Below are 72,089 nucleotides of genomic sequence, written 5' to 3' on the forward strand. Positions count from 1 at the left end.
TACAGTTCCAGCACTTAACTATCATTGGAAAATAAAAGGAAGGTAGGAATAACACAAACCTATTCTACCATAGGCATGTCTTCGTCTCCCTCTCGAGCAAACCCATGCTGGATCCCCAATGATACTCCATTCTCTGCATTAAGCATAATTGGCTCCGAACGCTGGGGTGATTTGGGCCTTGTTTCCTCATATTTTCTGATAGCCTCCAACATAACGTCTGTTCCTATCGAATTCAGATCAGGAGGTGCAGGAGGTGGTCCTTGATGGTCCTCCATGTTCTCATCCTCTTGAATCGTCTCGGGGACAAACTCTTCAATCATACTTATCTGTTGGGGTGAATCCTCAATGTTTTGCTTTGTGGGAGACTCTAGCAGATGAACATCATTAGTGATTGGGACAGGAGAGGTTGTCTGTGCAGGGGTCAAGTTGTTTCGTTGGTTAATCAGGCTGAGGGTAGGTTCAGTGGTTGTATTTTGCTGTAGAAGAGTCTTGTGTTGGGTCAAGGGGTTATGGGCTTGAATAGTCATGTATGAGGTCAAATCAAGCTTGGATGTAGAGGGCTCAAAGTTAGGGTTCTTTTTTGTGGGTGTTTGTGTGTTCATTTTTTGTTCTTGTTTTTGGGCTTTTTTGTGGGCTTGGTTATGGGGCACAAGATTTATAGGCTGGGAAGAGGGAAGAGGGACTTTATTTGGAATTTCTTCAATAAATGTAGGTTTCAAGCCAGTGGCTGCCTCAGCATGATTATTTACTTCCTCATTCTCTCTCAGAATGGCAAATCTCGTACCTTCGTTGCTTTGAGGATTCCTAGTACCATCCACATTCATACCTCCACCTTCTGCTCCACTATTCACTTTTGTTGCTCTCTTTCCACGATTTGTCCTTTTGACTACCATCCAAGGACCATAATCACCTCCATCATCTTGAATTACACTTTTACCCTTATTTTTGGAATTATCGTTACTGTCCTCCTTCATTCCACCATTCTGGGCCGATTGAGTTCTTCCTCCATCTTCCTTCTGCGCAGACTGATCACCTTCTTCATCTCCCTTCCTCTTATCATCTAAATCAATTCCATTGCTAGGCTTCTCCTGCATCTTTGATTTTGGGCAGTTGGATTTATCATGACCAACCATGCCACACCCAAAACAAATATTGTGCAAGCCCTCATACTCGACAGTGTATCTTACTCCATTAATGGAATATTGAGAAACTAGAGGTTCTGTCAAATCTAATTCGACACAGAGTCGAGCGAACTTACCGCGACATTTATCCGCAGTGTTTGCGTCCACCTTCAAAGTCCTTCCAAGAATATTTCCAATCTTCTTTAACATCTCCTCTTCGTAATACTCAATGGCTAGACCCGGGAGTCTCACCCATGCTGCAATATAGTCTATGGTGGCTTCAACCGGATTGAAATTTGGCTTCCATGGTCTTAGGGCTAGATAATGATCAAAAATTCTCCAGGGTCCTCCAGTTAAAGCAAAGTCCAAATCCTCCTGAGAGAAGAATTTGACTATAAAGTAATCGTTCCCCAAATCTATTACTTCAATGGATCCCTGTTTGCTCCACATGGATTCAAGCCTCCTGCTTAGGACCGGAAGGGAGATCCTCCTTCCCAAAAGCTTTACTATAAGAGTATCCCACCAGGGATGTCTAAGCTTTTTTAAACCAGCTTCATTGATGACAAAATTATACATCCCATTCACCTTCTCTACTCTGATATCTGGCTCTTGCTGTTTATCAATTTTTCGGTTTCCGAGTGCTTGTGATGGAGCGACTTCCATAACTTCATCCTCATCCTCTGAATTTTCCTCAGACTCTGAGAACTCATCATCTTCCATCTCTCCCACCGGGGTCTTTCCTCCTTTCACTGCCTCACTGAAAGTTTTGTGCCCAGTACCTGCCCGTTCATGTTCCTCCTCTGCTCCTATCATCCAGTCTTCTTCCCTAGGTACCAGTGTTACTTCTCCTGTGAAAACTTGACCTTCTCCTTCCTTGCGCACTTTCTTCATGAGTCGCTGCATCTGATCTTGCTCGGTTCGATGCGGTTGTCTAGGTTCATGTGCCCGGGAATGTCCCCCACGGACATAACCCCCTCTCATGGCGGTGGTGCAGAGCAAAAACGTAAGTGTGTGTACGGAGAGAAAATAGGTAAGGAAAGAGTCGTTTTTTTTTATTATTATTATTATTATTATGTTCAAAATAAGTTTTATTATTCAAACTAATAGAAGGTATATGGGACAGCGACACAGCATTGGGCTATCCAAGTTGGCAACTATATAAAAAAGACTTAAGGTTTGATTTTACATTTTGGGCTATCAAAGCTATCATAGATGAAGTTTGAATGGGTCCAAATAGACATAAAACTTAACTCGAGTGTAAACCCAAATTGCCCACACTTCACTACCCTTCTTATGTCTTTCTCTTTTTTGGTATTGCCCAAATTAACATTTTACATGGATCAGCTAGATCTCTTTCAGACCCAAAATAAAAACTAGTGGTCTTAACTTAGTCCAAGATCCAATTACCAAAAAAAAACTTAGTCCAAGATCCTAATATGAAAAAGCCAAAAAGAGCTTAAACAGTAAAACTTGTCTATTGTTGAATCTTTTGCTACATATTATTGTCACACGCCAAAAGAGAGGTATATAAATATTTCATAAAATTGGTAAAAATAATTGTTTTTCTTAGTATTTTTTACTGGAGTACAATTGGATGAAAAGTGAACATTTTTATTAAATTTATTAAAAATATATGCATTATACATGATAATTTTCTTTGTGGTATTTTTTACTAAAAAAACAATACTCATTCTTCAACAAAAGTACAAAATTTCACTTTACTATAATATTATGCTTTTTCATATTCCTGCTTACACACATTATTATACAACACTTTTATTTGCTATATGTTTTTGTTGTGTACGATATTTCTCAATTCGATAGGTCAATAATGAATTTGTCGTGGATTTAAATTTTATTTAAGAGTTTATGGTTTGTCGCTAACTAATGAATTTGCTACATACATAAAACAGAATTTAAACTCCAGATATTTGTTTAAGCAGATAAACAAACTGAGCATTCGATACTTGTTTAAACGGATGAATACTATTATTAATTACATATGCTTTATTTTTTTCGGAAATACCTGTTTGCTTTAACAAAAGCAGAAAAAACATTCTCAACTTTTGCAAGTCAATAGATATTTCTTTTAATTCATAAGAATAGGTTTGGTTTTGGTTGGAGAGTATACAAAATGAGATTGATGAGTATTTACTACTATATATTTATAAATTGCAGTGCAGAGAAAGTGTTCTGATGCCATTCTGGAAGAGTTACAACTTAAAAAATAAAAAAGAAAACATTGTTCATTGCTGAGTCTAATCGATGCATCGAATTAATGAGTGAATGCAACTTAATTTCCTACTCGCTAGTTAGTGCAACGCTTTTGCCCTCTGTTCTAAATGCACCAACTAAAGCCTAATCTCACACTTACCATAACCACATAACTTGCACTTCATCAACTTCCAAAAACAACAAACACAAGACCAAATTGGATTTTACTTATTTCTACCATTGCAACATTTATTGAACCTATAAATGGATTCTTGTAAGTCCTTCTTGAATTTAATAACAGGATACCGTAACTTTGTTGGGTTGTTCCATGCCAAAAATATATAAATTGAAATAAAATTTTTCGATAAATAATATATTGATTTAATTTATAATGAAGTGATATATACACATACAAATCTTTTAATAGGAGAGATCACCACAATGCATGTGTAACAGGAAAATTAGTCACATTTTATGAAATATAGATATTCCCAATAAACTTCAAAGAGAATATAATATTTGCCAATAGAGAAGTATCATTTGTAATATTTTACTTGATTCTAGGGATTTTTTTTTGTGCTGATAATAGTGAATTACTACTTCTAATGAAGGTATATTTTACTTCTCATATTATCTCTCAATTCGATTATTAAAAAGGTAAGAGGGAATAATAGAGAAATGATTTGTGTATATTCAAGTTGTGTAGAATGATATAATATAGAAGGGTATTTATAAGTGTTAAGAGAATCGAAATAATAAAGACGTAATATCCTATAATAAATATTCAGATATACTAAATAATGTTAATTAATCTAATTGATTCTAATTATACTCTAACATCGACAAGTCAATTACTAATCTGTCGCAAATATAAATTTTATTTAAAGATTTGTCGTTAGTCAATAAAATACTATATATTAACATATATAAAGTAGTACTCGAATTTTAACACTTATTTAAATAAACGAGTAAACTAACAACAACTATATATACACGGAATAGATTTTTACAACGAAAATTATGAAAACAAAAGATGTCATGACCCATGATCAATGATCATACAGTGACACATTAGCTGCTGGTGACACATTTTTTTAAAAATTTTCATAGCATCCTGTCATTCGCAAACAACAAAATTTTAGATAGATATGAACCCCATAAACATCACACTCACAATGATTTCTCTATGCAAATCTTCCACCAAAACGGAAAAGGCCTAAAACCTCTGATTCCTCCAGACCAGTTCACAAAACCAGGAAAAATTTTGAATTAATTATTTTTTAAGAAAAAAAGAAAAGAAAGAAGAAAAGAAAAAAAAAAGGAGGAAAAAGAAAACACCAAATTCCAAAGTCTCAGTCAACAAACTTTCTCTAATTAAACACTCTAAAATTTCACAGACCATGATAGTCTAGTGCCCTATTCAAACTCACATACTTTCTTTATTTTGCTCCCTTCAGAATTCAGACCCTTTAATTTCTTTCTGCTCAATCTTTTAAAACAACCTGCAAGGCTGCAACAGAAAGATATGTTCTTTATTTTTATTCAACAATATTTATTATTGTGTAGTCCTCTATATGTATAGGAACATTATTCATATTTGAAATTATATACAAAAAAAAAAAAAACTAATTTTTTTAACATACATATATTAAAAAACATTTTGAAAAGTACATATTAAAAAATTAAAATTAAAATATGATGGAAAAAATACTTAGACTATTTATTTGTACAACAAAGACATAACAAAACCCAGCAAAAGTTATCCTATGTGACATAACAAGAATAACCTAGATAGATCTAGGGACTAGGGGTGCACTTTCCTTGGATTTTGTAAAGTTCAAGATCTTTGGCACTTTAACATATTCAGCTGAGGAACCAAACAGTGCCCAAATGCACGCTTATTCAGACCCCCTTACTTTAATTCAAAATACCACAAATAAATATATGGAATTATATGGATTTTTTTTAACAATACTACTATATATAAATGTGTTTCTAAATAGAGTAGAGTAGACAAGAGAGAAAAGTGTTAATGTGTGTGCATGTGAAGCGTGAGGCACACATATGATAACTGCTATAAACAAAAGTGGAAAGCGAGGTTTCTTCACGCCTAGCACACACTGCTTTCCCCACTCACCAATTGACCCACAATTTCTCAAGGGCATTATGGTCTTTTCATTTTATTTTATTTTGTTTTATTTATCATCACTCTACTTAGGCATAATACAAAACGATTATATATCTATATTAGAAAAAAGGCAATATCAAACAATATTAGTGTATGGGATAACATGAAGCTACTTCTACTTTATTCTTTTTTCATGTAATAATGTAACTATAAGATTATTGATTTGTGTAAAACTAAAAAAGAAATTATAGATACATTATAATATAAAAAACAGTTATTCTTAAGATTTGAACTCAAAATTGATTAAAACAATAAAATATTTATTATCTTAAGTAATATTGTATTTAATGTTATTATTATATATTTGTAATTAAAAAAATAGTAAATTAACGAGATAATACTCAATTTGGTTCTTGAAATTACACTCGAATCTCAATTTAGTCCTTGAAGTTTTAATTGCCTCAATTTAGCCCTCAAACTTTTCAATTGACTCAGTAACGGAAACAACTGCAGGAACTAACGTGATTGAAATTTGAAAAGTTCAGGAACTAAATTGAGACAATTGAAACTTTAATAACTAAATTGAGGTTCGAGTGTAACTTCAAGGACCAAACTGAATATTTATGTTACATCAATTCTATTTAACTAAAGAAATAAAATCTCAAAAAAAAATATTTCATTTAATATTCTCTATTTAATATTTATAAAAATTATTTGGAAGACACTTAATAATAATAATAGTTTAATTCGTTAACAAATTAAAGGGAGGCACGAGGCTCGAAAATACAGTACGGTGCCTTTCGCACTCAAACTTTAAAAACGCCTCGAATTTTCAAACGCTGAAAAGGATATCTTAAAAGGGAGCCAAAAACAAAGAAAGAAAAGAACCCTGTATGCACGATGTATCAATGCATGCATGTATGTCCATGATGCTCATGCATGCATGAGAGTCAAATATATAAATATTAAATTGATGGCATCATTTATATGTGTGGGACATACGCATGCACATCGTATACGTACGTGAGTACGTACATTATGGGGAGATTCTGAATTTATGATACTGTTTTGTATGGTTGGGTTTGTTTGCTCTTCCGACTATACATAGTTACTATCAATGCAGCTCATCAACCGGTGGGAATGCCAGGGCCTTTTATAAACACAACAATTCTTTTTTCTTTTCATTTTTTCTCCTAATTCTAAGTGTGAATTTATTAAGGCTTTGAGATTTTTTATTAAAATATTTTTTTTTCATAGTTCAAAGTTCAAACTCTCACTAATACAACATCAACATAAACGAGTTTACAATTTTCCTAGAAATCGGTAATAATGGCTAGCATCTAAAGAAGTATATTTATTAGACTAATTAAATTTTACATCACAAAAAGTTTAGAGTTTAGTGCTCATTATTTCGAAATATGAACATGATGAGTTGTTATTTCATACTACTAGTACATCTACGTTTATGGTATGATAACAACTCCAAAGTATAAAAGCAAGCATTTAAGGTAAGTAGGTAATTGAGTGATGGAGGTAAGAGGTGAACAACTTAGACGAGGGACATTTGATGGACACTAAAAGGAGAACCATGAGCATGAGAATACCTTAGCTTCAAATAGCAAAATGGAGTAACGCACTGTAATACCTAACCAAGTCAATAAACTCAAATAGAAAAAAAATAAGAGACAAAAATGGCCAACACTTGTGGGCCCCATCCCCTTACATGATTGTCTCTACTCTCTACTCTCTACTACTAAACGATGTCGTTTTAAATCGAATTGATCATGCCTAAAATAAAATTATTATTATTATTTTAGTTGTTCCAATGTTTCCCAAATACCCAAATCCACAAACCAAATACTAATTTTTTACAGATTGATAGTTTGTCGCTAGCCAATAAATTAATTCATGTGTAGTATAGGATTTAAATTTTTGAGACTTGTTTAAGCACACGAGTAATCACTAGACCATCTCAAATTGACTAAATTATTATTATTATTATTATAATTATTATTATTATTATTATTATTAAGTGAAAATTAAAAAATGATGAGAATTATAGGGAGGGTCCAATCCATTGGATAAGGTCAGGGATTGACAGAAACAGAGTTGTGATGGCCCAACAGAAACTATGTCGTCATCCCTTGACCATATAGTATATGTACTCCATTTTGTAACCCAGATTCTGTGGGCCCCACATATCTCTCTATTCTATTCCAATGGAATTTTTAAGTTCTAATATCTAACCTACTCCTTCATCCCTTCTTCATGTGGAGACACCTTATAGGCTTGTAGCCAAAACAACCATAGCAATAATTAAGGGACTTAATTTCATCATTTTTATACATTTTTCTTTTCTTATAAATATAAAGATCTAATCATACATACATTATGTTACTATTTCAACAAAATTATTATTAGTGTCAACTCACTTCAATTAGCAAAAACATATGATTCTACGAAAAAGACATAAATATTTAATTATATGGAACTAAATAAACTCATAACTCTAAATTTTCTTTAACTGTGCAAATTAAATAAAGCAGATTAGTTATCTATTTTGAGCATTGTAACATGTAGGAACTAAAGGGATCACCTTTTTCCTTAGTCTTTCTATAGCCATAAATATCGGACAGCATTTAGTATAATGAAATGAGACATAGCCACATAGGTACAAGGTAGATGCATAGATCATGGTTAATAACTTAATATTAAACTAATCCATGTCTCACCCATGATTGCCTATAGAACAATGCAATACTCCACCTAATTTAATTGTAAACTTTATACACATCAAAGTTCATTGATAGCATTTATATAACTATGTCCACACTAGAGAATGTCACAGCTATTGTTATGCTATAAGAGGGACATTATCCGTGATATTCTCCTCTTCCTCCTCCTCTAATATCGCTATCAAAGAATTGCCCCTAGGGAGAAAAAAAAAGTGAGGTATATTCATATATAGTCCACAGCATCATCATCATCACTTTGTGACAACTAACACCTTTATTTTTTCTTTCTAGACAAATATTTAAAACCAAGATCTTTTCATTATGATTATGATATACATACATAGTAGCTTGCATTTATTTTGGTACTTGTTAATAATAACTCTTGCTCTTTAATTACCTCCAGCCAAAAGAAATTCATGCTGGTTCTGTTATGGTCAGCATCTTCACCGGATTTTATTAATGTGTCACTTTCTCGTGCATACATGTTATGCAGAAAAGCTCACTTTTTTCACTTTCCAAAACCTTCAATGTTCTGTTTTCTTTTCAACCACAAGTGGTCCAAAGTATGGTGGACTGAATTGTAATTTCAGCTAAACTTTATTAATGACATATACTTAAACCAGAAAAAAAATGTAATGTTTTTCACATTTGCTATAGATGCATGAGGATTGAGGGCTACACTTGTCAAGATAGGGTGATTTGTAACTTCAAAGAAAATAACAAAAATAATGAGAAGAATTTTCATAAGGTTTATTCTGATATACTATTTATATTTATTCAATGTATGATTAGAAGTAAACATTATAAACAACTACATAGTGTAAATATTTTATAATTTATTCCAGATTAAGTAATTAACCATGAAATAAACATTTATAAAGATTAAACTAATAGACTAGGGACAGTGAGAACCAATAAAAGCCATGTCACCCTCCTGGTCAAAGTCCCATTTCTTTAGCCAAAAATAGATTAGATACCCTATATTAAAATTAAAAAAAATAAAAGGATAAAAACAAATTGCTACATTTTTATTTGAAAAGGACTTGAGTCACATGACACAGTCCGGCAGAAAAGTTGCAGTGCCTTAAATAACCAAAGGACACCATGATAAGGTTAAAAATCATACCAACCATATATGGCTAAGAATTAGTTGTAATTACTAATTAATACTCTAATCTTGAAACCAATGCACACTTGCTTTAGAAACAATCAAAAGACAAACCCCATCATAGCTTTGGTAATCCAATAAAAACAAAACAAGAACCTACTAAGACAAGATTCTGACACATCAAGAACATTGTAAGTGGCCTAAGCACTAATTTAACAAGGATATTTTTTATAATAATATAAAAGCATATATATATATAGACATATGGGTTCATGAAATCTTGAAATTAGTACATTTGTCTATTATATGATAGCAGTATCTAGTACTTAAGTGCTGAATATATAAATTACATAGAGATATTATAATAGTAATAATAATAATAATGTAATAAGATTCTTCATTAGACAAAGGACCAGTTCATGAACATGAAAGCCAAGCAGTGATTGGAGTCATCATCATTGAGAACTTTCCATGCAATTGCTTGGTCATAGGACACTGGCCTGTTCATGCTGGAAGCACATATTCCTGCTGGTAGATATGCAAAACCCTGAAAAAACAAAAAATGAAAAATGAAATTCTGAACTCTGCATATTGCATAAGATATCAACTCAAATCAAAACTAGAATGGCAAAGAGAATCAGAAAGATGCAAATCATGTACAGGTAACAATAGAGGTCATAAGTTGTTGTCTACCATTAACAAATGAAGTCTACTACATGGATCAAACAAATCAGTCGCGCCAACTCATTATGCTTACAGATCTTTCTTAAAGTAAGGTTTATTTGTTAATTACCTGTTGCATAATCTTGGAGAACTCAGAGCAAAGAATCTTCCTGCCAGATTCATCAAGAACTTTGTCGAGCATAATGTCTTGAAGGGCGACAAGAGTGGTTTCGAGCATGTCAAGTCCGGCTTGGTTTGCAAAGGTGAATACCGGAGATGCCTGGGAATATTTTGGCAGTTAGTATATTACTTAAGATGAATTCATATGACATTAGTTCTCCATATTCAGCTAAAAAGAAATGAAAGAAAAAAAGGTAAAGAACAGTTCCAAGGGATTACATTTGTTTTCACAGAACAGCACATGATTGCATCAGAATGTTGCCAAAGTTGCTTCAAGATTGCATCACCAGCAGTTGACTCAACCCGAAAAAGGTCTGAACCAGTGTGGACTCTACAATAAAATTTTATGCTACCAGATCAGATACATGGATTCAAAATACAACTTTCTAATTCCAATGGATTAAGCAACAAGTAATCTAAAAAGCCAACAATACCGGTAGCTTCGGCTGATCCATCTTGCCAAAGTAAGAGCCTCCGGTGAACCAGGGAGAGACTTTGGCCCCAGTTGAGTACTGAGCCGAGATGGAGCAATTGCCATTGCAACCCTCTGAACCGACCCCACAACACTACGCACATACTGGCGAGCCATGGCAGCCACATTGTCGCGCAAATGGTTCTCAAAGGTGAATTGGAATGCAATAGTAAGGACTGACCGAAGATTGTAATCATCGGCTTCTCCGGCTGCACGTGTATTCCCAGAACCTACTTCAAGTGTGGATGCCAAATCTAATGTCCTTGTTGTGGTTGGAGTATCCTGGGATGAAAAGAAACAGAAACAATGACATTTTATTAGTCAACACAGGATGCTGCATGACACCGTAGGTATCAGCCAATTCAAATTACTTTCTAGAACTCAAAAATCAAGATATCAAATCATCATAAAACTATGTATGAGAGTAAAGTCACTGAACTGTTTTGGGATCTAATGGTATGACGCGGAATCCAGAAGGAAGTAGAAGAGCATCATCAGCAAATGATTCATCAATAGGTGCAAATACCAATTGAGCACAAGCTCCAATTGCATTTTCATCAACCCCACTGCAAAGCTGCAAATTCAAATTGTATAACAGAAAGTTAAAATAAGAATCACTTGCAAAAAAAAAAAGGGGAAGAAAACAAAAAGATGTATATTGGCTATAATAAAACATGCAGAGCTTTACCTGAAGCAAATACATATCACGTGCCAATGCAACATCTTCAGGGGAAAATGCATGACCCTCTATCCGAACTACCTCCAAGAACTGCAAGAATTAAAGTAAGCAGTAAATTAGCATACAATAATATATTATGTTCCATTATAGGAATAATACTAATTAAGATTTAGATTATAACAAAGTTAAGATTAATACCTCCTCATGCTCAATAGTATGAGCAAGTGGTAAAATGACCTGGGTGCTTGGGAAGCCACCAGGTCTTGCACAAGGAACAGCATAGGGAGTAGCCTTAAGACATGCAGCAGAGTATGCATCAACACCATAATCAGCCCACTCAGACCGATGCTCCCTCAAGAATCGAACAAGCAAAGCCGGAGGAACATTCTGCATAACACCATTATTAAAAAGCAGTTCAAGAATATTACTTTTGTACCATAGGTGATCATGAAATTTGTTTGCTTCATTAAGTACCTGCAACAGCATGGATGCCTTGGCACACAGAACCCCACCTCCAAAAGCTGGGAACATTGATGAATTGTACTGGGACCCCAAAAATTTGTTGGGAGATGAGTTTATAGCTATAGTCACATCTTCTACCCCATCATTGCCCAGCAGTGACCAACCATCCTCCACAAACCCATTAACAGCATCATTGAACCCCCTAAGAAATTGAATTTCAATTAATTATACAGTAATTAAAAAGACTCAAATTTTATCTAGAATGTTACAATTAAACACCGAATGTACATCAAGTCAATAATTCAAATGTACAGCTATGAATAGATTCTTGACAGAATAAAAAGGCTGGGCCATACCGGCAGAGTCTCTGGCTAAATGTCCTTAACACAGCAGGCTGGCGTCCCCCACCATACTGAATTTCTCCGCTAGATTCTTGTGCAATCTGTCTTATATGTTGCAGGGCCTGCAAGGAATTTTTTAGGTTCATTACCTCATTTATGCATGGCTGGATGAGTAAGATATAGTGGTATGTGTGTGGCAAGATAACTTACTGCAATGGTCAATTTCTGGGCCAAGATTTTTGAAGATTCGTAAAGCGGCCTCAGTACTTCAGGAACACTCCAGACCTGCCATCAGTTACAATGTTAAGAAACCAAGTAGGAAATTCATTTACAAAATGTTGGATTATTACAACAATGTCTTACATCTAAATCAACATGATCTACAATATGAATAATGGAGCCACCACCCTCGCAGGGTCTAATTAGATAACCACTGGGAAGCATCTCAGCTCTTACAAAGTTTGAAGAAGGAGGCCCTGTAGGGCCGCCGGTCGAAGATGTCAATGATCTCTCACAAATCTGCCATCACAATTCAATGATAATGAGAAAATATTAGCACTTAGAAATGAGGTAACTATGAACCAAAAGAAAGGCATAAACAGTGATTTTGCTAGGACGAACGGTAAGAAAACACATCAAACTCTATTCATATTATTACCACAAGACTTCCATCTTCCAAACTTGTAGTGTATCTTACTGTCCAGAAGTCACGCGCTGCTGCCAAAGTAGTTGGCGCGTAAGTCTGGCATCACAACAAAAAAGAACACATCAATTTAACTTAACAGAGCCTTCAACATAAATCAAAATCACCAAAAACACAAATCATATAAGAACTTGGTTTGCATGCCTAAAGGATCACCATACCTGCATATATATGAGCTCTATAGTGCCCCCACTCCCTGTAGGAACAATGCTCAACACATCAAGGCACCGACAGTCGCGGTACCATGATGGTCGATCTTTGAGAATCTCAGCAACCTGTGACAAACAGTCAATCAAATCAAATAAACCAATAAAAAAAAGACATAATTTTCATTGTTCAACATTGAGTAAAACAACCTAAGATGAAGACAAGACAAACAACGTACCTTTGTGGGTTCTAGACTCACAAGGCCGCAGGCTCGTGCTGCCACACCACTACAGTTGCGGGAAACAGCAACGATTCCAATAGAATCCGGACCAGGCTACACCAAATACAGAACACACATCATAAGATAAAAAAACAAAATCAAATAGAACATAATATGAAAGAATGCTCAGATACAAATCCACATGTTATTAGATACAAAAGAATAATAGTAACAAATAACATATAATTGAATAAGGTGTGTACCTTCATCCCAATCATCTGGACCCAGTCGACAGCAGTTCCAGTAGCCTTGGAAAGGAACTCTGCCAGGGTCTCCTCAGCTATGGCGAGAAGACTAACAATGACATCAAAGAAAAAAAAAAGACTCAGGAATTTGTGAAAAATTAGAAACACTAGAATAAAAACATACAACAAACATTTGCTTATTTTACAGCAAAAGAAAAATCTTTGTTACAGGGTTACTTACCCAGCTGGGTTGTTAGCATCCCTTTGGGGATGCTGAGGTGTTGGGTTTTGCTGTTGTTGGTTCTGACCACTCATCACAACAGACTCACAGCTATTGTCTGTGGTAGTAGTAGCAGATGCCTGGAAACGACACACCACATGACAAGATCCTTATCTTAAAACAAACATTTCCATTTTATGTGTGATAAAACAAAAAGTGTATCAAATATCATCAAGAAGTTCAAAAAACAACAAAAAAATAGATTGAACTCTTGAAGAGAAGAATGTTCTTACAGTATGAATTTGTTGCTTCATATATCCATTTTCATAGACCAAATGGGAGACCTGCTTCTGCAACCGGTCATTCTCCTCCATCAACAGCTTGTTCATTGCAGTCAGCTTTCTATTCACTGTCTGCAGGCGAGAGGCTTCTTTCCTTTGCTTCTCACGGCATCTACACAAGAACATTGTCAGTATCTTTCAAGACAGGAACAAACTCAACAAATCAAGAAAGCAGAAACTTCTCAAGAGGGAACCAAACAGAACCATGACAATGGTTGTTAAGTGTTAGCCAAAAAAGGCAAAGCATTTTCCTCCCCAATCTGATATTCACACAAGAGACTCAACAAACTTGGAAATATATTGCTATCAGACCAAAAATCCGGTTTTTTCCAAAGTTGACAACTTTTGAAGACACTTAACAAAAACAGAATCAATGAAAGGTGAAAAAAGGGAGACAAAAAAAAAAGTTAAGACTTTTTGCACAAAGTTATGAAACGTTGCAATGTTGAAAACAAAGGGGTCCATAATATACCTTCGGTTCTGGAACCAGACTTTGATCTGTTTAGGCTCAATGTTTGAGAGGATTGGGCACTCTCTGATGAGTTGTTGTCTTCTCAAAGAAGAAGGCTTTGGACATTCAGCATAGACCCTTTCCAAAGCCTCAACTTGTTCAGGTGTGTACCTCACGTACTTGCTTGAATCCATGCTATTTGACGCGTCCTTGTGCATAGAAAGTGCCATTGAAGCGAAAACACAAACACAAAGAAGACACAGCCCACGAAGAAGAAAACAGAAAAGGTTGTTACTTTGAGCTGAAAATGGAGTATGTATGTATGGAGAGAGAAAGAAGAAAGAGGTGAGTGTTTAGTAGTTTGGTTCTTCTTTCTCAGCTTCTTTGGTGGTGGTAATCTCGGGTAGGCTCTCTTGTCGAAGAGAGCCTCCACTCTCCTTCATTAGATGATGGTGATGAAGAATGGAGTTTGTGGTGTTTGAAGTTGTGGAGAGAGCTTTTGTTTGGAGTGAGAAGAGTGTGTGTGGGTATGGCAGTGGTCTTTATCTTTGACACCAATCTCGAGAGAGAGAGAGAGAGAGAAGGGTACCCACAGAAAGATATGGAAGAAAGAGCAGAGAGGAGGAAGAAGAAGAGTATGTTTGTGTAGTGTACGTGTGTGTTTTATGTGCTCTATTATCAAAGGAACGCTACACATCATTTATAATTTATTATTTTTAGTGCTATTAATATTTAAAAATATAATTAGATTATAAAATTAGAAAAATTAGTTAATGATTACAAATAATAATTAAAAATAATAAATTTTATTTTTTTTAGTATTTATTTTATTATTTTTACTCTAAATATGTAAAATTATGAGTTAATCTTTAATCTGAATATTTTTATTTTTGATATTGGATTAATAATATTATTTTTTTGAATTGTACACTGTTCAAGTATTAATCTTAAATATAAAATCATTTAATTTGAGAAGTAGAAATTGAATTTTATTTTAAAAAGATTAAAAATTTTAAAATACATAAATTAGACTCTTTAATTTTAGTTCTTTTTACGATTTTAAAAAATATCAAAAATTATAATGTTGACATATATTATTCATTTTATTTTTATAAAAAAATAGCATCAATCTGATCTTTAAAGTTACATGCAAGCATCATATTTTAATAAAAATACTATTTATATACGAAATTCAGTCACTAATGTATTTATATATAAATATATATGTAGTTTAATTTATTTTTAATATATATTTTTATATTCTAATATGTATTTATATTGATAGTTGATTTTGACAACTAATTTTAATGTATATATAGCACAGTTATATATATTTTTTGAAGTTTCAATTACCTATATATAATCTTAAAATTTCATAAACGTGATTTGCATTAATTCGTATGACTGGTGGAACCAGAATTTTAATATTAGTGGGACTAAATTTTTAATTTATAATTACTCTTATTTCTTTCAACCATTTATAATATTTTTAACTTTAAACTTTTTTTGTGTTTTAATTATTCTGTTTGTCTAAAATCTATGAAAATTTTAATTAGATTTTTATAATTTAAAAGTTTATATAATTAAATTTTTTATTAGATAAAATTATAAATTAGATTTTTTCAAGCTATTCTTTGTTAAAAAATATAAATAATTTTTAAAATTTTATTTTTGTATTTGATACAAAATACATCATGAAATATTCTAAAAGTAAATATTCTAATATTTTCTATTTTTGCTAAAAAATAATTAATAAAAATTTAATTATAAATTTTTATTTAACATAAAAATTCAATCATAAATTTTTAAATTATATGAATTTTATTAAAAATTTAGTAAATTACAAAAATTAATAAAATAATTAAATCTTATTATAATTAACTTATTATTAGTATCTATAAAATTATTATTTAAAAAAATTGGATAAATTTATATCAAAATTATGTTTAATAAACATAAAAAAACCTAAAAGTAAATAGTAATTTAATAAAATATATATATGAAGATGTTGAGATTTTTGGGAATTATGACCCATGTTGTCCTTTTGGTTTAATTTTGTCATTATCTATCATAATTTTTTATATACAAATGTTAATAAAGTATTAGTATAGACAGTTCAAGAGTAAAGATTCAATCTGGTCCCTGTTCATTTCTAATTAGGACAATGCGATCTCTCACCAAAAAACTAACCCACGTCGGTCTCTATCTATGCAAAAAATCACTCATCGCGCCCCCTCCCGTTTATCCCCCATCCATAGTTGACGGAAAAAGCCGATGTGTCACTTACCGGCGCTGATCTGGCAGTTAGGCCAAAGTTAAGTGTCAAGGTGGATAAGTGGGAATGGATAGGGGTCGATTTGTCCCCCTGTCACATTAAAAAACGACGTCGTTGCTAGGTTAATAAGAAGCAAACGTTTCCTTCATCATTTCATTCCCCAACCTCTGCACAAAGTATTCATAGTCTAAACAAGAAACCCTAGGGGACCATGGTTAGAAGTGGAGAACGTTGTGCATCCTCCAACCTGCGAGCTGGTGATAGTTGGAGTTATAGTATGAACTCTAATGAGAGTATTGTAGGTAGAAGGAAGAAGAGATGGGTCTCCCCAAAATGTTGTTGCGGGTCTGATGCTGTTCTGTTCATGTCTGGGACCAAAAGTAATCCGAATAGGTTATTCTTACGGTGCCCTAAATTCAAGGTATGTTCATGTAAAATTTTGTGTTGAATGTACAAAAATTCTATATTTAGTTCCAGGTCTGTTCATGGTTTTAACCTTTTTGTATCTGTCTATATGTAGACTGCAGAAGGATGTTGCTCATTTTTGTATGGCTAGATAATTATGTCTCTTCCTTTAATGAGCATTTTTCGAAGACAACATCAAAAGGGGTATTGCAGAAGAACCAACAGCGATTTGAAGGCCTTAGTGATGTGGTGGATGACAAAGTGGAAAAGTTAGAAATGAGGTTGATTGGATTAGAAAATCAATGGGGAAAGAGCAGGAAAAAAATGGGTGAAAGGAGATGCTTGGAGTTAGGTTGTAGTATTTTTGCATTTTTGATTGGGTTATGGTTGCCTGTTTATTTAGGACAACTATGTATGCAACCTAATGAATAAATTTAGGGTATCTAAGAACTGTGTGGCAAGATGAGATTGAAAATGTAAACATTTTGGATGTAAGTTATATGAAGATGAATTATTATGATGAGTGTTTAAAGTTTGTTACCTGAACTTAATGTAAATTAGAGCAGCAAATATTTGTGCATGTAACATAGATTGAAGTAAACCTTGTAAAGCATAGCAAAAAGTACTATTATATTCATATTGTCAAGAAAGATGTAACTCATATGTTCACAGTGATAATATCATTGCAGAGGCAACATGGCCCTAATCAAAACTTAGACATTTGTAAATACCAAAATAACAACAAAATATTTGCTGACATTATTGTATCATTCAAATTAAAGTCTCAAAATACCAAAATAACAGTATCACATATCTCAGTATCACATATCTAAGTGTCACCCCTGCTTAGGAGGCCTAAGTTCTGGAGGCTGGTAGCCGGGTATTGGCACAAATTTCAGAAGTCGTGATACTATAGTTGAATTTGCAGCTGCCATCGTCTCTTCAGAAATCGCATTATGACTGGTTCCTAGAGTAGTCTTCCCAGCTATTGAGTCATTTGATTGGAGTTGTGAGCTGTGAGGCATCAGGTTTGGGACTTGGAAAGGTTGAGATTTGAACTATAAGGTTGGCCCCGGTGCTGATATGGGTGGAGGCACAAGATGGAGCTGGAGGCCTAACAATCTGCTGCTTCTCCCTAACTGTTGGAGGGTTGTCATTGGAGTTTTTTTTTCTGCAGCCTGTAACAATGTAGGTTTAGCAACTACATGAAAGAAAACTTTAAGGGATTGAGATGTAATAATTTGTTGGATGAAACAGGTTTTGTTTTTTTAAACAATAGAAAAAAAAAGTACCTCCTCAGCTGGTGGTGCAGATTGCGAAACTGAAATTTCTTCTCTCTGATTTTTGGGTAGTTTCTTCTTAGCTTTTCTGGCTTTTCTCTGTGACAAAATTCAATATATTATAAAAAGCAAGCAACAAAAGACAATTCTCAAACACAGCCATTGTACATAACACAGCCATTCTCAATCAAGCAACATATAAACCTAATCAGTACATAACACAGCCTTTCTCAAACAAGCAACATATAAACCTAATCAGTACATAACACAACCATACTCAACCAAGCAACATATAAACCTAATCAGTACATAACACAACCATACTCAACCAAGCAACATATAAACCTAATCAGTACATAACACAGCCATTGTACCTCAATTCTCAAACATAGAGTAAAGAAGTTATTGTTTAGGACAAGTCAATTCTTAAAACTAACACATTGTACCTGATCAGTGTTTGGGGCTGGAGCAGTGTTTGGAGCTGGATCAGTGCTTGTTGCTGGATCAGTTGATGATTTGTGAGTTGTTGTCTTCTTCTGTGCTCAAAGTAGATATAAATCTTGTTTGTCCCCTTGTTTTTGTTTTTAATCTTGTTATTCCTCATTTCATTTATCTCAGTATCACCCCTCATTACATGTAAGCCAGATTTCAAGTTAGGTGCCATGCTATCAAACCAAAACATCGTCTTGTACTCCCTATAACCCAGCTCCTTCAACAACATTTCAAAATCAAAGAAATTCACCAAATCAATGTCTAAAGCTGGCCACTTCTTGACTTTTCCATAAACATATTCTAATTTGCCATGTGCATTCCTCTTAAAAATGCATCCATGATGAAAAACAGGAACTACTTCAAACTCATCCATCTGAAAATTATTTTTACTAATCAAAATCCATTTCATGATAGTTTAACATCATTGTGCTAAATCATCTAAACTATTGACAATTAACATGAATAATTTAACAAATTAACTAAAAAACTTCAAAATCCATTCAGTATCACAATATTTATAATAATAAACAACCAGGCAACCCATTTCAACCTACTGAACACTAACACACCAACATGCAATTTAGGAATAGATATTGGATTAGAATGATGTTTTTTATGCCCAGATTCATTACTAACCTGAATGTCGACTCAAGCTGCATCCACTGCACGACGTCAGTCACTCCGTCAACTGCGGCGTTAGAGGAGTCCTCCGAGTCCTTCCTGGCGGCCTTGTCAGCATCCTTGCCAGCACCAACAATTGCTACTTCCACCACTCTCTGTCCTATCGCGCGAAGAAGGTTGAGGGGTTTTGGTTATTCTGTAAATTTGAGTTAGGGTTTGGGGGGTTATGAAATGATGAAGGAAACGTTTGCTTCTTATTAACCTAGCAACAACGTCGTTTTTTAATGTGACAGGGGGACAAATCGACCCATTTCCATTCCCACTTATCCACCTTGACACTTAACTTTGGCCTAACTGCCAGATCAGCGCCGGTAAGTGACACATCAACTTTTTCCGTCAACTATGGACGGGGGATAAACGGGAGGGGGCGCGATGAGTGATTTTTTGCATAGACAGGGACCGGCGTGGGTTAGTTTTTTGGTGAGGGATCGCGTTGTCCTAATTAGAAATGGATAGGGATCGGATTGGGTGTTTACTCGACAGTTAAATATTATGCTAGAACTTGTAACATGATACAATTTTGGCATTAAAATAATTTAAAAAGGACACGTATTACTTGTTTTGTTTGAAAAAATTTCAATAAATACTATTTAAAATATATTTAGACTATTTAAATATCAAAATTAAAGTGATGTCGTTTTATAAAATTTAGTGACATCCAATTGTCCATTTTAATGTTTATTAAGATTTCAGTATAAAAAATTATTCCAAGGACTCTTTCGTAAGATTTAGAGACTACATAAAGACAATTAAAATTTTAAAAACTAAATTTAAATTCGAATATAAATTCATATATCAAATTAAATATTATCTGGTAAAATTACTATTACTATATCATCTTAATTAACATTAACATCTTAATATTAATGAATATTAACATTAACTTAATAGTAACATTTTAATTTATACTAATGTCGGTGATTTCATATGATTTTACCATGCTAATTTAACTGTTTTTTTATTATTTTTAATAAAAATGATTAAAAGTTTAAATAGTTTTTTAAAGATTAAATATCTTAAATTAGTTTTTAGAGTTGTTATATATTCAAGTTTTTTTTCAACCAAATTCAACTAAGTTGGTTCAAACCCAATAAAAATTAATTTTATTAGTGGAGCGTGAATATCTGATCCAACTACATAAACGTTTTTGCGTTTCTCTCATCTTTTTCCTTTTTCTACTTTTTCACGTTTCTCCTCTTTGTTCTTTGTATTATTCTTTCTTCTTTTTCGTGTTCCTCATTCTTCTTCTCTTGCGTTCCTTCTTCTTGATTTTATTCTTCTCAAGAAAGTAAATCAAGAAGAATTTTGAGAAAATGAAATAAAAAGAAGAAGATGAAAAAAAAGAAGAAGAAGAAGACGAAATAAAAGATGAGGAAGAAAAATTCAAGTGAAACGAAACCAAATGAACTTAAATTAAACTAAAAATGAACTAAAATTTCTTAAGGAATAAAATTTTTTATCAATATTTAATAGCATAATACAAAAAAATAATTAATAAAAATATCATAAAAATTAATAAAAATAAGAATTTGTATCAACAATAGTTATTATATGAATAAAAAATACAATAAAAATATGACATCAGAACACTAAAAAATATATCATAATACAAAAAACAATATAAAAAATATTTATATATAAATAAAAAAATACAATAAAAACATAAAAATCAAAATATAAAAGAGAGTATTAAAAGTAATAAAAAAAATTAAAATATTTTTTTGGACAATGATTGTAACAAATCTGAAAGATTTTGATAAAAAAAAGAGTAAACTACTATTTATACCCACGAAAGTTGAAAACGCTGACATATCTATCCATATAAAAAGGAAATTATCATTTGTACCCATGAAATATGGATTTCGTATAACAAAATTATCCAAATACTAAAAAATTACCTAAAATCCCTCAATTACCTTATCTTCACCACCACACCACCTCCTTCACCCAATCACCTTTCTAACTCTAACCCTCTTTACCCAGCCACCACCCCTCTTTCCCTTTCTAATCTCAAATCCCACCACCACCCCCTTTCCCTCCAAAACTCATACACGAAGACATTACACACACATCCCCACCCGAGCTATGAAGCACGGACACTTTGCTGAGTTACCGTGTCTACGTGTCGGACACATTTTGGACACGACACTTACCGACACTCGTCCGACATGCGTGTCTGCTGTGTCCAAACCGTGTCTCAATAAAAAATAAAAAATTCTTCTTCAGACACACTTGAACACACCTAAATACCATCACGTGTCAGCGTGTCCGATCTTATTCTTGATATATATTCTTAAAATAAATTTAGATATAGTATATATTATTATTTATTAAAACAAAAAATATTTTAAATACTTGATATAATTAAAATAAGACATTAAAAATAATTTAAAAAATTAATTTATATTTTAATATTAATAAAATATTAAAATATCATTATGGTTTATCTAAAAAATACTTTATATTTTATATGTATGCGTGTCCCCGTGTCATGTAAGATTTTAAAATTCACGTGTCGTGTCGTGTCCCGTATCCGTGTCAGTGTCCGTGCATCATAGCACCCGAGGAAGAAGAAGAGAAGAGGAGGGGGAGGGAGACCACATTGACAACGTGGGGACTCGTTGCCGCTATCGCATCATTGTCACCGTTGTTGAGGGAGCCCAAAGAGGATATGTGAGCTAGAACCAAGGAGGGGGAGCTGTCGTCGCCGTCGCGCCCTGCTGCTGCCGGCTCCGTCACATCTGTCGCTGTCGTTGTCGTTGGTCTGGAAGGAAGAGAGCGCGCAAGAGATCGGAGAAGGAGGAGAGGGCAACGGCGCCGGTGGGTGTCACTGCCACCATCGTCGTCGACGCTGTTCAGTGAGGGAGGAAGAACCGTTTTTTCTTTTTGCTTTTTCTATTGTTGTTGTTGTTGCTGCTGCTTTGTGTGAAGAAGATGATGATGGAGGTATAGTGGTGGTGGTGGTGGTGATGGTAGCGATAAAGGAAATGAGATGGTGGTGGGATTTGAAATTAGAAAGGAAAATGGGGGTAGTGGCTGGGTGAAGGAGGTGGTGTGGTGGTGAAAATAAAGGTAATTTAGGGATTTTAGGTAATTTTTTAGTGTTTGGATAATTTTGTTATGCGAAATCCATATTTCATTGGTAGAAATGGTAATTTCCTTTTTCTATGGGTAGATATGTCAGCGTTTTCAACTTTCGTGGGTAGAAATGGTAGTTTACTCTAAAAAAAATTGGAACCAAGAACATACACAAAGAACTAATGTGAAAATTATATAATTACTTATATCATTTTTATAGAAGAAAATGAAGGATAGGATTGGTAGAAGAAGAATAATTTTCTTACTTAATTTCTTAATTGTAATTAGCTTTTTCCAACGTGAACGCAGAAGTTAGAATTTGTAGCTTTCTGTAAACGTACGTTTAGATGCAAAATCACTTCTGGATTTAGAGTGTTAAAGAGTTACCAAACATAAAGATAAGACGTTCAAAACATTCAAACGAACTTCTCTCTTCTCTAACGTGAATTCCAAACACACCCTTAAACTCTTCAATTCAAATTCTACTCGTACTTTAGATTTTTCAATCTAAAGTTATTTTATATCCGATTGGAAAGAACAAATTTATTTTCACTCAAATATAATATTTAATATTTTCACATTTCATAATATCAAATATTATATGTGTATGATTGGCAAGTTAAATTATTAATATAGTGGCACTAGTATTTATAAAAAAAAATATTCTAATCTTCACTTACTCATGATAAATATATTTATTTATTATAATTTACATTATATATCAAAGGTGTGGATTAAATAGATAGAACTGATTCGGCACACGAAACCAATTTCCATTGCATATCGTTCAAGAATCAAATTAATGCAAACTTGATTTTGCAAATACCATTTTTATTCAAATAGATTTCAATTTTTTATTACTTAATATTTAGTAATAGAAATCAATAGATATTGTGGTAGAAACAAAGTAAACGACTGACTCAAGTATTAGCATGTGAGAAACCATGTGTGACAAAGAAAAAAAAATACCGAAAAGAACAGCTTCACCAAAGAAAAAATGCCTTAATACTCTTAAATCCGTGAATTAAGGGGAATTTATTATGTTTTTTTATTAACATTTATATTTTATTTTATAGGATTTTGCTAATAAATATTTTGAGTACCAAAATTTTATTATATAAAATATACAAAAATAAAAGTTTCATCATAATTAACTTTTAATTATATTTATTAGTAATCCCTTTATTTTATTCATATTATTATTAATGTATAAAAGTAATTAATATGAGATTAATTAAGTGACAATTTTTTATTTCAGAATTAATGTTCTTGAATTTAAATCTTAAGAATGGAAAATTCATTTCCTTTTAAGAAGAACCAGAACATAAAAGAGAAATTAAAGTGACAATTTTTAAGTACTATAATATTTTTTTATATAAGTAAAGAGTATTAATTAATGTGAGTAATAATTGTTAAGTTTTTTTAAAATTATTCGAGATATAAGTTATTAAAATTGATGCTATTGTATACAATAAAAAATATCATTAGATGTTAATTAAAAGTTATTATGAAAAGTGCTATGTTAATTTTTTAATTAGGAGTATATATATTTATAATCAAAATTGGGACCAAAGAATAGTTACATATATCTATCTAAGTTCTTTCTATCAAAATTGTTTCATATATACACGTGTCTTATCTCATTTATAATATATGTAAAATTATTTCGTTTACAGTATAAATGGGACAAGAGAATAATGTTTATTTTGATAAATATTTTTTAAATTATTTATTTTGATAATTATTATATTTATTTAATTTTTAAAAATAAAAAATTCAGAAAAAGATATATATTTTTTTTAAAAAAATAATGTATAGGAATTATCTAAAATAAATATTAATAAAATATGTGTGTGGTGGAAACTGTCAAAAAGCAAACAGAAAAAACAAAACAACCAATGGGAAACAAAAGACCCTTGTTTATTTATTTATTTATTAAATATTGAGTTTTTTTAATTTAATTTACTTTTCTGTCCTATGCAGAATATTCACTCTTTTCTCTGTCATCACCGTGTGAATTGTGATGCGAGAAACAAAAGCAACAAAAATTAGAGAGAGAGTAAATGAGAGGACAGCACAAGAACACATAGCAGAAACGTTTTTATTGACGAATGGGGGTTTTTTTTTTTATATATATATATTTTTAAATGCTTGTGATGCTGTTTGTTAAACTTCTCTTTCTTACTCTCTCTCTCTTCCTCTGTGCATGAAAAAGATACAGCAGGCTTAACCACAGTTGCATTTGCACCTTCTCTCTTTCAAAATTCAACATTGATGATGCCACAATGTAAGAAGCATGCATGTGCATGCAGATGTCATGCCATATGTATGGAACAGAATAAAAAGAGAAAACAAAATAAAAAGCATTTTTTTAATTATTCTTTCATCCATTCTTATTTATTCTCTTTTATTTTAATATTATAATTTCATCCATTCACCACTAGTAGTCGTTTTAAATTCTATTTTTTTTTTAAATTTTAACTTCTAAATCCTAAATTATAAATTATATTCTCTAAATTTATTTTATTTTGCTTTTAAATTATTTTTATTTTAGAACATTTTTTATTAGACGATTCATATATCTAGTAAGATAAATTTTGTTGTTGTTTTGTTTGAATATTTTTTGGAAAAATATAGAGAGATAATGAGAATATTAAACAATGTGAACAATAGATATATTGGATGTTCAATTTAATAGGTACGTAGATGATTACGTTGATTCTTAGTTGGATGGTAGTTATTCCTTTTGATTCGGTTTAATAATGACTAGATATTCAATTTATTAGATATGTGAATGATTATCCTAATGTTAGGGTTTATGAGGTAATTTGAGGTAGAGTACTTTTTTATTTTATTGGGTTAATTCTATAACCCATTATTCATGTTGTTCATAAAAATTATTGTCTACTTAGTAAAATTCATATTTTTTATTATTTTTATTTTTAAATATTTTTTAATGATCAATTTAAATAATGAATGTTAGTTGATAAATGTTGGCTCCTAATATTTTTTTCCCGGTTCATAAAACTAATAATCATTATGTAATGATAGTAACATATTTCGGTCAAACGGAGATATCCTCTCAATCTCGCTTCCAACTCTAAACCCTCTCACTTTCGTTCTTACATTAAGGTTGACATTTTTTTTTCCTAAAATAAAAACATATATCAAATAGAAGATATTTTACACTTTTATAAAAATAAAAATAGGTCTAGATAAGTTTTTGGTTCGGTAAAATATTATTTTTCTTAAAGTCTACTTAGAAGGAATATTTAAAGGAGAAAAACTATTTGTAGATATCGAGTATTTAAAATTTTTAATGACAAAAATTATGTGATGGGTAGATTTTTTTAAAAGAAATTTTAAAATTCAAGTAATTTTAATGAGAGATTTTAGAATAATAATATTATATAATTAACAAATATTATTATTTTACGTTAGTATTTGATCAGATTTAATCCTAATAGAATATGTATCACTTGATCACTCAAAATTTGTTAACTGTCATAAAAAAAAATAAGGACTCTATACTCATTTTAAGTATATTTATTATTAGAATTTAACTTTAATATATCATTACTTTTATACATATATTTAATTACATAATGATATGCTAATAAAAATAATTATTTTATATTAACAATGTAAATATTCATACAAAAATAGATATAATTAAATAATTATATAAAATATTTTATAATCTATCAAAATCAAATCTTTCTGTGCTATATGCATGATATATTAGCATTTGCGATCGTATTAATATCCACCTAGTGCATCTGTGAGTTACTTAATAAACTACCAATATATTATAATTTTTCCTTTTTATCATCTTGTAATTGATAATACGAAGTTTCGATTTCTGACTAATAATAATAATAATGCTTCTCTTTTTTCTTTTCTTTTTTTTTTCTTCCCTCATGAGTATAGAACTTTTATGTTTGTTGTCGGTTAAAATTAGATAAAAGCATTTACAATAAAGAAATAGAAAACTCTTTTAATGTCTACAGCTTAAATATACAGGAGCAGAATGTGGACATACATAAATTAAGGTATATACAAGAGAGTGATATAAGAAATTAAGTAGGTTTTTAAAAAATTAATTCAAAAGGTAAAGATTATTTTATATTTATAAAGATTACTAGACTTTTAATTTTAAACAAGGTAAAATTTGATAAATGACGATTGACAAGTGGCGGCATAAAAGATGGAAACTCAGATGCAGTCGATTTCAGGTGAAGTTAATAATTGAGAATCGTTAGATGAAAATTTAGTTAAATCTGTCAAATCATCTAACTACTCTCAATTATCAATTTCACATGAATTCGACTACTCCTAAATTTTCACCGGCGTAAAAATGATAAGATATATCTTTTGTGACATAATTTACCGATTAGTGTTGCATGCTAAAATAAGTATTAAAAATTAATACCAAAACTATAGCTCATAATGTTAAGAGAATATGCCAAACTCGAGTATACCAAGCTAATTAATTATTTCAAAGTTCAAACAACATGAATTACGTCTTTTTTTTTTTTTTTGATGTGATGTATAACTTTCCTAGGATATACATATGTCTACCTTTATTGGACAACCTCTCTCTACTAATCTAATGTTATTATTACTTTCTCCGTTAATGAATAGTAGTTTTAGAGTATTTGTCATTTTTAAATTTTAATTTAATATTATTTTCTTTCAATTTTATATTCTTTTAATATTTTCTACTTCTAATAATTATTTCACAATTTATCAAAAAGAATTTTCATGTCAAAATAATATTGTATATATAGTTGTACAATTTTAATTAATAATATTCTTAGTATACATGCTAATTTTTTTAACTATTAATATAAAATAAGTAATTAATTAACAAATATTTTTCCATCATGGTAAAGTCACATATACCTCCATGCTTATTATATTTATCGTCTACATAAAATGTTAATGTAGAGGATTTCATGATATATAATTTATTTTGTGAGAAGTTAATAATAATAATAATCATGGGGGGCAATGGCTTAAAGAACACTAGTGTATCCGAGGGTAGATTCTAAAATGCTTTAATTACGATTAAGTGTTGAATAAGTTTTAGGCCTGCAAGCTAGGTTAGATATATATGAACCTATTGAAACTAAAACTTTATGGTTGACATATAAATCCACCAAGCATGCACACCAACCCTTCTCCCTTTTGGTGACAATTGATAGTGTTGAGTGTTTTCCACCCTCTTTCCCTTTACTCATAAGGATCCAAGAACATAGAGAGAGAAACATAAAAAAAAAAAAAAGGAGGACGGAAAGATTATTATGCCTCTAAAAAGCAAATAACTTTTGAAAAAATATTTATCCAAGGTTGACATTTTCACATTAGGGTTTCCATGATCCATGTATGTCCTTCAAAGCATCCAATGATAATCTATAGCTTGAAAAAAACTCACTTATTTAGCTTGTGGCAGCCACTAGTGCTACACCACGCACACACTCTCTCTTTCTTGCTGAATTTCCTATTTTCTTTTAATTTTCTTTCCCCCATATTTTTTAGACAATTAATATTATATATATAATTAGTATTTTCTAAACCATCAAGCATATTATTAGAGAACTTTTTAATTTTAATATGGAGAAAGAGTTAGTGTATAGTAAAATTATGAAGGTATATGGTGTTTTATCAGGGTATGAGAATTGTGCAAAACAAATCGAACCGTCCAATGGGAGGTATTGAAAACTCTGGGTCCGATTTGTGTATTGGCAAAAAATCCTGGGTTCGATTTGTGTACTGACAGAAAATTTTGGGTCCGATTTGTGTATCCACTCTCTCTGTGCAATGAAATCGGACACTTCGATTTCTTCCCATTAAAACAAAAAATTAAACGCCGTCACAATCGTGTATATCTTCCCAATACTCCATAACTCAGCATAATTCATGTATCAACCTCATATAAAAAAAAATTAGCCTATTATTAGATATATAAATTATTAATGAATAAAACATTTTATACACGTCAATCAATAAGATTTATCCATTTAGATAATTTTTTTAAATAATAAATTTTAGAATTAGTTATTTTTGTCGACGTAACAATATACGATTAGTTATTTGTGTAAAATTAATTTATACTAACAATACATAAAAATTAATTTATAAATTATTGCAAAATTTAATTGTGTCCATTTTTTCTCTTAATCTCTATTATCAAATTTTGACATACATTTTAATGTTCCATTACTTTATTGTACTTGAATGATAAAGATAATAAAAATATTTGAGAGTTAAGTAGGATACACTAATATATAAGTAATGGGCTTATGATGAGGACTGAGGAGAGGAGTCAATGGTGGCTTGCTATACACAAACTCAGTTGTGTTTTTTTGTCTCCCTTTTGTGTTAATGTGTTATGATAATGAAGTCCCCCCCATAAATGGACATACCTTTCCTAGTGGAAGAGCAAGAGTTTTGGGACAATCACACCCGCCATTGGGCCACCTCCACAAAGTTTTGTTTTCCACCATATTACACATTGTTTTTATCTTTTTAGTTGAAAAGTAAACAACAAAGGTAAATCATATTGACTTCTTAGCTTTCCTTTAAAATTTTAGTGTATATATAGTTTATAAAATACAGTCAGAATATATTAGGATTGATTAGCATTTATTAGAATTATTTAGTATATCTAAATATTTATTATAAAATATTATGTCTTTATTATTACGATTCTCTTAGCACATATAAATATCATTTTATATGGTATCATTTCAGACAACTTGAATACACTCAATAATACACAAATCCTTTTTTGAATTCAGTCTCTCTCTCTCTTTTTTTTACCGAAGATATGAAGACTCGAATCCGCAACCTCTTAATTGAGTATGGGGAGACTATGCCATTTGAGCTATTGCTTTTTGGCTCAAATTCAGTCTCTTGTTTCTAACAAATACAATACTAATATTCTTTATAAATATATTGTTTTTTGAATAAATTATCATGAACATAACACATTAAAAAATTTAACTATATTATATATATACAAAAATCAATTATTAAATTAGCTATATATATTAAATATATTCGGGTTTTTAAGCATATTATAAAAAATTATTTTATAAAAATTTATTTTTTGATATTTTTAATTCGTTGAATACAAGAAAAGTATTAAAAAATTTCTATTATTATATTTTTAAAATGTGCTTTCAGGACACAAATTAGTTAAATCAAATATATTTTATAGAACAAAAGTGGAGGGAGCCAATTTTAATTCCTTCCAATAATCCCAGGGACCCAAAAGGCAAAAAAAAAATTGCTTGGTGGAGGAGAGAGTGATGATGTACATGCAGCAAAAGAGTGTGATATACACTCCCTGAGGAAAAATGAATGACAATATATACATACAAGAAGACCCTACCACCAAAACCCCTTTAACTTGCTTTGTCACTCTAGAATTGTGTGCATGCCATTGCCTTTGCTTCCATTTTACATCTCTCTCTCTCCATTCTCTTAAGGGTCCATGCATGATAAGAGGTGTAAAGGTATCCTCATGTGACTCAAATTCTCTAATGTCTTTGCATCTAATTATGGCAATGTATCATTTATTATTAATCGTTATCATTAGTAGTGGTATTTAATTTAAGTATATACTCTTACTATCTATCATCACTTTCAATTATTTTTATACTTGCATTATTGTTTAAAATGGAACCAAAAGATTGCTTTGATAAGTTACTACGTAATAAGAGTCTCGTGGACACAGATGAACCCAAAAGTCACATGAAGGGGAGCGAAGAAGGCTTAATAATACAATATTTTTTTTTATTAAAAGATAAATATAGAACAAAATAGTAGTTTCAGTTTTTAATTTGTACCAATAATGCAATATGACATTAACTGATTATTATTTTGTGTGAATATGCATCCATGGGCAGGACTCATGCATCTAATATATAGACTCTCTCCATGCATATGAGAAATGAGTAGATGTTATGCTGAGAATGAATTAAAATTTGACATAGTGAAATCTTGTCCAAAGTTACCTATATAACGTGCATATATAGTATGGGATACATGTCAAGTGTATCATGGAATTAAGTGTTCTATTAGTTTTATTCATTAATTTTAAGAGTTAAGTACGATTTTGGTCCCTAACGTAAAGGCCAAAAATTTATTTTGTCTCTGGCCTTTTTTTTGGCTACAAAATAGTCCTTAAAGTTTAATTTAGTTTCAAAATTATCCTTCGAACGAAAATACTCTCCCCTTCTCCAAAATTAACAGAAGCTGAAGTGAACCCAAAAATTGAAGCAGAAATAGAAGAAATACCAATAAAACAACAACAACAAAAAGTACAACACCAACAATAATTAACAATAGATAATGGAATCAGAAGAACAACAACAACAAAAGCAATTAGAAACAGAAGAACAACAACAATAATGGAAATATTAAGAAGAAACATAAAAAAACCATCATCATCATCAAGAACCCAGAAAAACAAGAACCTAGATGCAGAACTCAGAACTCAGATTTCGCACACGACCACCACCACCTCCTCTTCGACGACGACGAACATGAGGGCACGGGCCAGACGAGGGCGAGGGCCAGACTAGGGCACGACACTACGAAGTCGAGGTGCGGCGAGACGAGGGTGACGGTGAGGCGACGACAACGGCAAGGGCGAGGAGGAAGAGCAGAAACGGCGAATGACGAAGAACAGGAGCGGCGGCGGCAGCGAAGAGCAGTGGCGGTGAGGAGCAATGGCGGTAGCCCTTCCCCTTGCCTCTTCCCTCTTCCCTCTTCCCCTTTCCCCTTCCCTTCCATTCCCTTCCCCCTTTTCTTCCCGAAACCAAACATCCCCGTGATATCCTTTCCCCTTTCCCGTTTAACCCATTTTCTTTTTGTTTTTTTAATTAGGGGTATTTTTGGAATTAAAATTAAAAATTTGATAAAAAGGATGATTTTAAAATAAACTGAAATTTTTGGGACCATTTTATAGCCGAAAAAAGACCGAAAACGAAATAAATTTTCGACCTCTACGTTAGAGACCAAAATCATACTTATAAAATATATATGAATATATGATTAAGATCAACAATTAAAATTACTATAACGTCTGAATTTATGATACACTTAAAATATTTCTTTTAATATATATGTTTTGCTAGCTTTTCTTTAAAAAAAATATAGCTACTATTTGGGAATTAAGTTTATATTATGTTAGAAAACTTTATTTCTTTTGTCTATTTTGTGGACTACAAAAGTAAATATAATTATATTAATTATTTATATTTTAATTTATATATGGTGTTTTTACTATGTTTTAAATAATAAAATAAATAAGTTAAGATTATTTATTGATTTGGATTTTAAATAAGGACGTTTGATCTTGTCTATTGACTAATATATTATTATTTAATACATTTTTTATATGTGGTATAAATTAAAAGTGTTATTATTGTTAAAATATATTGCTATATTCTTGAAATCGTTACTTTAGTTTTGACATTAATTTTTTAATTTGTTTAAAATTTAATTTTTTAACAAAAAAATTATTAGATGATTGTTTTATCTTTTGTATTATTTTTTATAAATTTTATAATATTATTTTTCTATTTCTATTTTATTATCTTTTTTTATTCTTTTCACATTTTTTGCAAATTTAATAATTCTTCTACGAGTTAAATTTTTATTTACAGTTTTTTATAATTATTTTAATATTTTTTCTAATTTTTGAAGATTTATATTTTAATCTACCAATTCTTATTGCTGATTGTTTTATTTTTAGTCTAACAATTTTTATTTATTTTTGAATTTCTTGAATAAAACTTATTGTAAAATTGAGATTTTGAAAAAAATCATTTTGTATTAATTTAAAAAATTTAAAGTCATTTGAACTAATATTAGTTAGAATTATTAATTTTTGGTCTATTAATTTGAATAATTTAACTATTTTTTCTCTTAAATCTTCTAATTTATTTGTTTATTTAATTTTATTCATAATTTATGTTTTTATTATTAACCCACGTTTCTTAAAGCATGTTTTTTAATGGTGATCAAATAAATAATTTAAAAAAAAATATTTTTACCATTTTTATATGAGTGGTGTCCTAAAATTAATATTGTTTTATTTTATTTAGGTCTTCAAGATTTATAAAAAAATTTAATAGTCAAATATAGATAGAGTTCTAGAATTTTAGTTTCTAATATACTAAAAATCACTTTATAGTTTACAACCCTTGTCCAGCTAGAGTTGTTATTTGACTTAATAAAAATTTATTAATTTTGGTTGAGAAAGATAAAAATATCAATTTAAAATTTTAATCATATTCATAAATTCAAGTCTTTTTTTTGGGTGTTTTTTAAATAATTTAATATGAATAACTTTAAAATTAAAAAATTTCAACATATTATATTTATGAAATAATTAAGCTTGGTGGTTGTCATTGTTGTTGTTGTTTTTTTGTTTTTTGGTGGATGGTGTAGTTGGGATATTAATTTGTTTTGCATGTCGGACTTCACACAAATTGTATCACGTAAGCACTGGAATCGTGTTGTTTACTTCATAAATTTATATAGTAAAAATTTTAAACTAAAGGACTAATCAACAAAACCATATTATTATGAAACAAAATCTATTTAAACATATTTTAATACAATACCTTTTAAACCAAATATTCAAATCGGAGTAGTGAAGTTTTGATGAGGCATTCATAACTTGTTTTAAGCACTTTTTTATTAAAAAGAAATTCTTAACTATAACTTTTTTAGCATACTTATCTTTGCTGGACATATTTTTAGTGAAAAACTTTTATTGCAATATTTTATATATAGCGTCATTATATCTAACTAAACTCTAATAGCATTGCTTCATTGTTCGTTTCATTGTGAACTTAGTTAACATACACTAAAACCAAATCCAAAACTGATGCTCTGAAAGTATATGCTTTTCATATTTTTGTTGAATCTTGAACCTAAATTAATGTGCCTACCATGATAAAACTCCACTAATGACAGGTGGGCCTGATGCTCGAAAAAGAGGTTTCAATTTAAAATATACTTATTTAAAATTATTAATTAATTAATTTAGTATCTATCAATTAGTTAAGCTTTTCCTTACTTTACCATTCCTTTAATTTGTTGATTTAATTAAGTAGTTTGACTTTCATTTCCCTTAAACAAAGAGTAGTAATTTAGTATTTAAATTGGTGTTTATTTGAGACAGTTAATTAATTTTTAATGGTTAAAATATAGACCTATGAAGTACAGACACTTAATTGAATTGCTGTATTTTCGTGTGAGATATATTTTGGACATGACATTCATCGACACTTATTCGATACGCGTGTCTTAATAAAAAATAAAAAATTATTCTCAAGACATACTTGGATACATCTAAATACCATCTCGTGTCAGCGTGTCCAGCCTTATTCTTAACATGTATTATAAAAATGAGTTTAGAAATAATATATATTATTATTATTAAAATAAAAAATAAATTTTAAATACTTTTATATGTTAAAAGAAGACATTAAAAACAGTTAAAAAATTATTTTATATTTTAATATCAATAAAATATAAAAAATTTATTGTAATTTATCTAAAAAATACTTTATATTTTATATATATGTCGTTTGTGTCTCCGTATTTTATAAGATTTTAAAATTCGTATGTTCGCGTATCCTATATCATGTCGTGTCATATCTTGTGTCCGTGTCAGTGTCCGTGCATCATAGGATAGGATAGGACAGATAAAAGTGGGCAAAAACTATAAAATAACGTTATAACAATTAATGGACGAATAAGTATTGGAACCAACTTTTAATTGGCGGATATTAATTAATATTTTTTAATTGAAAATTATTTTTGTAACTCTTATTTTTTTAGAGAATTTAAAGTAGGATTTAAGATTTATAATTTAAAATTTATTATTAGTTAATATGTCTTTTTGAATCGAATTATTCTAATTATTTATTTTTTAATTAGATCAAAGTCAACCCCAGATAATGTTTGGAATAGAACCTATATATGCTTTGTAGATCATAATGTTGAGAAATTGGAAGTAATTAAATTGTAATCACCTACAAATCATGGAATTTGCTCATCATATAGTGAACAATAATGGAAACTAACTAAGGAGATATTAAAATAAACAACGGGAAAAGAAAAAAAAGGTTGAAAAAAGTGAGAGAAAATTCTACCCCATATATCAATTCATATGTCAAGAAAAGGTTATATCAATGTGAACTTTTCAGGCTCTTTGGTAGTTCAAATTTCTGGCTTGCAAATGATTAATAAGTTGTTGAGGTCAAAAACATTATTACATTTCTGAATAAGATTCCCAAACATGTTTTTATGTGTATTCACTTTTATTTGCTAAGTGCTCTGAAATTTGTTTCTTCTCAATCTCCAAATCTCCTGTGGGCTAAGAAAATTGCTGCTACTAATTAGTTATTAGTTGATTACAACTCATAAGAATGGCATTTCATCATGATCACTATGAGTTCGAGTATGTCATCACTTTTATGATATTAAAAGGAAAAGGAAAATCCGAAAATGCTTTAGATATAGTAGGTGAAATAATCTTACACTTATATGTGAAATTACATTAAAGTTGTGTTTATAAGAAAGTTGTTACATATTAGGTGCCAAATATTGTATAACTTATAATATTTCGAAAATTTTAATAATTACATTTAAAAGAGGAAGAATTTCATAATAATAATAATAATAATAATAATAATAATAATAATAATAATAATAATAATAATAATAATAATAATATGACAAGTGAATATAATTTATCTTCTTTTTTCTTCTCTCTTTTTTTATATAGATTATCTATCACCAATTAATATAATATAATAGTGTCTAACTATTTATTATAAATTAAGTAGATCTAATTCATCTCTAAAATTAATTTAAAAGATATTAGTTATTCACACTTATATAAAGATTATTATATTTTTATTTTTAAACCATGAAAAACTTTATACTATTAATTTGACTGTTGCAATATCTAGTAAAATAATAGAAGTATTAATCACATCAAAGAATTATTAAGCTATAAAAGCAGTCATTTAATTAAGCTTTAGACATCATAATTAAGATGGGAATAGAATCACATAAATTTAGGAGAAAAGACAAATATAGCATGGTCATGACTCAGAGGTGTTCATCACTTATCCAAAAACTAACTTTGTGCCAAATGAAAATAAAAGGCGAAAAAATAAATAAAAAATAAAGAGTGGGGAGAGAGGAAAAATAATGAAGTAATTTTGATAGCATAAATAAGACAATTCCCAACAACGTTTGAGAGTCTTAGCCAAAAATGACATGATTGCTGGGAAGACTTGGTGATGATCATAAGATCTATATAATGTTAAATAAATAAAAAAATAAAAAATAAAAAATAGTACCCTTTTGAATTTTGAGATGCCTCCTTTGATATATAATCATGCTGATCATCGAAGGGATAATTGGATGAAGAATCAAATCATTGAAAATTGGCATTAATAATGGGATCGAATCTCTCTTCTATATGACTTCATTTTTCTTCAATACGAGAAAAAGAATTAATTATACTAGTAGAATTATTACACATATATAAAAGCAAGAAAGTGATTGAAGATGATTCTGATTTCTATTTAATTAACATGTTAATCTCACTTATTACTATTGTTTGATTATTAATTTATTATTGTATGCATAATAGATGGTTTTTCCTTAGCTTAGATCAAATAATTAGATGAGTGAGATTTTAATTAAGTTATAACATCACTCACTTTGAACTCTCTTAGTAATTTGCTATAGTTCAGAAGTGCTATATATTATTATCAAAATAAATGTCATTGAAAAATACTTGCGAGGACTTAATTACTATAAGAAAATAATATGCGTCCAGATTGCACACAATCTCTATGATGTTTAATTTAAATGGAGAATATTAAGATAATTATGATGATATCTAATAACCCCATTGTTATAAGCTGAAGTAATTTCAATTCAATCATTAGCACCCAGTGTAACCTATACCCTTTATAGAATTAACATTTTTAGTTTTTATAATGATAGTGACCAATTTACCATGTAATCATGTATGATACTCTTCACTATAATTGTAATAAATGAAAGATTTTTTTCACGAGACTTTGTTATATTTCGTTCTTAGGTCAGTCAAGCGAAAGCAAAAATTCTTAGAGGGAATGATTTATATGATTTAAATAAAAGACAATTGTTATATATAGTCCACTCGAAGTATTTATGTAGGAGCAAATTAGAACAGAAATAACATGTTTTTATTTTCTTCTAAATAATTTAAAACTATGCACATACATAAATTGATTCTTCTTCTGTTTTTACTTTTTAGTGTCTAGTACCAAAAAAGAAAAAAAAAGGAAATAAAGTGTGAGTTTTCTTTGGGTTAATTAATATTATGATTATATCTAAATAAATAATATCAATATAGACTCAATTTTATGAATTCCTTGGGTGATGATATATCTAGTAATCGTCACTAATTTTGAAAACTCATGAAATCTTATACATTGTCAATAAATTATAAATCCCTACTTTTTTTTTTTTGTTTCTGGTTGACTAATAAGCTCCTAATTTAGTAATTTTACTCGGCCTTTCTTTTTTTTTTTCATAATTGTTGGGCCAAATTCCAAAACTAGCCCAATTTCTTGTTTAATAGGCTATTTTAGACTCTTAAGTCTTACGTATGTCTCTGGATTAGGCCCACAAAAGTTTGCATTACATTTGCAATTCAGAAAACAAACCCTCTTTTTCTTGTCAAAATGTCTCAAACTCTGTCAAATAGGGTTATATGTGCATAAGAAAATCTGCCTGTTGGTAGTTTCAACTTTTAACCTGTCCAATCCAATAATATCAACTTGCAACTAGAAATTAGTTTCAATTTATCAACCTCTTTAACGACCATGAACCAAAAGACAGGTACAACAACTGATCTACCACTTCTCACAAGCTAAATAAACATGATCCAAACAAACTATGATGACTTTGCTTAATCTCCAATCTTCCTACGATTCCAAATAGTACAAAGAAATTGTACTCTTACTAAAAAATCTCACCTATAAGGGTATGTCTGGCTAGGATTAAAAATGGATGTAAAAGACTAAAAGTACACACTGAACTCATCCATAAAAAGTTTTATTCCATTTTTACCCCAAACTAAATATACCGGTAAAAGGGACCACAATAATCACTTCAATTTACATTAATTACTTGCTTCCTCTTTCAACCTCCCTAACTACTATTACTACACAGCCTATACCTATAATTATACATATGGGGGTTTGCATTTGCAGTGTCGAAGCGATAGCTAGATATCTGACTCTGCTGTTCCCCAGAGACTGGTCTCGCGATATAGACACTGGCCGGTTGTTGTCCACACTGTCAGTGCTCCTGTAGTGTTAGGATGCTCTATCTGATGGTGCAAGATTGTTTTTGTCAGGATTATGATTGTCGTTTGAGTGTGATTTGTCAGCAGGTGACAGCTCGTCCTGTTGATTCTCATCTTTCTTTGAGTTCAGAAATCGGCCTCCACATCCTCTTGCTCGTCGAAGTGCATGCTGATGTCGAGATTCATGCAGGTATGGCTGAAAGATCAATAAATACATCCATATAAGTGTTCGAGTAAAATAAATCTATGGACTATGGATAGCAATCAATCTAACATCAAGAAGCTAGCAGTTCACAACACAACTTCAGGAACCTTCTCCCTTCTCCCATGCTAGACGACAGACGTTCGATATTTTTTTTTACTTAAAACAGTATTTGGCATCGTTGAAAGAATCATGAGACCAGACATGGATAATGATATACCTTACGATTCCTGATAGCCTTATTTTCGGATTCAGCTTTAGCACGGGATTGCCTACGTCTTAAGATACCGTGATACTGCTTTGCATTTACAAACACAGGCTCCTCAATTGCATTAGTAGGCAAAGGAACACCAGCTTGCTGAATTCCCATTAACTGAATATGGGCCTGGCATGAGATAAAATTCTATAGTATGATTGCTCAGACAAAGGATGTAACAAGAAACCATAATGTCGCGAACAGGGATACTAAAAAAAAATTAAACTTTACCATTGGATGTCCACCATATGGCTGCGGGGGATATGGCTGTGTATCATTCGGAGCAAACATGCTTCTGTAGTAAGGATCTGGATATGGATAAGGAGGGGGCGCCTTCAATAAATCAGCAGAAATCAATTAAGTGAAAAACAAAGTTCATGTTTGAAAATAAGATGAGGCGATAAAAACTAGCAGAAAGGAAGCAAAAAGATCAAATCTACAATGGTGGGGGAAGCTAAAGTAATTCAACCGCCTGACCAAGTCTGAACAGCCACTTCTTACTTCTTTGATATCACATCAAGATAACAACTGGTACCACTACTTGCTCAGGCAATCATTCATGGACCTTCAATTCCCAGGGTCAAAAAAGTGAAAAACTCTGGTTACTTCAAGAAATCAACCTTAAATTACCAAACACATCCCTAGGGACACTTAACAGCAAAACTTCATATTTCAATGTTTTCATTATTATTTGTCAGCTCATAAATCAGAAATCCACCCCAAGCTACATTAAGCATTTATAAGAAAAGCACGTTCTAAACACTTTTTGAGAAAACTTTGCCATCAAGAAACCCTTTCATATAATAATGATAATATTTCACAGTAGTTTGTTAAGGTTATACTGGGAAATTCCTAGCTTCACAGTTCAGACAAGGAGTGTTAAGAGCTAACTCAAGAATTACTAAGAATAAACTTGGGCAACAAATTTTACAATGAACAGATATTTAGATGTTCGAATCAATTTTCTTCAACATAATAACTCCTATATATATAACTGCAATGGATAAGATGCGCCAAATGCTGACAAATGGCTATAGCCTAATAAAGAATTCTGATGGATATCTTGAATTAATTAAACCTAAGGTTGCAAGCTTCAATAAAAAGCACTAATGATAACGAAGCATAGAACAAAAATATTTAGTTTTTTACAGCATAATTTAAAGGGAAGTTAAATCAAATGTGAAGTTCATACCATAGCATACCCAGTTCCAAGTGGTGCAGGTGTTACATACTGATTATTCTGCATACCAGCACCTGGATCAGAAATTCCATTTGCAGATAAAGATTGCATCTGTGATTCTGACTGCTCTTCTCACCAGCTTCATTATCTGGACAACAATTTGTCAAATTGTTACTTCTCCTTTTCTTTGCATGCTCGCGTTTAAGAAAGCTCCAGATTTGTGTTCAATTTGTAAGTTTAAAAGAAACAGATATTTCTCTTTAAGTATATATAGTTAATATGAAAAGAAACGAGTGAGAAAAAGGCGATAGTTTTTGTCTATTTTGGAAAAGCTGTCAGCTTAGAGATAAAGTATTACAACAAATCATTCAGTAAGAATTCTGACATCTAAAATCTAAAAAACTAAGGAACTATCTCAGAAATCAGAATCTGCAAATTGCAAATAAGGAGTATATGAACATAGAGAATAAGCATCATTATATTTTCTCAACAATGAAAAGAAAAAGATTCTCCTTTTCCAAGCGGTCTTAAGTTCAAAGAGATAACTTTTGGACTGTTCTATCTTAAACCAAAATTATCTTTAGCATTCAATACTAATTGTTATACATCTTATTTATATGATAAAGATTTCCCAGTGTATTAATATAGGCATATCTATCAGTTCCCCAATTAAGAAACAGATATGCGTCCAGAAAATAGCAAAGTATAAAAACCAACAAAAAATGCTTTTGAGGAACTTTTAGCTGTAGATACCTGTAACGTCATGGGTGGAAGTCATCCTTTTCCTGATTTACATGCAAAACCGTGTCCAAATCTAGAAGTAAAACAAAAGTGTCAACAAAATTCAAGAGAATTTTAGTAACATAGTACGAAGAGTAAACAGAGCCAATGAAACAGAAGAAGAAATAGAATTGCCAGAGCCTAATACTAAATTACTAATTGTCTATGCAAATAGTTTATGTTAATGAGAAAGAAGAAAATTTGCAAGAAGCTAATAGTTTTTGCAAGTACAATCAACATGAATAAAGTTCCAAAATTTATAAATTTCATGTTGATTCAGAATTATGCTGTCTATTTCTCATGCTTGGTCCTACTCCTGTATGATTTAATTTAAGCCCTAAATCACTATAACAATTAAGAGAATCCTCTAACTAATTGCCTTGTTTGGGACTTAAATCTTTAATCCTCAATCCTCCATTTGAAAACAGACTTTGCTAAGTGTCAACGAGTCAATTCTTAATCTTATAAAAATTAAATATTCATATCCAATCCCTACTGGAACATAGAGCTACACAGCAAGCTAAACAAGTAGTACAATTTCAACTAATGATTTATTGGTTTCCTAATTACCAATCCGATCCAAATAGCAACAAACACGAAAAACTGGAAAACTTTCAAATTGGGAGGGTTTTGTTGAGGTAAGTTTGAAAAGCATAGAAATTAAAAGAATTGAAGGGTGGAGAATGGAAACTGACCTTGAAGGAAGAAGAAATTGAAGTGTGAATTGGGAGAGAAAGGGAAGAGAGAAAGAGAGAGCGAGAACGCTGTTGGAAGTGGAAAATTAGATACTCTTTGTCTTTGGAGCTTAAGTGATGCGTCATACCTGCCACCTATCCACACGACACCCACCCAATTCACAAATTAAAATAAATAAATAAATCATTTTGTTAAATGAAATAGGTAACCATAGCGTCACCAAAAACAGAAACAGGTAACCGCAGAAATTAGAGAAAATGATAAATAAGTTCCTAACCTTTTTTTTGATTATTGAAAAATATTTTTAGGTCTCCGACCTTTATAAAATTTGGATGGATCAGTCCTTTCGTCCAAATGCCTCCGTTGGGGACTGATCCGTCCAATTTTTGCGAAGATTGAGGACTTAAAAGTATTTTTTAATGGTTAAGGACGAAAATATCCGCGGGACAAAAGATTAAGAATCTATTTGTCGTTTTCTCTAAGATATAAATAAATTTTTAATTGAATTGAATTAAAATTATATTTTGATTTATAAAAACTAAAATAATTGAAAAAATCTAAGATTTTGTTCCACTTTAATTTCGGTAAGCGTAATTTTTTTTTTCAGTTATGATTCCTTTTATTAATAGGCCAAGAAAATATATGAACATAATAATAATAATAATAATAATAATAATAATAATAATTATTGTTTCCACTACTTCTATCTATAATAAATACGATGTTAAATATATTTTACTTTATAGATAAAAAATAATGTTAGGTATATAAAAAAAATTCTGTCACGAATTAATTAGTCACTATATATAGAAATACATATTTAATATTTTATAAAAAATATTATATTATTATAAATAACTTTAATTATTTATCTATTGTATGTTTAATTATTCTATTATAACAGCTTTAGTATTTTATTATTTAATTAAAAAATATATAAATCAATATTTATAAATATACAAACATATATAGTGATTGATGTGATGATTATTTTTGGTACATGTTAAGATTTTTTCATATATAAAATGACATTGTTTTGAGAATTAATTAGTTAATATTGCAAACTAGATTTTAGGATTTAGATTGGGAATATTACAAAAATTGTTACAAAGAAATTTTTTATGTATTTAAAGATCTTTTGTTGAAATTATAATATTAATATTATTTATCAAGCACGATTTATTTTTAAAATTAAATATATTTATTTATATACTTTTTATGTAAGTTATGGTTTTAAAATAATCAGTTATTATAATATTAATTAATGTAAGAGTTAATGTACGATAAGTCAAGAGAGTCGTTCACTCATTCTTTAATTTGATTCCATCATCTTATTCAAAGGTTGTGGGTTCAAGGTTTTTTGTTTTGTTTTTTTTTTTTTTTTTTTTTTTTTTTAAAGAGTAAAAATTTTTATTTTAGAAAGAATAAGAAACCATATGGTGGTGGTTGTTATCAAGAGAAACTAGTGTTTATCTTTTGTCCAAAAGATTTATTTTGTCTATTTAGATTTAAGAATTGAATTCAAATTAAAGATATCAAAATAATTTAGATATTGAAAAAACGGTTAACAGAGCAATAAAAAGTGGTTAAAATGTGTAAAATTCAATAGGGTATAGATATAAGATAAGGATTTTAAAAATTAGAAAAATCTCTAACTTAATGAAAAGTAGACTAATGGGTAAATCAATAGATACTTTTGGTGAATCCAATTTTTTAACTTATTATTATGCATGTTCATCGTCACATGCAAAATTTATCTCCTCTACACATCTTCATCATCATAATATATAAGATTCCTAAAATAATAATAATCATCAACCACATTATTCAATACTCAAGATACTAATTTAATTGAGTCAAATGGAATATTATTCAAGTAAATCGATCTAATCATTAAAAGATGATGCTTACTTTAATATGATGATTAATTTATATATATCAATAAAATATATGAACAGATAAAAAAAACGCATAAATTGTATTTGTCAATAATTACTTTTAAAAAATACTATATATATATATATATATATATATATATATATATATATATATATATATATATATATATATATATATATATTAAAATATCTTTATAAATAATTATAAAAAAAATACATAAATCCTTTTAGTTTTTTTGTTAAAAGACTAATTAATTCTTTTTGATATTGTGACAAAAATATCTTTTTAGGATAACAAATTAAAATTAAATGAATTTAATCCAATTCAAAATCAAAGAAATAAATAACAAATTCATTTTCTCAAAACTCATTTCTGAGCTTTATTTATCGAAAAGCATGTTTTTTGGTATTTGGCAAGTTTGGCACGCGGCAAACTCTATAAAAATTGACAAGTTTGCGGTACCTCCTCTGAACTCCCTTTTAAAAATTTTAAAATACACGTTTTTAATTTATGTCATCGTTTCTAAAAGAGTATATAGATCTACAAATAATATATATAAGTATACAAAAAATACACAGACAATAAACTATGACTTCTTTAAGGATTTCTTTTAATTATAAATTAAGAAAACAAACCATATTTAATGATGGCAACCATTATTATCATCTAAAAAAATACACGAGTACACCGAAATAAGCCATATTTAATAAGGATTTTTTTAATTATAAATTAAAAAAATAATTATTTCCCGTAGAGTGTGACGACTTCCCCAAATACAAACAAAAAAAATATGCATTTCGATAAATAAAGCTCATAAATGAGTTTTGAAAAAATATATATTTTTCATAATTTATATTAGAAAAAAATCCATGAGAAAACAAATATCCAGTTATTCAACATGTGCAATATATCGTGTTCCTGTTTTGCTATCACTTTTCATCTCCAAGACTCTACCTTCTTTCCACCAATGGATTCTTGCACTACCAACAACTACAACCACACACACCACCTCAACGGCGTCTCCTCCATTTCCCAACTATCCAAGAAGCCTAAGCTCTCGTCATGAATTAATCATCGTCCTAAACCAAACACTTTAAAAGATATATAAAAGCTACAAAAAAAATTAAATGAAAAATTACACATACATTATATTTTCTTAAAAAACTACTCATTTATAGTTTATCAATTTTTTTTTTAAATATACAAAATAAATGTCACATTAGTTAATATTCGATCTCCTTTGATATTGCCATCAAGAACTGAAAATAAACTATAAAATAATACATCAATTATAATTAACATTATTTGAAAAACAACAAAAGATAACCCCCATTCACATCATTAAAACTCTTGCATACAATACTACAATAGTCTTCATAGTTGAATTCTTATTCCTCCGCTTGTCCATTAAAATTTAGAAACCTTGTATAAATTTGCTTTAACTTCTGTTAAACGAAAACCAGGAACAAGATCCTGTACAAAAATAAAAATTTAAATGATAAGATTTAAATCTTTTACATTATTGAATTATTGAAATCAAGTTAAATTGAAATAAGATAGATATGAATAAGATAATATTATTAAAACACAAAATTAAACTAACCCTAATAATGAAATAGATTAGAGCACAAAATTTTAACTTTCTTGCACTACAAGCAACTAAGAACAATGAAACTTACATCCAACTGTTTCTGCAGATTTCTGGGCTGCTTTTTCTGCTTCCGCGGTGACCAGTTTTCGCCCATTGTCATCTTCATGAAATCTTCCTCAATCTCCGATTCCGTCAGCGCGAACCTAAATGGCGGTCTCTCTTTTTTGTTGCAACTCCTGCTTCTTGTTCTACCTTTCCAAACGGTTTCTGCAGTGCCGTCACATATGCTCTCATTGATCTTCAATCCATTTGGACTGCGTTCCGCAACCGCCGCTGTCACCATTGGTGGTGTTGGTTCAAGCGGTTTGTGATTATCTTCCCTGCTGAAATTTCCTTGTCTGATTTTGTCGGATGAAATCTTGAAATCATGCATGAGCTCCTCTCTCGTCACGGCGAGATCATGCAATAATGTCGGTGGCAGAGAAGGTGGTATCCATGGAGTGTGACTCTGGTATCCCTTTGGCTCTGCATTATTCTTCTTTCTCCTCTTCGGATTCACAGTTGGTTCCAGCGGCAACTGCGGCAGCTCTGTGCCGGGATCATGGCCGGTAGTGTTTGTAGCTGTGATGGCATCCTTATTAGTAGTGCAGCCGATCCTCCTGTCTCCGCACTTGATGATGAGTTTGCGAGGACGGTTGGCAGTATTGCATCTTGTAGTTTCATCGGCCGTGGCCCTTAGGTTTGGTGGTGGCAGATCAGGCGAAACGGGAGGCTTCTTCATTGCCGGACGGGAAAGGAAGTGGGGTGGTGTTGCTAGCGATTTGAAGGGTAGAGAAGGGAAGCTGACCTTGAAGGAAGGGGAAATTAGTGAACTTGAGATGATGAAGAAGTGTTGGAATTGGGAGAGAAAGGGAAAATACAGAGAGAAGCAGAGCGCGGTTGGAAGTGGAAAATTCGATACTCTTTAATTTGGATTTTGGAGCTTAAGTAATGCACTAATGCGTCATATATATAAGATACCCACTCAATTCACAAATTAAAATAAATAAATAAATAATTTCATTCTCATTCCTATTCTTGTTATTACTTAGTTATTAGTTTCACATGGTAAAAGAGATGTTACTATTTAACTGAATTAGGTAACGGTAGAAATTAAAATAAATAAATTTTTGTTCCTCTTTAATTCCAGTATGTGTAATTTTTGTTTTTACTTTACACATAAATAATAATGCTACATATATAAAAAAAAATCAATCACTAATTAATCCTGGTATATAACGATACGTATTTGAAAGTGAAAGAAATTAAAAAATTTGTCTACTTGCAATCGTTTTTAAATCAGGAGAGAGTTAAGAATCCGTTCCACTTTCAATCGTGAAAGAGATTAACAAGATTGCTCCACTTGCAATCGTTTTTTTTCTTTGTGTCTTGTTACATAATTGATTATTCTGCTACAAAACATTCAATTATTTTAGTGATTAATTATTTAATTAGAAAACTATGTGAATTAAAATATATAAATATATACAAATATATTATAATTAATTTGATAATTAATAATTTTTAGTATACATGGAATATTTTTCATATATAGTAATATAGATGACATTGTTTTTGGAATATTATAAACTAGATTTTAGGATTTAAATTGTGGATATTACAAAAATTGTTACAAAGAAATTTTTTATGTATTTAAAGATCTTGTAAGGAGCACTATAACATTTTGGAGCTAAGATAATATTTAAAAAGTGTTACCTCAAGGTTTATAAAAAGCTGCCTTTGATCTATAGCAATATTTTGGGACTTGAAGCAACGTTATTTTGCAGAATTGACTGTTGCCTTGACCCAAGGCAACACTTTTTTTGCTTCAAAAGCAAGACAACTCTTTAGAAACGTTGCTTATTCTTTAAAATGGATAACGCTTTTGAACTATATTTTAGAGACAATACTTTACACTTGTTCTTTTCACTGTCATGCTTCAGCTACTAGCAAAAGCGTTGCCTCTTCTTCTAAGTATGCAACACATTAAAATGTTGCCTATTGTTTAGAATATGCAACACGTTAAAATATTGCCTATTTATTTGAATTTGCAACCTGCTAAAGTGTTGCCTGTCAAGTTGATATGCAACCTTGGAAGCAACGTTAAAATATTGCCTATTTTTCTAATTATGTAACCCATATAAGTGTTGTCTCTAAACTAAATATGCAACTATTCAAAGATTATATTTTTGGCTAAAAATACGGGTTGTTTTTGTAGTAAAAATACAAAAGAGATGTGTATAATTATTTAATTATTAAATAAATTTGTACACAATAAAATTTAGAAAAGAGATAAAACTTCAGCTGAAATTCTTAAGAATTATAGGGACTTGAGGGCAAGGCATAGTTACCCAAATAAATAAATAAATAAATAAGTTACAAAGTTCACTTGATTTGAGTCCTTGCCACAGACTGACTATCTACGGTTACACATATGCAAAATGCATTATAATGCATATAATTTGAATTTAGTTTAGTAGTCAACCCTAACTAGAGACTCAATTAATAGTAATTAGTGTAAGATGCATGGATCAGTTTCCAAATCTGTTTTGTCTTTGTGCAATGATGGAAAGAAGCCTGGAGACCCCTCGAGTCCAGATATCATATTTCCCTTTATTTCTACACTCAATCTCTACAATTCCCCTTGCATCTGTCTTCAACCCAAAGTATTTCCGCTTTTTGCCATCATCAAGCAGATATCTCCCTGACCATGCTAGTAAGTCTCTGCAAATATCTAGCACAGCATCTACAAATTCAAGATTACAAAGAATTTAGTACCTGTTTATGATCAGGATTATCCCCATATATAAGGAAAACAATGTTGTGACTTGTGAAGCCAAAGGTAGCTTACTCTTCCTTTTTGGTAATGGTTCCTACAAAATGTCTGCTCTTCATTTTTAGTATCACATGAAAATTTTACAAACCATGACGAACTGATACAGATAAAGAATCCCATTATCAGGTGTGAATTCTTGAAAGGAAAAAAAATTACCTGGCCTATTCGATGTATGTAAACAAAAACTATTTTCTAGTTAAGATCACTTGCAGTTTTCATCATTATTCATTACTATCTATTTTCTAGTGAAGATCACTTGCAGTTTTCATCATTATTCGTTACTATGTCAAGTCATTTTGCCAACAAAATAAAATTGATTTAATACTAGTAGCAACATTTGTGATTGATGTTCTGTTACCTTTGCGGGTTCGTTCGAGTAATTCACTTCCCTTAGCAAGTAGCTCTTGGTTGCAAACGGTGATAATTTTTGTCTATTTTGGAAAAGCTGTGAGCTTAGAGATAAAGTATTACAACAAATCATTCAGTAAGAATTCTGACATCTAAAATCTAAAAAACTAAGGAACTATCTCAGAAATCAGAATTTGCAAATTGCAAATAAGGAGTATACGAACATAGAGAATAAGCATCATTATATTTTCTCAACAACGAAAAGAAAAAGATTCTCCTTTTCTTACAAATTTGTAACACAAACGTGGTCTTAAGTTCAAAGAGATAACTTTTGGACTGTTCTATCTTAAACCAAATTTATCATTAGCATTTAATACTAATTATTATACATCTGATTTATATGATAAAGATTTCCCAGTGTATTAATATAGGCATATCTATCAGTTCCCCAATTAAGAAACAGATATGCGTCCAGAAAATAGCAAAGTATAAAAACCAACAAAAAATGCTTTTGAGAAACTTTTAGCTGTAGATACCTGTAACGTCATGGGTGGAAGTAAAACAAAAGTGTCAACAAAATTCAAGAGCATTTTAGTAACATAGTACGAAGAGTAAACAGAGCCAATGAAACAGAAAAAGAAATAGAATTGCCAATACTAATTGTCTATGCAAATAGTTTATGCTGGTGAGAAAGAAGAAAATTTGCAAGAAGCTAACAGTTTGTGCAAGTACAATCAACATGAATAAAGTTCCAAAATTTATAAATTTCATGTTGATTCAGAATTATGCTGTCTATTTCTCATGCTTGATATTGTGACAAAAGACTAATTTATAAATTAAAAAATAAATACATCCTTTTAATTTTTTTTGTTAAAAGACTAATTAATTCCTTTTGATATTGTGACAAAAATATCTTTTTATAATAACAAATTAAAATTAAATGAATTTAATCCAATAATTTCAAAAATAATAAAAATTCAAGATCAAAGAAATAAATAACAAATTCCCATTATTCATCTGAGAAAATAAATTCATAATTTTTTATATGAGAAAACAAATATCCAGTTATTCAATATGAGCAATATATCGTGTTCCTGTTTTGCTATCACTTTTCATCTCCAAGACTCTACCTTCTTTCCACCAATGAATTCTTGCACTACCAACAACTACAACCACACACACCACCTCAACGGCGTCTCCTCCATTTCCCAACTATCCAATAAGTCTAAGCTCTCGGCATGAATTAATCATCGTCCTAAACCAAACACTTTAAAAGATATATAAAAGCTACAAAAAAAATTAAATGAAAAATTACACACACATTATATTTTCTTGAAAAACTACTAATTTATAATCTATCAAAATTTTTTTAAAAATATACAAAATAAATGTCACATTAGTTTATATTCGATCCCCTTCGGCATTGCCATTAAGAACAGAAAAATAAACCATAAAATAATACATCAATCATAATTAACATTAATTGAAAAAGAACAAAAGATAACCCCCATTTACATCATTAAAACCTTTGCATATAATAGTCTTCATAGATGAATCTTTATTCCTTCGCTTGTCTATTAAAATTTAGAAACATTGTATAAATCTGCTTTAATTTCTGTTAAACCAAAACCAGGAACAAGATCCTGTACAAAAAAAAAATTTAAATGATAAGATTTAAATCTTTTCCATGAACTATTGAAATCAAATTAAATTGAAATAAGGTAGATATCAATAAGATAATATTATTAAAACACAAAATTAAACTAATCCTAATAATGAAATAGATTAGGGCACAAAATTTTAACTTTCTTGCACTACAAGCAACTAAGAACAATGCAACTTACATCCAATTGTTTCTGCAGATTTCTGGACTGCTTTTTCTGCTTCGGCGGTGGCCAATTTTTATTCATTGTCATCTTCATGAAATCTTCCTCAATTTCCGATTCCGTCAACGCGAACCTAAATGGCGGTCTCTCTTTCTTGTTGCAACTCCTGCTTCTTGTTCTACCTTTCCAAACGTTTTCCGCAGTATCGTCACATATGCTCTCATTGATCTTCAATCCAGTTGGACTGCGTTCAGCAATCGCTGCTGTCACTACTGGTGGTGTCGGTGCAAGCGGTTTGTGATTATCCTCCTTACTGAAATTTCCTTGTTTGATTTTGTCCAGTGAAGTCTTGAAATCATGCATGAGCTCCTCCCTCGTCACGGTGAGATCATGCAATAATGTCGGTGGCAGAGAAGGTGGTATCCATGGAGTGTGACTCTGGTATCCCTTTGGCTCTGCATTATTCTTCTTTCTCCTCTTCGGATTCACAGTTGGTTCCAGCCGCCCTGTGCCGGAATCATCGTGGCTAGTAGTGTTTGCGTTGATGACGTCCTTATCAGTGGTGCAGCCGATCATCCTGTCTCCGCACTTGATGATGAGTTTGCGAGGACGGTTGGCAGTATTGCATCTTGTAGTTTCCTCGTCCGTGGCCGTTAGGTTTGGTGGCGGCAGATCAGGCGAAACGGGAGACTTCGTCATTGCCTGACGGAAAAGAAAGTGGGGTAGTGTTGCTAGCGAATTGAAAGGGTAGAGAATGGAAACTGACCTTGAAGGAAGGGGAAATTAGTGAACTTGAGATGATGAAGTGTTGAAATTGGGAGAGAAAGGGAAAATACAGAGAGAAAGAGAGCGCTGTTGTGGAAAATTTGATACTCTCTAGTTTGGATTTTGGAGCTTAAGTAATGCTTCATATATACCTGGGTGAGTTTTAGGGTGCGCCTTCCCCAATCAGGCGTGCCACACGCCTTGTACCTTTTTGGGTGTTGGCACAATTTTTATGAGACACGTGTTGTTTTTAGTATCAATATGTAGACCTGAGATGTAGTTTTTAGCTGGTCAACAGATTAATGAGATCTTCTCAGAGTATTAATAATTTGCTCCATGGTCTTGAGAAAATATTCAAATTCAACGTTATATATGACAAGTACATAAATATAAAAGAGGACCGAAAATAAATAAAAAATTTAAAAAAGTAATTGATATTGATCGACAAAAATTACTTCTTAACACCATTTTTAAATAAATAATTAAATGCAAAAATTTTATAATATTTGTTATAAAGATATATGTGAAAATTATTATTAATAAAATTTTAAAATATATTTTAATTTAATAAATACATAATAAATATATTAGCACCTAAATTATATATTTTTATAAAAAAAAATTGACAAATAACCTTAATACATTTTTTTAAGTCATGTTATTTAAATGTTTAAATTACTTAATTTTAGAGTATTTATTTATTTTGGTCCTCAGAAAATTTTAGACCAGACACTTTAATTTTTAAATAAAATTAATTATTTAATTAGTCTCTAATAATTAATTCTGTCAGTCACTTAGGTCCTTTATTTCGTCAACTTTAATAGAGGACAAAATAGTCCCTGTCAACTCTAATAGAAGACAAAATGGTCCCTGACCCCTCTATTCGAAAATGATACTGTTCTCTCCTAGTTTTTATAATATCTTACATAACCATAACAGTAGTCTAACACAACTTCAAACTACACAATGTACACTCTACAACATCAATGTTCACAAGAAAAAAAAATCTTTAACTTGTTATCAACCAATTCATCATCATTGCCTCTATCATCTCCATGGTCACATTGTCCATCACTTTAATTGCTTCCTTCAACTTCTTCTCCGAACCAATGTTTAGTAATCGCTTCAATTTTCATATAAGCGGCGACGGCGACATTACTCGTTGTACTAATAGCTTGGATGCAAGGTCGAAACTGTTTGCCAGCTTGAACTCCGGGAGAGAAGGAACGAAGCACTCGGGTCCAATCTAAATATTTCTATGAAATAATATATCGACAAAACCTTAGAAAACCAGTAAAATTAAATAAAAAAATATAACAAGAAATAATGAATATATTAATATTTTTCAAGTATTCTATAAAGACAGAGAAAAAAGTATTTCATCAACCTTCACAATCCGAGAAAATAAAATCTCCAAAACAGTTTTGATTTAAATTATGATTTTAATATAAGATACCATGAATATACTTCTTTTGGGGTGAATGTGGATCGGATCGGATTGGATCCAATATTCGCAGTTTTTAAGATCGATTCGGATCGGATATCGGATATATCCGCAAAAAAAATAATTTAAAAGCTGATTTTTATTAAAAAAATATCAATAAAATTTATTTCTTTATTCGTTTAAATATGTTTACTCTTAAAATAATATTAAATATACTTTTCTTAAATAATAAATTAAAATAATACAATATTTATGATAATTATTAGTTAAAATAAAACATAAAAATAATATTCACTTATTTATTTCTTTATTTTTGCAGATACCTACACAAAATCCACAATCCGATCCTATTAGTGTGCGGATCGGATCCAATCCAATAACCTTACGTATTGGATCCATATCCGTAATTTTTTTATCGAATTCAGATAAACACCGCGGATATGTGAATCGGATCCGATCCATGAACACCCATATACTTCTTTTCTCTAAAAGACCTTTTCTAAAAATCTTTTTTTCTATTGTAGTTAAATTCTCTTTGGTTGAACTTGAAATTCTTTTATTATTAACATCCATTACTTCTTAAATCTGCATATTTTTTACCATTATTCTCTACTTCTCTTTCTTTTTGACTTAATTGTGTCGCATTCATTATGAATTAATTATGTCTCAATCTTAAATTTAGTAAATAATAACATATAATTAATGATGACAAACATATATATTAAAGTTAGGTTAATAACTTAAATAAATTTGATAAAATTGTGTTATGTTACAAATTTAAAATTGTTATGGTGTAGTCTAAAATTTAGAGGATCTAAATTCTCATTATAAATAATACTGGTTCCATCCCCCTGTGTTACGCATGAAAATTATAGGATAAAACACATTGTGATCGTTACCATTTTTCAGAATATATATATATATATATATATATATATATATATATATATATATATATATATATATATATAAAATAACACCTGTTACGATGGGTAACCGGAGATTAATGGGTTGGACTCGTTGGGTTGGCTCAATCGTCTGAGGAAGGAAGCCTCCGAGCGAGTCCGTGTCTTTGGGGCCTCCGTCCGACTTGTGAGTGTGAGAGAATGGGGGGTGGTACCTGCAAAGACACTCCGATGCCTAAGTTAGCAAGGATGTAAGCAGGTCTAGAGAGTATTGGGTCTTAGTAATATCTGAGGGGTGTCAGTGTATTTATAGTGGTGAGCCAATAACCACCATTGGAGTAGTTCCACCTTAAAAAGGGAATAACCGTCCCTTTATCTTAGGGAAGTTGGGATATGGCTCCTGGAAGTGGGTTGAGAGATTTTAGGGGCAGTTACTTACTTGAATGAGTATTATCTGCCAACTAATCCTTGTCCCCAACTTTTTTAGAGCAAGTCGTGGTAACAACCGACCTCTCGAGGGAAGGTCGGTGCAAAGTGAGGATCAATTCCTTTGGATTAGGCCTCTTATTTGTTCCTGGGCCTTAGCGTTAGATCAGGGTATGAACAGTGCCCCTACTCGAGCCCAATCTCTTTTTAAGAGGTGAGGTTGAGTACCTCAACTCGGGTTTGTAACCGACCTGGTGAGGAAACGACGTGATTTTTCTAGAACTGACGTGTTTTCAAAATTTCTCAACAGTCGCGTCTAATCAAAACGTCGCGTCCGTTAGGAATTTGCGTATTCACACGCGGGGATCAGTTACATTGGTAACGGTGCACCTCTTTAATGACGGCCTCCGTTTTTACCATTATGCCCCTAACGTATTTATAAATACTTTCCCTCTCTTTCTTTATTTCGTTTCTGAAAACCTTCGCATTTGCTTTCCTTGTTCAAAAAAGAAAACACTCTGTTCACGAGGATTCCTCCTTTCTCTGAGCCTCTACTGCCCTATCCGTTTTCAAGCAAAGGTTAGTTCTTTTCTCTACTCTCTTTTTACGAAATACTTTCGTTTGCATGTTTCTATTTTGAGAGGAGGGTTGACTTATAGGCTTAGCAACTCTGTTTTGTTTGAGGATTTTGTCCCAGGCCCCTTAGAGATCCTGTTTTTTTATCCTTTTTCTTTTTCCTTTGTAGGTTTCGCTATCTCCTTTATTTAGGAAAAGATGTCTTCTGTAGAATCCCTCGCTCTGTGGGTGGATGTTACGGTTCTTGGGGAAGAACCTTTTGTAGATACTGACTACATCACCGATCTTCGCACTCATCATAGAATTTATGCTTCTAATGAGGATGAGCCAAAATACAAACTGGTTGCCCCGGGTTCGGAAGACCGGGTTTGTTTTGGAAGGGCTTCTGACGAGGACCCTCATTTCTTTTTTATGTATGAGAGTTATTCACTCGATTGGGAGTTTTTCTACCTTTTTCCTCTTTTGAGATTTCTGTTCTGCACCATTGCCGTGTCGCCCCTACTCAACTTCATCCCAACTCTTGGAGATTTTTTGAAGGTTTACCAACTTATTAGCCAGGATTTAGATTTTCCGAACTCTTTGAGGATTTTATTTTATCTTTTCCATATGACCAAGCCCTTTAGTGGGTAAAACAATAAACAACAGTGGGTGTCTTTTCGGGCTATTCAAGGTCGGAGACTTTTCAACCTTTTTGACGAATCCTCCCATAATTTCAAAAATTTCTTTTTTAAAGTTCAAGCTGTAGAGGGTCACCACCCCTTTTTTCTGGATGAGAATTTTATTCCCCGCTTTCCTTTATACTGGCTGGAGGCTTCTTCTGTGGAGAAGTATGGTTTGGATGACCTGGATGAGGTCGAAGAGGCTGTCGTGGGGTTCCTCCGAGAAGTTTGGGGGAGGGCCCCTTATTTGGATACAAAGAAATTTCTCCAAGGGTCTCCGAGTTTTGTTCGGGCCAAGATAGGTAGATATAATTTATTTTTTTATTATTCCGACTTGTTTTTGAATGTTTTTTATTCTGGAATTCCGACTTCTTTGTGAATTGACTTTTTGTCTTCTTCTTTTTCAGAAATGGTGAAGAAAGCTTCTGCCTCCTCTTACCAAAAAGTCCAGGATGCCAAGAAAAGATCTCGGGCACGGGTGGACGCAGCAAGGTCTACTGGCGATCTTCCCCCTCCTCCTCCTCCTTATAATTTGGGGACTTCCTCCTATCCTATTATGGTATCCTCTTCCTCTCTTCCTTCTCCTCCCCCTCCGCCCCGACCTTCCTCTGAACCTAAGAAGAAGAAAGGGAAGACTTCTGGCTCTTCTTCCGGGGCTGCCTTTGATGGTCCTCAATTTGTCCGAACCCATCTTTTTTCTCATTCAACTATTAGTATGGATGATGCTATGGTTCAGAACCATCTAAATCTTATAGTTCAGGGAAGCGTTCGGGCGGCTGGGGTTTATACCAAGCTCCTGGATATTTTTTAACATACTCCCCTCAGTTCTTTGGGTTCCACCCCAAGAGTTGAGGAACTTGAGGGGAGGATTTCGTTATATCAGGAGGAGGAGAGGAAGTTGAAGGAGGAGGTTACCAAATTAAAGGAGGAGAAGGATAAGATTCGGGAGAGGGAGAAGAAGCTGATGGGCCAGTGTGCCATGGCAGAGGGCCTTAAGGAGAAGGCGGAGCAAAATTATATCAGACTTTTTATGGAGAATTTAGACCTGAAAAATGAGCTCTCCGGGTGTCGGGACGCTTTCCAAGACATGGAGGACTCCATTGCTGAGGGAGCGGAGGAGGCGTGGAGGATTTTTAAGGAACAGGTTGGGGTCATTGCTCCCAACCTGGACCTTTCTCCCTTAGATCCTGATAAAATCGTAGTGAATGGCGCAATTGTCTCCCCTCCCCGACATGAAACTGACTCCGAGTTAAAAACTCGGGGGCAGAGGATAATGGAGTCTCCTCCTCGGGGTGACGTTCCGAGTTCTTCGGGGGCTCCTTCTGAAGTTCCCGACCAGCCTGCTCCGACTTCTTCTGATGCCGTTCCTATTCCTGCTGCTCCGACTCCTGGTGGTGACCTTCCTTCTTCTAATTAAGTTATGTTGGCTATATGGGGCCCGGCCTGTGGGTCCCCCCTTTTTAAACAATTTTTATGTTTTTTATTTATACTGGTAACTTGCTAACAATTTTGTGGCCTTTTTTGGCCATAAACAAAATTAAAAATACCCTTTTTTAGATAAGGGTTTTAGGTTATCTTTTATGTTGGCCTGCATGCTTTCTTCTTAGGTTTTTGGAAACCTCTTTTGATCTTTTTTGTTTTTTCGAAAACCTTTTTTCATTTTTTGAAAAGGCTTTTACTAGGGCTGATCGTCCTTTCTTAAGTTTTGGGACAGTTTCTGCCTATTGGTTTTCGATGTATTTTCTTATCTCTTTTTGGGTTGTTCCTTATACTCAATTTTGGATTTCATTGAGTTTTCGTAACTTAGGTTATTTTTGCGATGCATTTCATCTGTCCTCGGTTTCTCGACTTCTAGGTCGGCCAATTTTCGAGTTTTTATGATCTGCTTATATAACCTCTTTACACCGACTTGTACCTCGTCGTTTTATCCTGATGACCATCTAGGTCGGTTCATGGGATTTTCACATTTTGTCGAGCTTAAGTCGGCGCGTTTCGTAGAAAAAGTAAAAGGGTGAAAAGGAATTTATAAGAGATATTGTAAAAGATCTTTATTTATTTGCAAAGGTACTTTATTGCTACTAAGGATTTTTGATGATTTAGTAGCTCCTTAGCCTCTACTTTGATGCCTCATTAAAAACCACCCTCCAGGAAAAACCTTTTCTTTTGGGAGAAAACCATGAAGTTGGGAAAAAAGTACATCAGGGAGTAGAGTACGCTTTTAACTGTAGTACCTTTTCATATTACAAGCATGCCACGACCTTGGTAACTCGGTGCCGTTTAAGTCGGTCACCTTATAATAACCTTTTTCTAAGACCTCACTAATTTTGTATGGTCCATTCCAATTAGCAGCGAGCTTCCCTTCCCCATATTTGTTGACTCCAATGTCATTTCTGATTAAGACCAAGTCGTCTGGGGTGAAACTCCTTCGAATGACTTTTTTGTTGTATCTGGTAGTCATCCTTTGCTTCAATGCCGCCTCTCTTATCTGGGCTTGCTCTCGGATTTCAGGGAGCAGTTCAAGTTCCTCTTTGTGCCCCTGTATGTTTTCGACCTCATCATAGAAGATCACCCTTGGACTTTGCTCGCCGATCTCTACTGGTATCACGGCTTCCACGCCATAGGCAAGTCGGAAGGGTGTTTCCCCTGTAGCAAACTGTGGCGTTGTCCGATAAGCCCATAATACTTGGGGGAGCTCTTCAGCCCAAGCTCCCTTTGCATCTTGCAACCTTTTCTTCAATCCCGCCAGTATAATTTTGTTGGCTGTCTCGGCTTGTCCATTTGCTTGTGGATGTTCCACCGAAGTGAACTGGTGTTTGATCTTCATGCTGGCTACAGGCTTATGAAGGTTGAGTCGGTGAACTGAGTGCCATTATCCGTGGTGATGGAATGAGGTACCCCATACCTTGTGATGATATTTTTGTAGAGGAACTTCCGACTTCTCTGGGCAGTGATGATGGCTAATGGTTCTGCTTCTATCCACTTTGTGAAGTAGTCTATTCCCATTATTAAGTACTTTACTTGTCCTGTAGCTTGGGGAAAAGGTCCTAATAGATCCATCCCCCATTTTGCGAAAGGCCATGGAGAAGTTATACTGATGAGATCTTCGGGGGGATCCACGTGGAAGTTTGCATGCATTTGGCATGGCTGTCACTTCTTCACAAATTTTGTGGCATCCTTCTGCAAGTTCAGCCAGTAGAACCTAACTCGGATTACCTTTCTGGCTAGCGACCTGGCTCCGAGATGATTTTCGCAGATTCCATTATGAATCTCCTCTAGCACTTCATTTGTCCTTGAGGTCGGGACGCACTTTAGCAATGGTGTTGATATTCCTCTTTTATAGAGGATATTTTTCACCAGAGTGTAGTGTTGTGCTTCCTTCCGAATCTTCTTGGCCTCTTTTTCCTCTTTGGGGAGGATGTCAAATTTTTGGTATTCGACTAAGGGATTCATCCATCCGAGGTTTAGCCCGGTGATTTCAAGGACATCCTGTTTGGCCTCTGCTTTAACTACAGAGGGTTCTTGGAGAGTTTCCTGGATCAAGATTCTATTATTCTCCCCTGGTTTGGTACTTGCTAACATGGAGAGGGCGTTTGCTCTGCTGTTAAGATCCCAAGTTATATGCCTGATCTCGGTATCTGCAAAGCGCCTGAGGTACTCCAAGGTTTTGTCCAAGTATCTCTTCATATTTGGGTCTTTGGCCTGATACTCTCCATTTATTTGGGAGGTCACCACTTGAGAGTCGCTGAATATCATCACTTTTGTTGCACCGACTTCTTCTGCCAACTTCAATCATGCGATCAAAGCTTCATATTCCGCCTGATTATTGGAAGCTGGGAATTCAAATTTGAGGGAAACCTCTATTTGTGTTCCCCCCTCATTGACCAGTATTATGCCTGCACCACTTTTTGTCTTGTTTGAGGATCCATCTACGTATAGTTCTCATGTAGTTGATTTTTTCTCTTGATCTCCTGCATATTCTGCTATGAAGTTGGTGAGGCATTGGGTTTTAATTGCCGTCCGAGTTTCATACTTCAGATCGAACTCGGAGAGCTCTATTGTCCATTGAACCATTCTCCCCGTAACATCCGTCTTTTGGAGGATTTGCTTCATGGGTTGGTTCGTTCGGACTCTTATTTTGTGAGCTTGGAAGTAAGGCCGTAACCTTCGTGAGGCTATTACTAAGGAGTAGGCGAACTTCTCTAGTTTATGGTACCTTAGTTCAGGGCCTTGTAGAACTTTGCTGGTGAAGTACACAGGATGCTGCCCGACCTCATCTTCCCGTATTAGAGCTGATGCTACAGCTTTGTCTGCTACAGGCAAATATAGGATGAGTTCTTCCCCAACTAGAGGTCGGGTCAGGATTGGAGGTTGGCTCAAAAACCTTTTGAACTCCTGAAATGCTTCTTCGCACTCTGGAGTCCATTCGAACTGGCATCCTTTTCTTAGAAGAGAGAACAGTGGAAGGGATCTTAATGCTGACCCTGCCAAGAACCTGGAGAGGGTTGCAAGTCGACCATTCAATTGTTGAACCTCTCTTAAGCAAGTTGGGCTTTTCATTTCTAGGATGGCTTTGCACTTGTCGGGATTTGCTTCAATTCCCCTTTGCGTCAGCATAAACCCCATAAATTTTCCAGCCTCCACCGCGAAGGTACATTTTGCGGGATTTAGCTTCATCCCATGTAACCTTATGGTGTTGAAGACTTGCGAGAGGTCGGTCTCCTCCTTGGTTTTCACTAGCATGTCGTCCACATAGACTTCCATTAGGTTCCCAAGGTGGGGAGCGAACACCTTATTCATCAGCCTTTGGTATGTGGCCCCAGCGTTTTTTAATCCAAAAGACATGACCACATAGCATTAGTTTGCTCTAGGCGTGATGAATGATGTTTTTTCTTGATCCGACTTGTGCATCAGGATTTGGTTGTATCCCGAGTAAGCATCCATAAACGACAAGTATTGATACCCTGAGCTGGAGTCTACTAGAGTATCAATGCTTGGAAGATGATATGGGTCTTTAGGACATGCCTTATTAAGGTCGGTGTAGTCAACGCACATCCTCCACTTGCTGTTTTATTTTTTGACTAGTACTACGTTTGCTAGCCATATCGGATACTTGACCTCCCTGATGAAGCCGGCCTCTAAGAGCGCTTCTACCTACTCCTTTACCACTTGAACCCTTTCTGGACCGAGCTTACGCCGTCGCTGCTGTACAGGTCGCGATCCAGGATATGCTGAGAGTCTGTGGGTCATGAGCTCGGGGTCTATCCCTGGCATGTCGGAGGCTTTCCAGGCGAAGAGGTCGGAATTGTCTCGTAAGAGCTTTGTCAATCTTTGTTTTAGGTTTTTCTCTAGGTTGGCTCATATGTTAGTGTTCTTTCCTTCCTCCTCGCCGACTTGAATTTCTTCAATTTTGCCTCCCGGTTGCGGTCGCAGCTCTTCTTTGGCTCTTGCTCCGCCGAGCTCTATGGTGTGAACTTCCTTGCCTTTTTCTCTCAGGTTCAGGCTTTCATTGTAGCATTTTCTTACCAATTTCTGGTCTCCCCACACCGTTACTATCCCTGCATATGTTGGAAATTCCATGCAAAGGTGAGGGGTGGACACCACCGCTCCAAGCCGATTTAGGGTAGTCCTGCCGATTAAGGCATTATATTCTGACCCGACGTCGACGACTATAAAGTCTACGCCCAGAGTTTTGGATTTTTCCCCTTTCCTAAAGTCTTGTGGAGGGGTATGAATCCTAGTGGTTTTATTGGCGTGTCGCCTAACCCGTACATGGTATCAGGGTAAGCCCTTAACTCCTTTTCGTCCAATCCTAGTTTGTCGAACGCGGGCTTGAAAAGGATGTCGGCTGAACTCCCCTGGTCTACTAGCGTTCTGTGGAGATGAGCGTTTGCCAGGATCATGGTTATCACCACTGGATCCATCGTGTCCAGGGATTACCCCTTGCCCATCCTCTTTGGTAAATGAGATAGTTGGGAGGTCGGGTGATTCGCTCCCGACCTGGTGAACTCGCTTCAGGTGTCTCTTGCGAGATGACTTAGTGAGTCCCCCTCCTGCAAAATCCCCTGAGATAAACTTGTGAAAAATAAATTTTTCTAGTGACGACATCTAAGTAAATAAATTTTTAAACTCAACGTATGAGCACCACGTCAGCATAAAAGCTTCCCATTTGTATTACTACCAATGTTAAACCCATGCGATGCATGGGCTTATATTTTAATTTGATATGGTAAATCGAAAATAATATTTTATAATCATAAATTTTTCAAGTTTAGTATTACACTATCATCGTCATTATATAATAAACGTACTGAATATATTGTTTTATCTTTATTCAAATAAAATGCAAATAGAACAGTTTGAAGTCTATAATATTTTTGAACCATAAGGAAAGAGACCTGAAAAAATAAGAACATATATACATGTAATAGTAGCATATCAATTTTATACTAAACTTTATATTATAAGGCTAATGAAAATTTATCGATAATCTAATATTTTACTAACCTCATTAGAAAAGCAATTGGCATATAATGTTGTTCTCCATGTTACACATTTTATTTCGAGTCTGAAAGTATAGTTAATAAATTAGTTATATCTACAACAAGTATTTGTACAAAAATGTAAATTATAACATGTTACTGAAATGAAAATACTATTTTCTTACCTAAATATTATTAAAAACTTCGTTGAACACGACATTTATTGTTGATGAGTTTTGATTGTTGCCTTCATCTAGAATTAGAAAGTTCAGTCCATTACAACTCTTAACTCTTGACAAAGCAATGTAAAGTTGCCCATTGGTGAACAAGTAAAGTCCTACATGTGATAATGATTTACCACATAGTAAAATACCTTGGTTTTTCAATGTTTTTCTTCTCATATATTGTATTCTGTTAACCAATAATGTCTAAGTTGCATTTCAAATACAATTTAGTTTATTAACACTATTAGATATTAATAACGTTACAAACAATTTTTTCAATTCATTACCAGACCTCATTAATAGCTACAATGAATTTTTTATCGTCACATAGTAGTCCTATAAAATAAAAAGAATCTTGAAAGTTAGAATATGTAATTTCATTAACTGTCCTAATAAACTCATATGTTCTGCAACATTTTTGAATAATTAACAAAATTCTCATATAGTAGACATCACATGTACCCGGTAGAGTATAGTTTAACCTCTCGATACAATACTCTCTCTTGTGTGGATATTATTCCCTTTCTTCTCTATTATAAACAAAATAATTTAGAAACTCGGCATACGTTAAAGTTTGACCTGCTTCAAATTTTTTGTTGGCCTCCATCCATACGAAGAACATCGTACCTTTTCGTTTCTCTTAATCTTTTCAAAAATTTTAATTTATTAGCTTAGAAATATGAAATAATTGCTAACTACAATAATCAATAATTAAAAACGAGTAAATATATAAATAATTTAAAATTAAAAAATAACAACCTAAACAAATAATATTGAATATTTTTACAAACGTTTAAAAAAATTATTATACTAATGTTCCAAAACATTGAAGATTAAGAATTTCATATATATAATAACAAACGAATATGACTTATAGTCATACTAAATAATATTCAATGCTAGACACCAAAAAAAAAAAGATATTCAATGCTAAATCAAGATTGACCCAAAAATTAATTAATTAAGGACGTTCCCAAGAAAAAGAACCCGAAACCCACCAAACCAGATTGAACCTACCTAAGCTAGCCCACAATTTTAGACCAAACCCGACCCGACACACCAACAATTGACATTAAGTATTCCTAGTCGCTGGTGCTTACAGTTACAGGCAGAGGTGAATGCAAGCGAGGAACCGAGGAAGTGACACTCCGAGGAGCCAAGTGTGAAGAAGCAACGACCTTTCCCATTCTCCAAAGGATCACCACACCCAAACCCACATCCAACTTCAACTTTGATTACTCTTATATAATACACCCATCTACTACTTTCCATTGTTCCATTCTAATCAAATATTTATTTATTATTATTAAATTCCTTCTCCTTTCTCCAATCACTTTGCTGTTGCTCAGATTATTGTTCTTACTTTCTTTGTTGTTGATCTCGTGATGGCTCATTTGGCTCTGTCACAGGTAATGAACCCACTAACCAATTACCTTTTTTTTTTCCTCCACGTTAAGCAAAACGGTCACCCCAAATGGAATCAAAATTTGATTTTGACCGTTTTCTCTTTTATCTCTATTTTTTCTACCTGGTTTGAGCTGTGGGTGAATACAACTAACTTTGTAGACTCAAAGCTTGGAAATTTGACCTGAAGTTGGCTTTTTCAAATGGAACTAAGGATTTTCTACCCTGTTTTTACTTTTGTTATTTATTAATTTTGTGTCTTTTTATCATTGTTGAACAAAAGTTCTGAACTTTTTTTTTCCCACCGGTTTCTGCAGGTGGCTGTGGCTGTTCCTGTTGGCAGCGATTTGTCTCTCAGAAGATCTGCGTTTAAGGTTTGATACTTCTTATGATCCCTTATTACTTTTCTGCCCTTTGACTTTTGGAAACTCTTGTTATCTATAAGTGCCTTTAGTTTGTTTTAAAGGATCCATACATATGTCAGATTTCGCTTTGATTAGTGATGATTTTTAGAAGCTCATGCAGAACAATTATAGATATGAATATTTTTTAATGTATCACTTTGTCCAAAGAAACTGATACTTTGAAACGAGGGAGTAATTGGTCAAGTGATTTTTGAAACCAGTGCATAATGACATTGCAGTTGTTGGAGGATAGATTATGTTGGCATCATTTTGTTTGAAACCCAGCTTCTTCATTTTTGATATACAATTTTTGTTTTAAAAGAGAAGCTACACTTGATTTGCAGGTATCTAACTTAAACTTCCAGGATAAATCATGGGCACCGGTGTTAACTTTCAACCTGAAAGCAAACAATTCAAGGTCAAGAAGTCGGCGTGTGACATGCATGTCGGTGCAACAAACAAGTGCACCCAAAGTTACTGTCTCCCCTTTAGAATTGGAAGATGCTAATGAACCTCCATTGAATATATACAAGCCTAAAGAGCCATACACAGCAACTATTGTTTCCGTCGAGAGGCTCGTTGGTCCAAAGGCTCCCGGTGAAACATGTCATATTGTGATTGATCATGGTGGCAATGTTCCCTACTGGGAAGGACAGAGTTATGGTGTCATTCCACCTGTAAGTAGTATCATTGAGTTATTTTCTGCTGACAATCCACAATGCTTGAATTTTGGCTTCAGAATTTTTGCATGTAAATTGGACATATCAAAAGATTTAGTAATGTTTTCTTCCTAGTGAACCTTAATAATCTTGGTCATTGGCAGAATATTTGGATTTGTTTTTGCTGGAGAATGATTTGGTACTAATGAATAGAATTTGCATATGGGTGGCAGGGAGAAAATCCAAAGAAACCTGGAAGTCCCCATAATGTTCGGCTATATTCAATTGCTTCGACGAGGTATGGAGACAATTTTGATGGCAAAACCGCCAGCTTGTGTGTGCGCCGTGCTGTTTATTATGATCCTGACACTGGAAAGGAAGATCCTTCTAAGCAAGGTGTTTGCAGCAACTTTTTGTGCAACTCCAAGCCTGGAGACAAAATTAAGATCACAGGTGGGAGAAATCTCTTCTTATTTCTGATATTGTTAAAAAGTTAACATGATTTCTATATTATTTTACAGATTCTCAGAACCAATTTGTATTGCAATAACATAACTCCTTCTGTACCTTTCTCAATTGGGTGGATTTCTAATATCCTTTTATTTATTTTTTTGTTTATTTATTTATGTGCATGTTGTCTTGCTCAGTTAGTTGTAACATGTTATTCAATTTTTACCCTAGGTTTGTCCTACTGATATATGAAATAGATCTAACTGGAATCCTCTGAAAAATTCAGAATCTTTCAGGGAAGAATAATCAACACTTTGAAGATATTAATAGGGCAAACCTAGACTCTGGGAATTCTAAGTAAAACTATAGTCATTACAACTTCCTAGGCACAATTTATCAAAATGAAGAAACAAGTTTCAATATATAATTGTTGACACATACTACCAATAAATAGAAGCTAAGAAATTAACACAAAGTTATAAAAGGTTCCTTCTTTTTATTTTTCATTCACAACTTCTTCAATCTTAACCATCCACAATAATGTTGACAGCTTTGCAAGGCTATGGCTTACCAAAGTAATTCCATAATGCACTTGCATTAGGATGTGGATACTTCTTTTACTAAATGCATGACATTATTTGACTTTCTATTTGATTGGTGGTTAATCAGTTAGAAGTTATGAGTGTATATCATATAATGCTTTCAAATAACATGGTAAAGAATTATTTCAATATCGACTGAAAATTTGGTAGACATGAAAGTTATTTTATAGGATGTATAACAGATTGATAAGTTACACTTAAGATGATTAATTAGCCTCATGACTTATGAGTCACAATGCAAACGTAGGTGAAAACTACTTATTGGCTGAAAATTGAGTTATCTACATTTGTTTTTGCAGGGCCCTCTGGGAAGATCATGCTTTTGCCTGAGGATGATCCAAATGCGACACACATAATGATTGCCACCGGTACTGGTGTTGCTCCATTTAGGGGCTATCTGCGTCGAATGTTTATGGAGTCAGTTCCTAAATTTAAGTTTGGTGGACTAGCCTGGCTCTTCCTGGGTGTTGCCAATACCGATAGTCTTCTGTATGATGACGAATTCACCAAATACCTTAAGGACTATCCAGACAACTTCCGCTATGACAAGGCTCTCAGCAGAGAGCAGAAGAACAGGAGCGGAGGCAAGATGTATGTTCAGGATAAGATCGAGGAATATAGCGATGAGATCTTCAAACTTCTCGACAACGGGGCTCACATTTATTTCTGTGGTCTAAAGGGGATGATGCCTGGAATCCAGGATACACTGAAGAAGGTTGCAGAGCAAAGAGGAGAAAATTGGGAAGAAAAGCTTTCACAACTTAAGAAGAACAAACAATGGCATGTTGAAGTCTACTGATAACTTTGCATTGCAGAATAAACACATGCTTGCATTTATTTACCTTAAGTCTGAGTTAGGTGTTTTTAATTAAGGGTTGTTTTGTTTTAATTAATAATCTTCATTAGACAGCTTGAGTAAGCTGTACATTGTTTTCTTGATGAATACAAAATTGAAGAACCAAGTAAACGTGGTGATAGAGACATATTTTGACCATTTTGCAATAAAATGCATCATAGTTAATTAATATGATGTTCAAGCATATTCAATGAATCAAAGTATCACCAACTAGGTTGTAATAATAACATAGACGACAAAGGTGTTGTGTTGTATCTGTTTTTTTTCTAGTCTTTACATGTCCCGCAATAGTTGAAATGTTGAATAGTGCAACCAGTAAATAAGACTTAGATTTAGATATGCCAATCATAGAATAAAATTTTAAATCTCTCTTTTCTCTTTAACTTATGAAAGGATACATTAATCGTGATTCAAATCTATATCATAGATTCAGTCACCAAAAAAAATCTATATCATAGATTTATTTTAATCCGGTGTAGCATGACATTGTCCTTTCTCTATACTCTTTAAACATGGACACATGTTGATGTGTTATACTCTATCAAGGTAAACAATGCACGTAAACCCCAAAAAACAAAACAAAATAAAACAATGCACTTACAAAGAAATTGACTTTCAACTTTCAAGAATCAGGAGCATAATAATGTACCTTTTTAACTATGATTTTCAGTACTGTGCAATGTGCAAAGTTAAGAATAAGAATACAATAATAATGTTATTTCCATACAACGAAACTAAGTAACTTTTCCCATTATTGTCTACAAGTTTTCAATAGTTAACATAAGGCTAAAAAGATGCCAAGAAAGACTTGACTTTATTATCCATCATCACGAAAAATAGCAAACAAAAAATTTAAAGAAAAACAAAATAATGGAGGAGAAAAAGACAAGAGAGACAGCGGTGATAAAATAGACTCTATTCATTTCCGACAAAGACACATACTCTCACTCAACACATTTTTTCCTTCTTCTTCTATTCTTCTCAAAACCCACTGTTTTCTCTCTTTTTCGCCTTTGCCTTTCTTTGAAACGCTTCTAGCTTCTAAGTTAAGCAATTAAATTCAAGCACCATACACATAAAACGACACCGTATCCATCCCCTCATTTATATATAGAAATTATTATTATTACTATATCTTAACAATCTCAATTCTGTTCTAATTTCTGAACTGTCACTTACTCTCTCAGTACGCGCAAGCAACGAACCACATGGCGTGGTTGTCGGAATTCGCCGCCTCCGTGATCTTCGCCGTCATTATCGCCGGAGATTCCTCCGCCTTCGGATCCAGGGATCTCCGACCTTCGGATCACGGCCTCGTGTTCCAGTCCTCGCCGCCGGCGAACTCCTCGACGATGAGATCGTTCTTCAACGGAGCCGGTTCATCTTCCGCGTCCTCGTCCTCGTCATCCTCCTCTTCTTCTGATTCTGACGTGTCGTCGTTCCCGGAGGCCACCAATTTAACCGCTTCGCTCCCGCCACCGTGGTGGAGCCCGTCGCCATCCTCTGGCGGTGGAGCACGGCGGTTGGGAGGGGCGTTGGTGGTGGCAAGTTTGGTATGTGGTGTGACAGGTGTCGCGTTATTAGTGGCTACAGGTTTGGTTTATCTATTTAAACACAGGAGAAGAAACAAGTTAAACTTAAACGAATCGTTTAGAAGTGACGGTGTTGTTAATATTGGAAATGACGATAGTGACCTTTATACTAACGGAAGTGCCAACAAACTGCAGTTAGTGCCGGTGCCAGTTGTGCGCAATTCTTGAGTATTATTATTTTCTTTCTTTTTTTTTTTTTTTCTCTTTTTATTTCATTGTGTTGAAATTTCAATTACAGTGTTGACTTGTTGGTTCTTTCTTCTTTATCTTTTTCGTCCCACGTAGTTACTTACGTAAATGGTCTACTTGCATGTAAAGGTGCAGGCTAGCTGTGTAAATTTGATTATGAAGATGCTTTTTAATTAATGCTTTCATTACTTTTTATAATGCTAGTACGGCCACCCTAACATGTTATCTTTTATTTTGGTGGTTCGGGTTCCTAATTATCTTATTTTTATTAATTTATTTATTTTTTAGGATTGATTCAAGTATGACACTGGAACATAGTGATTAATGTTTTATTTATTGGCTCGTAACTGTCGTAAGTACTTTGGAAGGTGGATAATTGCCCTAGAATTTTGTTTATTTATTTATTTTTATAAAAAAACGAAGATAAAGTTAATTATAATTTTGTCTAAAATTATCCATGATAAATGTTTTATTTTCAATTAATATCAAAAAGAAAAATAAAAAGTATCATTTAATTATAAATAATATTATTAATAATAGGACATGCAAATAATAGTCTATCATAAAACACTTTTACGGATTTAATTTCTCTTTTTTTAAGAGACTTGTCTAATTTAAAAGTCTTCAAGAATCTGTCTTCCTCTTCAATTATTTTTAACTCATAATCATTGTTTTTATTCAAATAAATTAGTTAAAATTTACTTGTAGATTAATTTAGTTTAGATGAATAAAAATTAACAGTTTAGATTGAACTAACTGTGGATTATAGAATCTTTTATATGTTGATTTTTCTTCATGAAAAAATTACTTCTCAACTTAAACTAATCACCACATTGACATGTGTGTGTTATTACAACAACAAAAAAGGGACACACTATAGGTTTCAAGTTTTATTTCTGAACAGAACACCAATATTACTCAGTTTGGGTAAACAATTTAATCAAGTTACTTTTGAAGAAATAGCTTAAACAATAAATATTTGTATTAAAAGTAATTTATAAATAAGTTATTTTGTGTTTGATTTTTTAGTTCTAAAAGTACTTATTTTAAGAGAAAAATAATAAAAAACTTTTTATTATAAGAGAAGTCATTTTTTTTAACTTCTCCTTAAGCACTAAAATAGCTTTTTAAAAAGTTGCAATTTTATTTTGAAAATTGTACTAGACATTAATACTACATCTTTTTATAAGTTAAAAGTTAAAAAAAGTCACTTATGAATCTATTCAAATGGACCCTAAATATAGATGGAGATGGACCATTCGCTTCTGAATTGTTAGATAAATTACAATTATAGTTAGTAGTTTGTCAACTTATAATAATTATGGAATGGCTGACGGCTGATCTAACACTTTGTCTCGAATTAGCATCCAAGGTGGCCTAATTGGTAAAGCTAGATTTTATATATATATATATTGTTTGATCTTATTACTTTGAATAATTGATGTCTTATCAAGGTCAAAGTTGGTTTAATTCCTGCATTACGTACTAATAGGTGCAAATTTGTACTGTGATGCTAAATTTTGTATTTGAAACTTTTAATATATTTAAGGGCAATGCTATGAGACGGACAATACGTTTAGTGTAAAAAAAGGAGAGAATTAGTTAACCTTGATTCAAATTTAAGACAACAAAATAGGAAAATATTGACCACCTAGAATTTCTCATTATTTAATACATTGAAAATATTAAAAACACCATGCTTTTTAAATATTTGTGTTATTTCCTTAATAAATTCAGCTTTCGGAAATGTGATCTAATAATTAGTTTATATTCCATATCAGATATCACAGGTTGACTTTGATGTAACTACAAAATAATTATTAAGATGCGCATACCATGAGTCCATCATTCTTTGGAGATTTTTTCCACCAAATAGACATGTAGTGTGCAATTGCACATCCTTTTGTGTTCTCATCATTGTCACTTGTCAGTGTTTCATAACTGTACTATTATTATTTGATGAGAGTAGAAAGGTTACTCTGAAAATGGCTGGAATCCAAGAATAGCAAGAAGCATTTAACATTTGAGGAAGAAATAATTAGACATCCTTTCTAGGTTGTATGCTTGTAAGCACAGTTATTTCTTTCTTTTTCCTTCATAAAATTCTAAAACAAAAAAATACTAAAAATAAAAATAAAAAATAAAAACGCAATCGAATCAGTAGTGCCTACAACTTTGGAACTGGCCTTAAATGGAAAGCAAACATTTCAGTGGAAAAATGACATATAAGGTGTATACTTCTGCATAAACCAACTCTCATGCAAACGGGCATTTGCACTCATAAAAGTAAGGTTATGATTAGCAACACAACCAAAAAAGTTATATGTTCTTCCTTTTCTCAGGAGACAATTTGATTAAGCTTCGTATTTAACAGTAAGAAATAAATATACATGGCATAATCTATTATTATTATTACTATCTCCGTTCCTTTTTATCTGTGTACAATGTTGGGAAGGATATTCTTCTAGGATAAGGAGACCATAGTATATGAAAAAAGTTACAGGGATTTCAACAAGAGAATTGGTAGTTTAACATGGGCAAGTACCTATTGATCAAGAGGGATCCACTCAATTTCTAGGTCTATTTCTCCACATTCAACATTCTGGAGCTTCAGTGTCATGGCCTGTATAACCTTCCCATCAACAATATTGACTATACTATCTTCAATAAGTGCATTCCCATCAGCTTTTAACCACTTTCCTATCTGCATATTGGCAAACATTGCAGCATTACCACATGCCATGGCAGATGATATCAGGGGCTGAATGTCAATGTCTGCTTCTCCCATTATGTCGTCAGCAGAAAATGTGTCATAATCGAACACTTTCTGCAATGCAGCAAGCACATAAGATAGTGTCATAGTCATAAAAAGCAGAAACTAGACTTATATAGATCACTAATAAAGGTAGGATATTATTCATTGAACCAAAGCTAGAGAAGAAATTAAAGAAAAAAAGCAGTCATATGTAGACATTCGTCCAAATTGCATTGCTTTTTTTTCTTCCCATTTCACTCAATACAGTTTTCCTGGTTGTATAAAAAAGAAATATATGGCTTAAACACATCCTGATTCCACCTTAACGCGCTAAACAAGATATAGACTCATAGATGACTACAAATACGAGCAAATTGTAATACATATAATGTTCTTTAGCAAATACTCATCAAGGTTTTTTGTAAAGGATGGAAGTATGCACAAACTTTCTTTTTCTTTTTCCGTTGTGTCATGCCGAACAACGCAAGACATCAAACACTGGTGTTTCGAGAAGGAAAAAATATGACTGATGATTCACAGCTATAATTGGCAAGGGTACAAAGGAATAATAGGAAAAAATGAATTAGTGGTGCGGAAAATCTATTTGCATATTGCACCAAAATAAGAAAGCAGCTAAACATCGAATGCCTAGATGTCGATACTGTCTACACTATACACAACTTCTTATATTTCATTTTTAAAAGCCAATTCATCATTTTGCTTCTAGGAACTGTAGTTGGGAAGAGAACTGTATTTAACTTCCACTGGTGAGAAATTCCTAGAAAAGCTAACTTTGGTTAAGTTGCATAGCAATACAATAAACTGGTTTTACAAGGGAAAGAGTTCCAAATGTTGAGGATCAGAGATCAAGGAACTCATTGATCTGCAATGACGTGGCTTATAATGCTACAATAGGACATGCATTAATACCCAGAAGTAGTTTCTGTTATTCAAAATATCAAAATTCAACCATACCAGTTTTATTGGTCCATATATTTCAGGAACAGACAACATAATTTCTTCATTCCAGACTGGATTCAAGTTACTCGATATTACCCTTGTCTGGGAAGTCTGTAAGCAACAGGAACAAATCAATTTCAAACGAAAATTATCACCATTCATGAACCTTCAACTTTAAATAAAAGATAAGGAGCAACAGTTGTGCGAAAACATATGCCATCAAGAACAACCAACCTGTGTGCCAAGGTTCAAAACAACATATGGATCACTTGTCTTTATATCTCTAATAGCTAAATTGGTGCCTCTAATCACTTTCACCTTCAACATTCCAATAAATTCCACCATACCTTCCTGTTATTACCACCAATATTAGTCATATACTCAGAAAATCACTCTCAAGAATACATGCATTGCCAATGCTGCCAAAGTAATAAATTAAAGTGATGCAAAGTTTGATTCGAAAACTTTCATTTCATCCGGGAAGACAGCAATTCAACTCGGAAAATCTAGTTCACAAAACTTGCAAATATGGTCAAATCCAAAGTTTCTCCCAGTCCTTTAATAGAAATTTCTCTAAACAATAAAAATAGTCAGATAATCAAAGGACTAGCGCGCACAACAAAATTACCGTTCTCTTTGAACTACCACCATCGATGCGACTTTTTGCGGAGTTTGAATTTGGACCGCCTTTCCCAGACACAATGCGCAAGCCAGGTTTCAAAAATTCTTGATTCTCATATTTTGACCTGAAGTGAAAATAGTTGCAATTAAAATGGCATTCAATTAACTAGAGCATTTGCTTGACAGATGGAAAAAGAAAATCTTAAAGTCAAGGAAAAAATTGACTTAACAAAAGATTTGGACAAAAACTACGGGCCAGAGAGATGGAGAGAAGAAAGGGAAAATAAGGGGGGACTTGTGACATTATTACTTTGAGTCTAATTTCATTGGGGAAAAAATGGAAGAGATATTTCATGGATGAATTTCATATCTAATTTACTCATGGAGCTCTTGTATAAAAATAACCACTCCAGTTTTAT

The 72,089-nt window shown here is 32.4% G+C and overlaps 4 protein-coding genes and 1 pseudogene across 4 annotated transcripts in view; 2 read left to right on the top strand and 3 right to left on the bottom strand.

Annotated features, from left to right (window-relative positions):
* Window positions 1–9,517: 9,517 nt before the first annotated feature.
* Window positions 9,518–15,104, bottom strand: LOC112741461 (homeobox-leucine zipper protein ATHB-14). Its single transcript, XM_025790462.3, has 18 exons — window positions 14,452–15,104; window positions 13,932–14,091; window positions 13,660–13,778; window positions 13,437–13,527; window positions 13,192–13,287; window positions 12,968–13,081; window positions 12,762–12,845; window positions 12,467–12,622; window positions 12,314–12,388; window positions 12,119–12,225; window positions 11,775–11,964; window positions 11,499–11,687; window positions 11,310–11,390; window positions 11,061–11,195; window positions 10,584–10,903; window positions 10,369–10,480; window positions 10,100–10,249; window positions 9,518–9,853 (listed from the first exon to the last, which is right to left on the bottom strand). Exons 1-18 carry the CDS (start codon window positions 14,658–14,660, stop codon window positions 9,707–9,709), a joined length of 2,535 nt encoding a protein of 844 aa, XP_025646247.1. The 5' UTR covers window positions 14,661–15,104; the 3' UTR covers window positions 9,518–9,706.
* A 22,426-nt stretch (window positions 15,105–37,530) lies between these two features.
* LOC112741462 (nuclear transcription factor Y subunit A-7-like) lies at window positions 37,531–41,323 on the bottom strand (annotated as a pseudogene).
* A 20,903-nt stretch (window positions 41,324–62,226) lies between these two features.
* LOC112741463 (ferredoxin--NADP reductase, root isozyme, chloroplastic) lies at window positions 62,227–65,737 on the top strand. Its single transcript, XM_025790463.3, has 5 exons — window positions 62,227–62,587; window positions 62,900–62,956; window positions 63,331–63,663; window positions 63,879–64,098; window positions 64,997–65,737. Exons 1-5 carry the CDS (start codon window positions 62,564–62,566, stop codon window positions 65,494–65,496), a joined length of 1,134 nt encoding a protein of 377 aa, XP_025646248.1. The 5' UTR covers window positions 62,227–62,563; the 3' UTR covers window positions 65,497–65,737.
* Window positions 65,738–65,907: 170 nt separating this feature from the next.
* LOC112741464 (uncharacterized) lies at window positions 65,908–67,511 on the top strand. The gene has a single exon (XM_025790464.3). It carries the CDS (start codon window positions 66,762–66,764, stop codon window positions 67,311–67,313), a length of 552 nt encoding a protein of 183 aa, XP_025646249.1. The 5' UTR covers window positions 65,908–66,761; the 3' UTR covers window positions 67,314–67,511.
* A 2,210-nt stretch (window positions 67,512–69,721) lies between these two features.
* LOC112741465 (ADP-ribosylation factor GTPase-activating protein AGD12) overlaps window positions 69,722–72,089 on the bottom strand; it is a 4,674-nt gene continuing 2,306 nt past the window's right edge. The window contains exons 6-9 of the mRNA XM_025790466.3: window positions 71,678–71,795; window positions 71,284–71,400; window positions 71,065–71,160; window positions 69,722–70,161 (exon numbers count right to left, since the gene is read on the bottom strand). Coding sequence (XP_025646251.1) covers window positions 69,880–70,161; window positions 71,065–71,160; window positions 71,284–71,400; window positions 71,678–71,795 — 613 coding nt within the window. The 3' untranslated portion in view covers window positions 69,722–69,879. The remainder of the gene's footprint in view (window positions 70,162–71,064; window positions 71,161–71,283; window positions 71,401–71,677; window positions 71,796–72,089) is intronic.

This window comes from Arachis hypogaea, chromosome 14 (assembly GCF_003086295.3).
Source record: "Arachis hypogaea cultivar Tifrunner chromosome 14, arahy.Tifrunner.gnm2.J5K5, whole genome shotgun sequence".
Lineage (NCBI taxonomy): Eukaryota > Viridiplantae > Streptophyta > Magnoliopsida > Fabales > Fabaceae > Arachis > Arachis hypogaea.

Bases quoted from the DNA above. Each gene is read 5' to 3' on its own strand.
- LOC112741461 (XM_025790462.3), bottom strand. From the start codon at position 14,660: ATGGCACTTTCTATGCACAAGGACGCGTCAAATAGCATGGATTCAAGC. The intron at 11,391-11,498 runs GTATTAATCTTA...TAATTCTTGCAG, and splicing joins ATACTATTGAGCATGAGGAG to TTCTTGGAGGTAGTTCGGAT. The intron at 11,196-11,309 runs GTAAAGCTCTGC...TTGAATTTGCAG, and splicing joins GTGATATGTATTTGCTTCAG to CTTTGCAGTGGGGTTGATGA.
- LOC112741464 (XM_025790464.3), top strand. From the start codon at position 66,762: ATGGCGTGGTTGTCGGAATTCGCCGCCTCCGTGATCTTCGCCGTCATT.
- LOC112741463 (XM_025790463.3), top strand. From the start codon at position 62,564: ATGGCTCATTTGGCTCTGTCACAG. The intron at 62,588-62,899 runs GTAATGAACCCA...CGGTTTCTGCAG, and splicing joins CTCATTTGGCTCTGTCACAG to GTGGCTGTGGCTGTTCCTGT. The intron at 62,957-63,330 runs GTTTGATACTTC...CTTGATTTGCAG, and splicing joins TCAGAAGATCTGCGTTTAAG to GTATCTAACTTAAACTTCCA.